General features: G+C 39.5%; 2 protein-coding genes across 2 annotated transcripts; one reads left to right on the plus strand and one right to left on the minus strand.

Moving 5' to 3' along the window:
* Positions 1-28,319: 28,319 nt before the first annotated feature.
* LOC149217493 (uncharacterized) lies at positions 28,320-29,213 on the minus strand. Its single transcript, XM_089390231.1, has one exon. It carries the CDS (start codon positions 29,196-29,198, stop codon positions 28,320-28,322), a length of 879 nt encoding a protein of 292 aa, XP_089246357.1. The 5' UTR covers positions 29,199-29,213.
* A 24,447-nt stretch (positions 29,214-53,660) lies between these two features.
* On the plus strand, positions 53,661-59,101 carry LOC149217494 (uncharacterized). Its single transcript, XM_089391375.1, has 3 exons — positions 53,661-53,965; positions 58,533-58,587; positions 58,886-59,101. Exons 1-3 carry the CDS (start codon positions 53,676-53,678, stop codon positions 58,931-58,933), a joined length of 393 nt encoding a protein of 130 aa, XP_089247501.1. The 5' UTR covers positions 53,661-53,675; the 3' UTR covers positions 58,934-59,101.
* The last annotated feature ends 12,988 nt before the right edge of the window (positions 59,102-72,089 follow it).

The raw sequence follows: 72,089 nt of genomic DNA on the forward strand, positions 1-72,089 counted from the left end.
AAATCTCCTCTAGTACATTGTTCTCTGCTTTAATCACCTTTGCTCTGATACCATGTAGAATTTTTCTACAAGTCAGCTAGCTCTGATACCATGTAGAAATTCCCACTGTAGATCACCTGATAATGCAATATACTATAGCAAAATACTTGATCTACTTCTACAAACAATTATGTAGAAGCTTAATCGAATATGAGCAAGATCAATGTAACACATAACTAATAAGGAGAAATCAATCATACATAACACAGAAGAAATAACTAGGGGAAAGCCTCAGCCTAAAACCCCAACTCTGTATTATCATACAAGTGGAAAATAGTCACAGAATTACACAAAGCCTTAGCTTGGAAGCCAACCAGTTCTTAGTATAATCCCTCTGCTGCTCATAAACAGTCAAAGGCCTCTCACAAACCTTCTCATATGCCCTCCAAGCCTCCTATTTCCTTGCGCAGTTTCTCCTCGGTCCTCAAGCTGCCACTTGTGTGTAATAATCCCTCACACACTACTCTGACCTTTGAAATAACTGCACAAACCTGAAGGAGATGAATCCTTCTCCATGGATGAGTTTCCTTTATAGGAAAAAATCCATCCAACTGATAGTACACTGTCCCTCCTCTGATCTCAACTGCGTCTTTCTCTAAACTGACATGCATGAGTTATTTATGAGAGAATATTCAGTTACCTGAAGTGCAATAGTTACATGCATGCAATCATTAACTACCTGAACTCACAATTAATTCAACAAACTATTTGAATTAATCTAACTGGACTTGACTCAGTTAACTGAGCCAACTAATTACAACTCATTCTTTTCTCTTTAATTGATGGATAAATTCCTCAATCAATGGAGAAACTGTTGCATGTCCTCACATAGACTTCATGTTTGATTTTTCACAACTAATTAACTCATGGTGAATTAATTAATTATTTTTCAAACAACTGCTAAGATCAAATTTGAATTTTACTTCTCAATTTTAGTACAGGGACTAACTAAAATTGGAATCTATCCCGAACTGCTAAAAATAACAATGCTATTTTTATCACTTCCATTTTTCATTCCTTGTTGCTCAATCTAGCACTGGTCCCTGAACTACTATTTATAGCAGTGCTATTTTTAGCACTTCTATTTTTAGCATTTCTTGTTGCTATTTTCAATAACGCATTTTCGCTCATGTGTTCCCTTCCCATCTGAATACTATTACATGTTGCCAAGGAATGCACTCATCTCAACCCACATATGTTAGAACCTCTCATGCAACTTCCTTGACTCAGTGCAGCGGTCACACTCTTGTTACCAACAAAGTTATCTTACTTGCCTCTGTGCGAAATCGCGGTTAAGGCATTACCATACAACCCACTACTAGGACTCCTACACTAAACGGTCGGAGGTCTAATTGGGACTTCTTACTGAGGAGATCCCCTTGACACGTTGGCGGGTCTAGCACCATCAACACATTGTAATGTAACGTCTTGTCAAGTGGAATTTCAAGTGTCAATAGTTGAATGTAACAGTCATAGAGTAGTTGAAGAATCATGAGGGTAGATGAACGGTCTCAAACAGGAATGTCAAGGGTCACCCCACCCTTTGCTATAAATAGCACCTCATAACTCATTGTAAAGTCTTTTGGTCAACCAAGCTTCGATAGGACTATCTTAGAGAAAGATTGGACAGTATTGTAACACGCCTTGGCTTCTCCACTTCGCAGAGCTAGTATATCTCTTTAGAGGAGCAGGCAATTGTGGCTATAAAATTTGACTATTGGAACTAGTGGTTGGACATGGATGTATTGTATGACTGGAACTTACACTTCTTAATATAACAAAGCCAACACGTTTTCATGCATATGTTGTTATTGTAATTGGACTATTCTGGTTGCTGTAGCAATGTATGTTATTTAACTTACGCATTTGTGTATGAACTACTTTGTATGAAAATGTATGAATCTTGTTGCAGATGTGTTGTTGGTTTAAACATCACTTTGTATTTCTTGCTATCTTGCTTTCCAACCGGTGATTCATCTTTGCTTATGTGTTCCTTTCCAAGCTGAGTATTATTACAGGTTTCCAAGGGGCGCACTCACCTCACTCCCCATGTGTTAGAACCTCTCATGCACCTTCCCTGACTCACCGTAGCCGTCACACCCTTGCTACCAACAGGGACATCTTACTTGCCTCTGTGTGAAATCACGGGCAAGGAATTACCATACAACCCACTGCTGGGACTCCTACACCAAATGTTCTAAGGTCTAATTGGGACTTCTTACTAGGGAGATCCCCTGAAATGTTGGTGGGTCCAGCACCGTCAACATTTCTGGCGCTAGAAGGAGGTCTAGATGACAAGCTAAGTCCTCATCATCTGTTTTGAATCTTCGCACATCTATCATGGAGTTTGTTATAGTTCACCCTCCGAAATTCTTGTCCAACGGACATATATTTCACATTGAGAGGGAGTTATGGGATCACTTGTCACAAATCACATATGATGGTGAAGGTGAAGTGGCCTGGCCTGAGCACTTAGATGACTTCCATGCACTCATGGAGGGAATGGAAGATTTTAATGAAACAAAGGTCTAATTGTTGCTCATACACACACTTCGTGACCACCCATCACAATGGTGTGGCACACTACCTCATAACTCCATGCACTCATTCAAGCATTTCAACGAACTAATCGAATATGCTTTCCACCATTTTTATCCTAAAGTACTTGATAAAAAATTGTTAAAACAATGGAAGGCCTTGCAAGAATGACCCATGGAGTTTTTGAAGCGCTTCCATCTATTCATGTTTGAAGCCCTGAAAAGTCAAATGAAATTTCAGTACCTCATGGACAGATTTGAATATTGCCTTATCCAATCTGTAAATCCTAAGAAGAAGTTCAAGCTCAAACCCCACTCAACATACTTCGACAATGGAGTTGCACAATCACAGATGGACACAGTCATTGTCACAAGTGACTGTCCTCCATCCCCTCATCAAATAGCTCCACCATTGCAGAGTGATGCAGGAGAGGGTGAACACACATCTGCTCAACTATCACATCCTCCCAACATTGCTCCTTCTGATTTTCACACAATCTTGGTTGGGAATCCCATGGGTTATCACATGTATTTCGTACCTCAACCTCCATCCTCTTATTCTGATCATCCTCTGGATTTCACTATCTTTTGTTGTTCCGTTCCGGACTCTACACTTGTTTTGAACAAGGATCGATCTATCGACATAGTTGGTGTTGCACAACCAACATGCGTTGTCATTCATGAAGAACATGACTGGGAGCTTGAACATCCACCAGCAATATAGGACCATCACTGTCTATTTGTACCTCCTCTGTTTTTTCCTGACCTCCTTGGTGATCCTGCCATCCCAGATTTTTCATGTGTATCTCCATCCACGAACACACCCATTGTTGATCATTCACAAGACACACCGGATGTCAATCTATCATCTGACAACAGAGAGGACCAATCATTCTTTGAACATCCACTTGATTTTTCATCTATCTTTTCTGGAAACGCAGAGGATGAACATTCTTGCTTCTCATCTACCCCTCTATGTGATTCATCAAATCATGAGGATGCCGACAAACATCCTGATTTTTCTGATATTGGCTGTCATGATCCCTTTACCTCTTCATCCAATCATGATGTTGATTCACTTGTTCTTAATCCATCTAAGCCACTGGTCTATGATGATCCATTCGTCAACGAAGTCGAAACCCCGCAGACTATCGAGGCACTTCAGCCCGAGCTAATGGTTATGTCAGGCCCTCGTTGTCCTGAGGTTGGTCATCAGGAAATTGTTCAAACATGCAAGGCTCCTCATCACTCATCTGTATGCATTGAATATCAATCTAACACTCAGATTTCACTTCCTCCACTCAATCTACACGATCCCATCGCTTATGCATTGGAGGAATCTTACACAACAAGCATGCATGTGCGACACAAGTTGTCTTTGTTTCTTTCATTTGCTTGCTTGTCACGGTAAAGAGTGTGTGTATTCTTAACATATGCACTTAGTGTCACACAACATCATGGTAAGTCTAATGAGTGCATGTCATGCACTTTCACTCATTTTTGTTCTGTGGACGCTTGTAAGCTCGGAGTGTGTCTGTCTTCATTATTGTACATTTCACATCTGTTGGTTCGCACAACTAGGTTGCTCGCATACCAAGCCTTCACCAACATGGGTGAACCAATGCACTGGTGGCTGCATTGGAAATATCACTTCATGTGATCAGGCCCATGCATTGTTAGCTTAGGAGTAAGAGTAGTGTTTGCTTTTAGTTTGCTTGCTTGAATGCTTGTTTGCTTTCTTGCTTTGCATGTTTGCTTGTTTGCTTGCTTGTTTTCTTAATCACTTTGCTTTCGCATTTACTTATGCTTCTGCTTGGCTTTGTTGTTTGTTTTCTTTTATTTTTCCATAGGTTAGTTTCGCATGAAACCATGAATGACTCTTGAAACAAGCTGGGTAAAGTACAAGAGGCCTTATGCAACTATCACTACTTGGTTATCTGTCATCCTGCCTCTGTATGAAGAACTTGTTACTTTTATTCCATGATATGTCGATGGAAAATACGTACTGTTCAAAGTGAACCTTGGTGAAAACACAATGCTTGCACACTAACTAGTGTCACCTACTCTAGTCGGTTGTTTTTGGGTTAACCCTTGTCAGCTCAGTCAAGTAGAGTAAGGTGAGGGGGAAAACCTTAACAGGCACGTTAGAGGTATATAATAAACTACTTCTCTGAAGGAACAACCTCTTATGCTCTCAATAAGTCGGGATCCCTCTTCCGCCTCTGAAATGAATAAGTGTTATGCACAGTTATGAAAAAATGAAAAAAAAGAAAAGTGAAAAATTAAAACTTAAAAAATAAATAAGGCAAAAGAAGAGAAAGGCTTCCTGAACAGAGAAGTGAGGAAAGTAACTATGTTGGGGTATTGACCAAGTTCGATGGCAGCGGAGCGATGCTTTTGTTCCTGCATGACTCTGCCAAGGTACTGTCCAAGCCTACTGACAACGGAGCGACACCAGAAATGAAACTAAGACTCCGACGACTATACTGCTTGTGCACCAATATACCCCTCAACCCCAATCGAAACAATTGCATTGACTACGCTTGGAATGTGTGTTAATCAACCAAGAGCTTAGCAGATGCTACAACTTACAATCAAGCAAGTGTGGAAACCCAGACAAACTAAGAACTAAACAATACTTCCGGAGGTGTTAGACTTGCTTTTCATGAAAAAAGTCCATTCAAAGAGATGGAGTTCTACCAGTGTGTCACCAAGTGTCGTAGCAACTACAACCACCCTCCAAAATTTTTCCTTAGCTTCGTTTTTGAGCCTCCCTACCAACCTTTCACAGCAACATGTCTTGCCTTGTCACGTACACAAGATTTAGTGATTTTCTAGTAGATTTCCATCTTGTGCATCAGAGCTTGTTGCATCTCCCTCATAGGTTGCTTCTTCAGACTTGGTCCAGCTGCAGGCTGAGCAACTCCCTCAAGAAATTGTGCAATTCTGGAGGGTAACCAGACTTCCCTCCAGAAATTGCGCAATTCTATCTGGCAGCTTGTTAGGCTCCAGAATTGTGCAAATCTGCCTATCACTGTTCACTAGAAAAATTGTGCAATTCCTCCTAGTAGGACTGCTCAGCTCGGAAATTCCGCAATTCTGGGTAGAAGTTAGCTGCTCTGCCCAAAAATTGCACAATCCCTTTAGGCAGCTGATGAGCCCCAGAAATGGGTAACTATATGGGCTCGTTTTGGCTATTGTTTCCATTTAATCCACCATTCTCCATAGTTTTGTGCATTTTTTTAATATAATTATGTTAATTGAGTGAATGGGGATAGTCATTTTGCCACGAAGTCTAATGAGTGTTTATTACAGATTTTTGGACATTTTTGGACCAAGACCAGGCATTTATGAGCAGATTGACAGCCAAAACTCAAAGAAACCAAGCTGAGGACTTATAGGAAGGGTGTCTCCTGCATTAATGACCCCTTCCTCAAGTTCTCCACCAGCAGCTCGGAGTTCAAAGGCCACCACATCGATGATCACAAGGGCAACCGAGTAGGTCTAATGAAGTTGCTATTATCTGCAAGTTTTGGCAGCCGAGTTCCTAAAGTTTAGGAGGACTGTTGGGAGTCATCAAGTTGTATAAATAAGAAGGCCTTAAGCCTCAGTAGGTTAGCTAATGAACAGTCTATTTTCGCACTTTAGTGCAGCTCTGCATTCAGCTCATTTTTGAGCTCTTTCTGTAAACAGTTTTTTGATATGACTAGTATTTTTTTATCAATGAAGATGAATTCAGCCTTGAACCAGAACTGATATTTCTAAGGGGGCTATAGCTCTTGGGGTTGGGCCCAACCCAAGTTCCCAGTACCTCCTTCTTGTATTTATATGTGTTTTTCTTGCATTCATGAAATCATTTATGTTATTTAGATTAAAGCTTGCTTTATTACTTAGGTTGTTTTTGATGATTAGAATAGTTGTTCTTGCTTCAGGTTGATTAGTTAGTTTGCTGCAATAATAGAAAATATCCACAAAAAGGCTACCAAGTAGGCTTTGAGCTCCTTTCTCCCTCCTTAGGACCATGAATTGAGACCAAAGCACTCTTGTTGCCACCAAAACATTGCTTTTGCTTTCCAATGCAATTTCTAGTGTGTGAATTTGAGTTGGAAAAGTTGATATTAGTTGTATTTACATGCTTGGATTTTCCTTGTTCAGTTTTCATAGCTTTCTTGCATCATTTCCTGTCCATAAAATTCTATTCAGCCCTTTGCTGGTTTTTAGGGCAGAATTAGGTTAAAATAGGTAAAACTTTGTTTTTTTAATTCTCCTTGAATAAATTTTTAGAAGCAGGAGTGCAGCTCACTTGAATACCATCCCAGATTATCATCCACTCATCACCCAACCTGCTCCAGTCCATTTCTCAAGGTTTTCTCTGCTCATTCGCCACACTTTCCCAAACAGCCCTAATTTCTACGTTTTTGTGTAAAAACGCTTTCTTATCCTCTGAACCAATCCAACCATCACCTTCATGTTTGATCTTCATTAACAGAGTCCTAGACCCTCTAAAACCCTCATCTAACCTTCATTTTCCTTTTCCCACCATTTTTCCTCCTCCAAACCTTCAAAAATCACTTTCGTCCTGCTCCTATAGAACTTCATGTAGATCCCTACAGACTTCCTGTAGAAGTTCAAGCGAGAGATTTTTTGAAATTTGATCGAAATGGAATTCTCCAGAAGGGTGCTAGGGACTCCTTAGGTCCTCTCCACACCTTTCTCATCATCTGCAACAGCGAACTCCATCTCCTTTCGCCACCAAACCTCTGCACAGTCAAATAGTTAAAACATAACCATAATAATTCTGCGTAAAATTGCTCAAAAGTACAAAAAAATGGTTCTTCCACATTTTTCTTCAGAAATAGCTTAAGTACATGCATTTTACCTTGACAGTAGTCCATGGCATCCATTTCAGTAGTTTCATCTCTTTTTCTTGCAAAAGTAGGGTTAGTGGGTAAAACTAGGGTTTGCTAGGGTTTGCATTTCCTTTCAGCTTTCATCCACTTTTTGCAAGTAGAATAGCCTCTTTTGAGTTAGCTTTCTTCCATCAGAATTAAAAGCTTCTTCTGAGAACTCATAGAAGTTGGCTTGAGCTCCTAGCGAACTTGTGCCAGCTGATCAAGTGACAGCTCGCAGTAAGAGCTAGTACTTGTGCATACAACACCATCGCTTCCAAGTTTGTTACGAACTACTGAGTTGATAAAAGTAAAGAAGGGAGTCCCAGTAGTTGCAGCATCATTGCTGCAATACTGGAGCCCACCATCTTTTTGGCTTCATTGCTGGGGAAGCGTTAGGGTATTTGTGATTACTGCTTTTCTTCTATTTTCTACTGCAACATTCTGCTAAGTAGTTTATTTCAGCAAGAGTAGAGTAGTTGTTTCATTTCCATTCTGCAATTTCATTTCTGAAAAATTAGATTATACATTTCTTGCTTTCATTTTATTTCTACAAAAGTATATTAGACATTTTCTGCTTTCATTTCATTTCATCAAGTGTAGATTAGACATTTCCTACTTTCATTTCAATTCTGCAAGCGTAGATTAGCATTTCCTGCTTTCATTTCAATTCCGCAATTTCAATTCTGCAAGCGTAGATTAGCATTTCAATTCTGCAATTTCATTTCAGTAAGCGTAAATTAGTCATTTCCTACTTTCATTTCAATTCTGCAATTTTCATTTCAGCAAGGTTTATTCTAGTTATTGCAATTTGTTGTTCAATCCATTTCAAGTTTTTGCAGGTACAAGCAGAAAAAGAAACACAAAAATCCTAAAAAGATATTCTCTTTCATGCCTCGTAGGAACAGAGACAATTCAGGAAAATTCCTACCCAACACCCCCAACACATCACTAAGTCACCCTTCTCTCTTCTTTGGTGGCAGTGATCCAAAAGAACTTATAGGTGAACCTCCAGAGATATACGAAGATCTTATAACAAAAGAAGGGCAAGAAAACATTCCTCCTGAGACAATGGCTGAAAACAGAAACGGTATAGAAAATGGGGAGAGAATAGAAAGCACCTTTCCCATCTGAGAGACCAATGGGGACACAAATATGAAAAACATAAGTCCCTCAACCTTACCTCACTTCCATGGATTGACCACTGAAGACCCTAATACCTTCTTGTTTGAGTTTGTTGTCCTTTGTCAAACCTATGATTATGCAGAAGACGAGCAAAAGCTGAAACTCTTTCCCTCTACCCTCAAGGATGCAGCACTACGCTGGTTCATGGGGTTACCTGGAAACAGTATCATAACTTGGGCTCAGATGCAGCAAGCCTTTAACAACAAATATCGGGATTACTGTAGGTTAAATGAAACAAAGGAGGAAATCTTTCGGATGACCATGGGAAGTGATGAATCTTTAGAAGACTATGAAGAGAGGTTTCAACTTAGTTATAAAAGGGCCAGGTGCACACTTGACCTCGAATCTCTGAAGTTGGTTCTGCTCCAAGGAGTCCCTGAAGACCTTCTAGATACCCTCCATTTGCTGGCTGGGGGAGACATCTACCAGCTACCTTATGATGACATAAAGACTGTGTTTAGAAACCATTCTAGGGCAGCCAGAAAAAGAGGTAGGGGAAGTCAACTTTTAGCCAGTGCCCCCTTATCCAAAAACGAGTTTGCAAATCAGATGGAAGATTTCAAAAGCAAGATGAAACAGACCATTTCCATGCAAATGGATACCTTGCGAATCAAAAAGAAGCAAGAAGAAGCTGAGAGGGCTTTGGCCATCTTTTTTCCCAGATTAGGAAGCATCCTAGGAACGAGTGTCCATTGCACTCCATAGAGCTGTGTGTTTTCTGTGAAGCAGACCACCCTACAAATCAGTGCCCATCCTTACCCAGATTTAAAGCTATGTACCAAGGGGTTGAAGGAGCCACTGAACCACTCTACTTCATGAACCAAAATAGGCCATATGGACCCAGACCTTACCAGCAGGGAATGCAAGGGACATCCCAGACTTATTACAACCCCAATCAATCCACTCACATACCTTCTTGGGGCCCCCCTGCTCATCCTTCCTGGTCCACACCCCCTCCTTGGTTGTATCCATCTCAATACCATACTCAACCTACTGCTCATTCGTTTCATTCTCATGCTCAGCCGCAACCTCATTGGAATGCACCTCATTAGGGGTGGAGGCCCCAATACAACTCTCCTCCCGCTCTTTTGCCTCCACCACCTGCTCAACCACAACCATTACCTCCTACTCCTCCAAGACAACCCCAAATACCTACTCAACAGAATCTGAACCCCAATAACGGATAGGCCCAACTGGTATATACTAGAGAAACAACATGCCCTACCTATACTATGGAGATTCAGGAGATCAACCTATGATCTGGGAAGGTCCTCTCAGACATCCAACCTCCTCCTAAGGAGGATGAAGAAGAGAAATAGGAAAGTGAACCAAAAGCCATTCCACCCTTTCCTGAGAGACTAACTGAAACCACACAACCGACCCCGGAAGAAACTGAACTTCTGGGAGAACTGAAACAATTATGTGTAAAAATACCCCTTCTCCAAGCCATAAAGGATGTACCCATATACAATAAGATGATCAAGGAGAAGTGCTTTAAACACCCAAGCAAGCGAATGAGAGATGCCCCAAATATCAATGTCATAGGACAACTTTCCGATTTGATGTTGGGGCAGGTAATTTGTCTAAAATATCTAGACCCTGGGAGTCCAATAGTCGATGTCCACATCAATGGCACCATAATCCCCCATACCTTGATTGATATAGGGGCTGCCATTAATGTGATGACCAGGGACACTATGCTCAAGCTCAACCTTCAGGGCTCCCTAAGAAAGACCTCGACAGTACTGCAGTTAGCAGACCGCTCCACCGTGACCCCCGAGGGGATTGTGGAAGATGTCATGGTCTCTATTGATTCCTGGGAGTACCCCGCTGATTTCTTGGTTCTCCAACCAAAGGCAAAGCTCACTGGGTATCCTCTCATCCTGGGAAGACCTTGGTTGGCTACTACAGATGCCTACATCAACTGCCGAGTTGGGAACATGACAATCAAGAATGGGCATATGTCCAAGCAGCTAGTCCTCTATCCTCCTGCCCAACCTCTACTGGAACATGATTTACCCCTCTGGTTGGAGGAGGAAGATGAGGATGAAGTCTACTCCACACCATTGTGTACAGTAGAAACTACCATGGGGGGTCCACAAACCGAGGATGATCTTATTGAAAACTTGATCCAGAATCCACCCCCCAGTGAATTTCCATTAGAAGAGTTGGTGGAAGAAACCCAAGCCAATGCTTCAGTTGATCTCTGTGTGGCTGATCCGACCTCTCTCCGAGTTAAGAATGTGGAATTTGGCCCAGAAAGAACCTTGAGGATCAACTCAGCCCTATCCACCTCTCAGGAGAAAGAGTTGTGTAGCTTATTGAAGAATCACTTGGATGCTTTTGCTTGGAGTTATAAGGAGATGAAGGGAGTCCACCCTTCTGTCTGTACTCATCACATTTACATCAAGGAAGATTGTAAGCTAGTTAGGCAACCTCAAAGGAGGATGAATCTAGCCCTCAAGGACATTGTCAAAGAAGAACTGCAAAAGTTGCTGGATGAAAGATTCATCTACCCCATCTTTGACAGCGAATGGGTTTCTCCTTTGGTGCTAGTGCCAAAGAAAAACGGGAAGTGGAGAATCTGTGTAGATTATCGGGAACTGAACAAAGCCACCAAGAAGGACCATTTCCCTTTGCCTTTCATAGATCAAGTGTTAGATGGCCTGGCGGGGAAGAATTTTTTCTCTTTCTTAAATGGGTTTAGCGGGTACAACCAGATCCAAATCAGCCCGGAAGACCAAGATAAGACCACTTTCACTTGTCCATGGGGTACCTTTTCCTACCAGGTCCTTCCCTTTGGGTTGTGCAACGCTCCTGCCACTTTCCAAAGAGCGGTACTGAGCATATTTGCTGAGCTGGTTCATAATTCAGTGGAAATCTATATGGATGACTTTACCCCTTATGGTTCCAACTTCCAAGAAGCATTGACTAACCTGGGAAAAGTTTTAACCAAGTGTATTGAAATGAACCTATCCCTTAGTCCTGAAAAATGTGAATTCTTGATGACTGAAGGGACCGTGCTAGGTCATACAATTTCTCAGCAAGGATTACAGGTGGATCCCAACAAGATTGCTATTATCCAAAGGGTCCCACCTCCTCAAAAGGTAAGATATGTTCAGAGTTTTCTAGGCTTAGCAGGTATTATAGAAGATTCATTAAGGATTTTAGCAAGCTAGCCTCTCCATTGTTTGGTCTTTTTGGGAAAGATGTTGAATTTATATGGACTGACAACTGTCAAGAGGCTCTGGATGCCTTGAAAGGTAAGCTGGTAACTGCCCCAATCTTGAGAGGTCCAAACTGGGCCCTACCTTTCCACATTCACACAGATGCCTCGAACAAAGCTATAGGAGCAGCCCTAGGACAAGTTGAAGAGAAGCTACCATATGCCATATACTTTGTCAGTAAAAACCTGTCCAAGGCAGAATTAAACTACACGGTAACCGAAAAAGAGCTCCTAGCTGTAGTCCATTCCCTAAACAAGTTCAAACACTACATCACTGGTTATCAAACATTCATACACACTGACCATGTTGCAATTAAGTATTTGATGAATAAACCAGATGTAAATGCTCGTATCATTAGATGGTTACTTTTGTTGCAACAATTTGATTTGACTATTATTGATAAGCCTGGTAAGGAAAAATTTGTTCTTGATTTTTTATCTAGACTAGATCTGCCTGCAGGTGAAGAAGGAATGGTGGATGATCAAATGCCCGATGAAAACTTATTTGCTATTTCAATACTCTCTCCATGGTTTGCTGATATAGCAAATTACTTGGTTTCAGCACAGTTTCCGCCACACCTGTCCTCAAAAGAGAAGAGCAAGATCGTGAAGAAAAGCGGCCCATTCACTTAGATTGGGGGCAACCTGTTCAAACTTGGCCCGGATCAGATTTTGAGGCGATGTGTCAAGGAGGAGGAAGTCTTTGACATCCTCTTAACCTGTTATGATGGACCTTGTGGGAGCCACTTTGCAGTAAAGAGGACTGCTTTCAAGATTTTGCAGGCAAGTTACTATTGGCCCACTCTCCATCAAGATGTCAAGAGATACATCAGCCAATGTGATCGATGTCAAAGGATGGGGAAACCGACTCCAAGGGATGAAATGCCCCTGCAACCTCAAGTGACTTTCGAGCCATTTGAGAAGTGGGGCATGGACTTTGTGGGTCCTATCAACCCTCCCTCAAAACAGAAGTCTTACATCATTGTGTGCACGGACTACCTGACAAAGTGGGCAGAAACAAAGGCAATCAAAGCAGCAACAGAGGAAAAAGTAGCTGAGTTTTTAAGGGAAAATATCTTCTACAAGTTTGGCTACCCAAGACAGTTAGGTACAGATCAAGAGAGTCAGTTTACCTCCAATTTAGTTGAATACCTGCTCACACACCACAAGATTAAGCATAGAACTTCCACCCCTTATCACCCCCAAGCAAACAGACAAGTGGAAGTCACTAACAGAGCTTTGGAGGAAATTTTGACTAAGGTGGTGAGCAATAGCAGAAAAGATTGGGCAGACCGATTGGTTGAGGCCACCTGGGCCTATAACGCTACTTGGAAAACTACCACAGATATAGGTCCAGTTGAGCTGGTCTATGGGAAGAAGGCTTTGTTATCCATAGAATTTGAATATAACACATTAAGGCTGGCAGCTCAGCTGGACCTAGACCTCAGCCATGCACAAAAAGAAAGATTGCTTCAGCTAAATGGATTAGATGAACAGAGAATGCAGGCCCTTCTCCACTCAGAGGTAGTCTAGCTTCAAAGAAAAATATGGCATGACCGACACCTCAGAGAGAAACAATTTCAGCCGGGAGATTGGGCGCTGCTGTATGATTCAAGGTACAAAGATTTCAAGGGCAAGCTGAGAACCAGATGGCTGGGACCATATACAGTGGAAAAATGCAATGACAATGGTTCAGTCCTTATCCAGACCATTGATGAAGAAGCCATCCCCATGCTCGTCAATGGGCATCGATTGAAAATCTACAGGAAGCCCCTTTCTAAGTAGGAATTCATTGAAACTCTGGGTAAATCAGTGTTGGTAGTGGAGCAGGTCCCTGTCTCCACTCCACCCACACCCTGAGCAAAAAAAGAAAAAAAACAGAGAAAAAAAGAAAATGAAATAAAAGATCCCTAGGTGAAAACCTCTTGGAGGCACCCAGGGCAGACAGTGAGGGTGAAAACCTCCTGGAGGCGCCCCAGCTGTCTCAAAAAAAAAAAAAAAAAAAAAAGAGAAAAAGAAAAAAGAAAAAAACCTAACTTATTTTGAATAAATTGCAGGTTGCAGGAAGGTCGTTGCAGGAGGTTTGCACAAGAGGAAAAGACATGATAGGCTGCATGCACCCTTTACAGTCCATCACCCCATCACTACTATCCTTTCCCAAGTTTTTGGCCTCATTTGTTCTGGAATTCCACATTCTACAGGAAACTCTGTGTTTTCTACAGGAGGATCCTATAGAAATTACGGGAAGGCCAAAATCCATTTTAAAACAGAACACGAGGGTTGGAAATTCATCTGGTAGCACTGTGAACCTCTTTACCACCATCCATCTTCCCATTCCGCCATTCCATCCCTGTATACCGACCTCTCCACTCGTTTTTGTCCCTGCACAGCCACATGCAGATATTCTGTTTCTGTCATCCTGCAAACACATAGCAAAAAGAAAAAATGACAAATCAAGGCAGCAACAGTTTCACTCATCCCTACCTGATACCCTCTAGCTATGATTTCTTCTTAGTCGAGGCCTTCTTCAGTAGTTTTAGCCCTGCTCACGTATTAGCTTGAATTTCAAGAGGAGAAGCAGCTACAGGAAATCCTACAGGATTCATGTAGCAGCTGATCCCTTTGAAAAACATACTGCAGAGACAGGGTCAGCGCAGCAGGACGTATGAAGAGAAAAGTTGAATGGGAAATCATCGGAAAAAACCAAGGCCGAGCATGCAAAGCACAACCAGCAACAGCATCGGGGAAACGAAGTGCCAAAATCTGAAACATGAATAACACACCAGCGACTGAGCAGGTAAGTGCCTAAACCTGTTCCTCGATTGCATGAATAATATTTTACAACTGCATGAATTATGGAATGTTCAATTATGTGGAATCGGTGGCCAGCTAACTGGCCACCCTCGTTCAGTTCACACCCTTTCGCAGAGTTCAGTTGAGCCACGTCCAAATTCAAACTACTGATTAGATACGCAGCCAACACGTGTGGCATGTCAACTCGAGAAGAAGGCATTTGAAACTAGTAGTGGTGGCGGCGAATAACAGGAGTAAGGGAGGTGATGGCGGTTAGGCGGCGTGAGGAACTATAATGACATTGGCATCAGACCAACAGTCTGGATGGGGATAACGTACCCATCCAACCACCTCATCTCCTCACCATGGGTTACGCCAACAGTTAAGTACAATGCACTCCAAGCCTCCACCACCCTTTTGGTTCATTTACATGTTACAAAGCTCTCGACTGCAGCGTTCATCTACCACCTTCAGAACAACAAACCAGTCGTCCTCCGCCTATTTTCTGTCATTTTTTTCGAAACCCTCTTCCCTATCGGGCTCTACAGGAGCCCTGCTGCATTCTACAAGAGGCCGGATAATTTCTACAGGAAAGGTAGAGAACAGCCAGCAAAAGGAAAAGGAAAACCCGAGATTTTTACCAGAATTCAAGCTCAAAACGAGGTAGGCTCAGGAAACCTCCCTGCATAGGACTTATTTGTATAAGGTGGTGGATTAAAAACACAGAATTGGATTGAAAAAAAAGAGAACGAAGTTTGAAAGTCTGTCTGCATATTTTCCCTGAGTTCTACACAGTTCTCTGTTTTCTTCTCTGCATTTGAAGTATGTCTTCTTCTTTTTGATATTCTGGTTTAGAGAAAACACTTGCAATCATAGAAACCAGCCTGTGTGGAAAAAAGAAAAATCGAAATTGCATATCTGTCTATTCTCTGGGAAAAACCTGTGTTATTTATCCTCTGTTCTGTCAAAAATATATATATATATATTTTCTCTCCACAAGTAGAAAATCAAATTTGGGGTAAGAGCAGTTTGAAACAAGGGAAATATTGCAATTTGGTGTTGTGAGAAGGAGCACACTGAAATTCCTCCTATAGTTCAGAAAAAGAAATAAAATTAAGATGTCCCTCTGTCTCTGGTTTTCTTTAAAATTGTTGTTTTTCTCCTCACTTAAGCATGTCGAAAACTACTCAGCACCATGCCAGGGGGGTTTATGAAGAAGGAGCCTTTGAACTCCAACCAACTACATGAGCATCCTGAGGTGGTGGCCCTCTTCACCAGGGCTAATTGGATGATTTTCTTTGAAAGAATACATGGATATGATGATGAGGTAACTGAAGAATTTCTGATGGCCTTAAGACCCCATTCGAAAACACATGCCATAGTCAAGTTTAGGGGTCTGTCCCTGGAACTCACCCCTGATTTTATTAGTCGAATTACAGGCCTTCCACCTAGGCTCCCTTGGAGCAAGAAGGAAAACGCATTGAGATAGGTGGCCAAGAAGACATTTTTTCAACCTGGGGAGGATCATATAGAAGATAAAAATGGGGTTAGAAGGACAAGCTTACCTCTTCCATGGGATGAAGTCAGCTACCAAATAATGAAATATATCACTGTGAAGGAAGGTTCAACATTGTTTATGGTTATCACTTCAGGTTACTAAAAGCTGAGTCTACCATATTTCCTCCTCCAATCTCTAATAGAATGTAGTACCAAGCTAAATGCAGGAGTCCCAGACCAGTTAGCCCACCATGGGCTCATCAAACTATTGGTAGAAGATGCCTTACATACCTATACCATTCCCATAGCTTGGGACATTTTCAGAAATATGTCCAGAGATGATGATATCAAAACTTTGGCTGAGGATATCAGCCCATCTGGCAGTCAGGAAGAGGAAGAGGAAATTGAGGAAGAAGTGCATGAAGAGACACCACATATTCAGACAGAGGAAGAGCAGGAAACAGAGGAGGAATAGGAAGCAGAAGAGAAACTTGAAAAACCCACAGCAGAAAAGAAGATCACCCCAAAGACAAAGAAAAGGAAAAGAACAGAAAGTGAGAAGAAAAAGCCTAAGAAAGTCCAAAAGAGGACTGCCACAAGCAAGACAAGGACCCAGAAAGAAAAATAGAAGCCATTGGCAGAAATAGCAGAAACAGCAGCACGGAAAAGACAGCAGAAGATGAAGGGGAGCAGCAGCAGGAAGATACATCCCCTGAGACATTGGCAAAAGAAGCAACAGCTGTGCTGGCTGCCTTAAGCACTCCAATGAAACAAAAAGGAAAAAGAGAAAGAGAAGCATCCATGTACTTTAAAGCCAAAAGGAGCACCAGGACAAAGGTGGGCAAGCCCCAGCCACCATCAAAAGAACCTATAATAATTGAAGATGCCCCTACTGAGAAAAAGGAGGAATCCCCTTCCAAGATATCTATCACTTATGAGAGAGGAAGTCCCAAAACTTCCACGTGGAAGGAAAGAATCAAACTAATGGACACCAACACAGTTCTACAGGAAGCTAAGACCTCTCTACAGGAAATGTTGTCCAAGCTAAAGGAGACTGAAAAAATGGAAGAGGAGGCAGCGAAACAGTCACATGAGGAAGACAAGACCGAGGAGATACCTGAACCAAGCCCTCAGCCTAATTTGGGCTCATATTACAACTTGCTAGATGGTGGGAAGATCATCCCACAGAAATTCGCTATACCACTTTTCTTTGAATTAGAGCAAGAAAGAATTAGAACACACACTTGGATGAAAATTGCTAAATCCAAGGGAGTTGCAGATATAGGCCACATGGAAGAACAGCTGAAAGAATTAAGAAGGGAGTTGGAAATGGTGAGACACACTGAAAGCATTAAAAAAGCCCAGCTACAGGAGGAAAATGCACTACTGAAAAAGCAGTTACAACAACAACAAACTCAAAAGGCAGACATAACACAAGTTTATGAAGAGCAGCACCTATAGGAAGGTCCTCTAGCAAGACAGGAAATAGCACAGGAACAGCAGCCAAGGGAAGAGACACACCCTAATGTGGAAATAATGATAAAACAGCAGCAAGAGAGGGAGTCTCAGGCAGCAGCTGAAATACTGATGCTGAAATAGCAGTTGTAGGAGAGTGAAGCCCAGATGGCATGCATGGCCAGTTGGGAAATGGAAGCCTTGCAATGCAGACAACCGGCCAGATCTTATGCATTGTATCTTAAAGACCAATGGCTCTAGTTTCAAATCAAAACATTGGCCCAAAGGGGCACAATCCCTTTCGAACATTATGGTCAGTTTATGCATTTATGTGCCACTAGTTCGGCTGAGGACAAGGCCAAATTAGTAGAGTTTTACTTACATAATATGGCACTCCCTGATATGAACTTTTGGGACCCCAATGCTGCATTAGGAGATGTATAGCTCATGGCTATGGCTTCCTGGATGAGCCATGAGGAAAAAAGGGCAATGGAAGTTTAGCAGATCATGGCCAAAGAACTGAATGAGCCCCAACGATTCAGGGTAGAACCAGAAGACCCATCAGCTCTAATATATGCTCATCAACACCTTGCCAACAACCCTCAAGTTCTCCTGGATTATGTCGAAAGGCAAGCGCAAGCCATCGCCCATTTTGAGGATATGGAAAGATTATTTGGTGATGATTGCCTTCATGCTTGTATGAGGAGATGGAATACACTATCCTATAGCTTAAAGATCAGGGAGTATCACTCCCCAACTAGAATGAGGGAGGCTTTGGCAAGAGTGCCCCTTTATAAACAATCAATGCAAAACCTGAAGGCCAACTGGATTGGCCTAAAGTTCAGTCCTCCACTACTCTTAGGACTACTGGAAGGGGTTAAGGAAGAAGAAGAACAACAGCGGTGGGAGGAAGTAGATAGAAAGGCAAGTTTTCATGACAGGGAAGAGAACATCACCTCAGAAGCATGAGATTTCATGGAAGCAGTTAAGGCCATCAAGGATGAAGAACTGGATTAGTTGCTCAGAGGATGAGCAACCCATTCAACAAGGGGGTGATGATGAGCCCCATAAATGGGTAACTATATGGGCTCATTTTGCCTATTGTTTCCATTTAATCCACCATTCTCCATTGTTTTGTGCATGTTTTTTAATATATTTATGTTCATTGAGTGAATGGGGATAGTCATTTTGCCATGAAGTCTAATGAGTGTTTATTGCGGATTTTTGGACTTTTTGGACCACGACCAGGCATTTATGAGCAGATTGATAGCCTAAACTCAAAGAAACCAAGATGAGGACTTATAGGAAGGATGTCTCCTGCATTAATGACCTCTTCCTCGAATTCTCCACCATCAGCTCAGAGTTCAAAGGCCACCACATCGATGATCACAAGGGCAGCCGAGCAGGTCTAATGAAGTTGTTGTTATCTGCAAGTTTTGGTAGCCGAGTTCCTAAAGTTTAGGAGGACTATTGGGAGTCCTCAAGTTGTATAAATAAGAAGGCCTTAGGCCTCAGTAGGTTAGCTAATGAACAGTCTATTTTTGCACTTTCGTGCAGCTCTGCATTCAACTCATTTTCGAGCTCTTTCTGTAAACAGTTTTGTGATATGACTAGTATTTTTTGATAAATGAAGATGAATTCAGCCTTAAACCAGAACTGATCTTTCTAAGGGGGCTGTAGTTCTTGGGGTTGGGCCCAACCCAAGTGCCCAATACCTCCTTCTTGTATTTATATGTGTTTTTCTTTCATTCATGAAATAATTTCTGATATTTAGATTAAATCTTGCTTTATTACTTAGGTTGTTTTCGATGATTAGAATAGTTGTTCTTGCTTCAGGTTGATTAGTTAGTTTTCTGCAATAATAGAAAATATCCACAAAAAGACTACCAAGTAGGCTTTGAGCTCCTTTCTCCCTCCTCGGGACCATGAATTAAGACCAAAGCACTCTTGTTGCCACCAAAACACTGTTTTTGCTTTCCAATGCAATTGCTAGTGTGTGAATTCGAGTTGAAAAAGTTGATATCAGTTGTATTTACATGCTTGGATTTTCCTTGTTTAGTTTTCATAGATTTCTTGCATCATTTCCTGTCCATAAAATTATGTTCAGCCCTTTGCTGGTTTTTAGGGCAGAATTAGGTTAAAATAGGTAAAACTCTGTTTTTTTAATTCTCCTTGAATCAGTTTTTAGAAGCAGGAGTGCAGCTCACTTGAATACCATCCCAGCTTATCATCCACTCAACACCCAACCTACTCTAGTCCATTTCTCAAGGTTTTCTCCTCTCATTCGCCACACTTTCCCAAACAACCCTAATTTCTACGTTTTTGTGCAAAATCGCTTTCCAATCCTCTGAACCAATCCAACCATCACCTTCATGTTTTATCTTCATTTATAGAGTCCTAGACCCTCTAACACCCCCATCCAACCTTAATTTTCCTTTTCCCACCATTTTTCCTCCTCCAAACCTTCAAAAATCACTTTCGACCTGCTCCTGTAGAACTTCCTGTAGTTCATGCGAGCAATTTTTCGAAATCTAATCACAATGGAATTCTCCAGAAGGGTGCTAGGGACTCCTTAGGTTCTCTCCACACCTTCCTCATCATCTGCAATAGCCAACTCCATCTCCTTTCGCCACCAAACCTTTGCACAGTCAAATAGTTAAAACACAACCATAATAATTCTGCATAAAATTTCTCAAAAGTACAAAAAGATGGTTCTTCCATATTTTTCTTCAAAAATAGCTTAAGTACATGCATTTTACCTTGAAAGTAGTCCATGGCATCCATTTCAGTAGTTTCATCTCTTTTTCTTGCAAAAGTAGGGTTAGTGGGTAAAACTAGGGTTTGCTAGGGTTTACATTTCCTTTCAGCTTTCATCCTCTTTCTACAAGTAGAATAGCCTCTTTTGAGTTAGCGTTCTTCCATCACAATTAAAAGCTTCTTCTGAGAACTTATAGAAGTTGGCTTGAGCTCCTAGCAAAATTGTGCCAGTTGATCAAGTGACAACCTGCAGTAAGAGCTAGTACTTGTGCATACAGTGCCGTCGCTTCCAAGTTTGTTACGAACTATCGGGTTGATAAAAGTAAAGAACGGAGTCCCAGGAGTTGCAGCATCATTGCTACAATACTGGAGCCCACCAGCAGCTAGCCCAGCTCCCTCCCAGAAATGCACATTTTTCCCTCCCAGCTGAGCAGACTGTTGCATGTGTATTTGAGTTGACCGGTTCCCTCCGGGACCGAGAAAAACTAATTTTCATGCATGGGCTATGTTATCTCAAAATCAAGCCCTGGAAGGCTGCAAACCAGGAAGACTTCAAGTAACTGTTTCAAACCAATCTTTTGACTAAGGCTTAGCCTCCTTAGCCTGAGAGGGCTCTCTCAAAGGGTTATTGATTTTGGTTAAGAATAAGATGGCTAACTCTTGTGACATAACAGTGACAAATATAAAGGCTGGACAAACATTTCATAAGTTTCCATTGGGCCTATGGAGTCAATCACACTTCAGTAAACAATGGTACTGCCTTTACATAGAAGTCAGGGCACTTAGCATTTGAATATTCAGAACACAACACATATGGAACCACAGCTCATAAATGCACACAGGAAATCAGAGCACAATCAGTGAATTCTGAGTGATTGTACACCTATGCAACTGTAAAAGACATTAAGGAAAAGATAAAATCATACATTCTGAACATAGAAATCCTTCATGAATCCTGAGAAGAAAAGCAGCCAAATTATATTACTGAAACTCTGTCTTTACATAAGCCAAAACAGTACTCTGTTATAAAATTTCCAACCCCCATTACATTGCTATTTCAGCTATATATAGAATCCTTATTCTAACTAATTCGAGCTTCCTCCTCCAGCATAAGGGGAATTCGATAACTACCTCTAATGACACCTATCAGCTATGCAACTAACTATTAAATACAATAAAGTGCTGACTGGAGTTTTAAAGAGTTCTAAATTAACTATGACTCTAACTCTATTTTCTATGCATAATGACTTCTCCTTGTTCTTTGACACCTGGTCTCTTTTTCAATTTGGCTGAGCTGGATGTTTAATACTCCATATCAACCTTGAACGCTGAATCTTTAACTGCTCAGTAGTGTTAGGAGATGTCCCTTGCTTCTTGGTTCCAGTTTTCCTCAAATTGCTCGAATGTACAGCAGCATGTCTTCTAACCTTTAATGACCCAAAATATGGAACACTGCCATGTTTTTGATGTGTTGTAGGCTGCATCGATGAGCATGTGTGCAGGCAAAAGTTCCTTGTATGCAAATCATTAAATACCCTTTGAACGGTGATAAAGGGGCTTTACAACAGAAATTTGAACTTGGGTTAAAATATTCCACCTTTTTTAAACGTACACCTGTCTTGATCTGAATGGCTATAGTAGCTCCGTCTGATATCTTGCATATTCTTTAGGTGTCTCCATTTCAAAATTCCCACTCATAATACCAAACTGCCTGTCTGTGTTAAAATCATCACCTACAGCAGTTTCGTAGCGCGCTACGAAACTGCTGTGTAATTTCAAAAACACAGTCTTTGACTCTACTCTGTTTGTATACCTTATCTTCAATTTCATTGCCTGAAAAAGGAGCACCAGATTTGTCTTGTCTTTTAATATCTGAATCAGAAGTGAGACAGTTACCATTGCCAAAAACCTGTTCAAGTATGCTAAAAAGCTCCTGCTGATTTTTTATTTATGAAATTTCCACAAAGATCCACCTCTGACTTATCCTTCAAACTATTCTGAAGCATCATCTTGCCCATATTTTCATCATTTCTAACACCAATGTCTGAAGCCAATTTCTCTGTCAACTGTCCAATTCGAAAATTCTTCCCCTCAGGCTTTTCTGCATTATTAAATATCCTTCCCTTTTCATTTTCTATCAATAATTCCTCTGGCCCAATAACGTTAATGCTACTCACTGGACTTTGATCATATACTGGAGGACCAGTGGAGTTTTGAGATGGAGCCCAAAGTGCACAGATGACACAAAGCAAAGAAAATGAAAGAACATGCCAAAATGCACTTATAACCCATGCACTCTGCCAACGCTCATTGAACGGATCAGTTGCCTTGAAATACAGCTCATATCCAATCCATGCCACGGAAACAAATACAGCAACTGCCAATGCATTAGTGAACTTCCTGTAAATGTCTAGCTTAGCAAGCGACCTCCTTGCCTGAAGTTTCTCCAATGTTTTAGACAAAGAAGTAAAAATCCAAATAACGATGAAAGCATCCACAATTGCAACTGGCAGAACAAGAAACAATATGGCTTTTCCTGATAGATCTTTGATGGACCCCACATTCTCCACAAGATCAAGCAACTCAGATGCCAGGAAGAACGTTGCTCCCAGAAGAAGCACCTTCGAAGTAAGACCTCCTAGAGTGGGCCTTACTACACCATAGCCCATTGAAACAACCAAGATAATGAGTCGGGATATGGTTTTCTCGACAGCACCAAATGTAACAGCCCAAATAGTAATACCTGTGGACGTGATTCCAGTTGCATTGAAATTTGCGTATTCAAAGTACAACATTGTCATTTCAAAAATACCCAAAGAAATAACAAGAGTAATACAGTTCTGAAGCTGTAAAACCCACTGCGTTCTAGACTCTGGAGATCCATTTCTTTTGCCGCTTACAAGAATGCAGTTGTTGGGAAGCAAGCTCAACAATGGCCATTGCAGCAGCACTTGGTATCGTTTTCACTGAAAGACTTTTAAGATTAATTCCCCTCGTAGCCGCTGAACCACAATGTATCTCAAATACAGAGGATTTAATCTGATACGAGGGACACCAGCGCCGGATCCAAGGCAGGGATAGCACAGAAGCCATATCTATCTTCTTTTGTAAACTGGAAGAAGCACTCTTACCAGAATGGTCAACCCTTGTCTTCACTGTTATATTCTCTGCGGATTGCTGCATGGATCCTACAATATTTTGTTTCACGAGAGTATGGGGCAAACCAGTGTGATTTACCAAACTAGAACTTGCTAGATGGCCACCATGATGAGAATGTTCCCCAAGACAAGACGGTGACACATCACCCTGGTTTGACACACATAGTATTTCATGATGTTGTTCTCTTGAATCCTTTTCAGATGCAGTCAATCTACTATTTTCCATCGCATCCACAGATGCCTCTTTAAGTTCTGCTCTATAATGTGACTGGATATCTTCTCGGTCCTTGTTTTCTGTAGCTCCACTGCATTCTTCTACAACCTTTTCTGAATGAAAGAAATCTAGCATTTTTACATCATGGCGGAATGTCTTCCTTAATCTTCTGGAAGAATGAAGATCTGTACCCATATGTTGGTATTCTAATGTTGAAGCCTGGGGACTAGAATGTGATGCAATACTGATTTCTGAAAGCAACCCCTCAATTTTCGAGCTACTGCAATCTCTGTAATGTGGAGGTGGTACGGCCTCTGTATCTGCTCCGAGCATTGTGCCTTTCCGATCTTTCTGTTCTTCAAGACATTTTGCAAATTAGAAACAAAGGAAAGTGACAAGAGCCCATTCTTCCTAGAAGTCATACTGCCAGATAGATCACAAATCGAAACTAGAATCAGAAGTTTCGGTCTTAATAGAGAATTTTCAAATTTGGTTTTGGATGGAAATCTCGATTTGAATAGTACAGGCAAGAATCAAATTTGAAGGCTACAGAACACATGTCAAGACCGACATGTAAGACCTTCCACATGTTATTCCCGTAAAATTCTTGCAGAAAATATGACAGCTGGGGTGAGATGTGATGTGGATCAGCACGAATTCCCCATTTCGTAGCGCAGTTAGTGCAAAATCAGTGTTTTCTGCTACGAAATCACCTAAACCAGTGTGATTTACCAAACTAGAACTTGCTAGATGGCCACCATGATGAGAATGTTCCCCAAGACAAGACGGTGACACATCACCCTGGTTTGACACACGTAGTATTTCATGATGTTGTTCTCTTGAATCCTTTTCAGATGCAGTCAATCTACTATTTTCCATCGCATCCACAGATGCCTCTTTAAGTTCTGCTCTATAATGTGACTGGATATCTTCTCGGTCCTTGTTGTCTGTAGCTCCACTGCATTCTGCTACAACCTTTTCTGAATGAAAGAAATCTAGAATTTTTACATCATGGCGGAATGTCTTCCTTAATATTCTGGAAGAATGAAGATCTGTACCCATATGTTGGTATTCTAATGTTGAAGCCTGGGGACTAGAATGTGATGCAATACTGATTTCTGAAAGCAACCCCTCAATTTTCGAGCTACTGCAATCTCTGTAATGTGGAGGTGGTACGGCCTCTGTATCTGCTCCGAGCATTATGCCTTTCCGATCTTTCTGTTCTTCAAGACATTTTGCAAATTAGAAACAAAGGAAAGTGACAAGAGCCCATTCTTCCCAGAAGTCATACTTCCAGATAGATCACAAATCGAAACTAGAATCAGAAGTTTCGGTCTTAATAGAGAATTTTCAAATTTGGTTTTGGATGGAAATCTCGATTTGAATAGTACAGGCAAGAATCAAATTTGAAGGCTACAGAACACGTGTCAAGACCGACATGTAAGACCTTGCACATGTTATTCCCGTAAAATTCTTGCAGAAAATATGACAGCTGGGGTGAGATGTGCTGTGGATCAGCACGAATTCCCCATTTCGTAGCGCAGTTAGTGCAAAATCGGTGTTTTCCGCTACGAAATCACCTAAACCGAGGTTTGTGCGCTGTGAACTTTGAAATAGGATTCACATATGGAACTTAGGTGCGGTGTGAGACCAGTGATGGACTACAACAGAGAATTGACCCCATTTGACATACTAACCAGACTCTTAACAAGACTCTAAAACAAGATGAAAAGACTAGGCCCAAAACTGACACCAACCTTTTGACAAATTTTAAAAAAAATTGATGTTCAGAATTTAAACTATTTTTCTTGAGTGATAACAGTGGCTCCACTTGGGATAGTGTGCTCCTGTAGTACACTAAGAACTTGCAGGTCCAGTGCTTTATCTTTTTTATTACAAACGGAAATTTGCTTGACAAACATCCCTTTCCAGCGTCTTGGGCCTTCACCTCGGGCTTAAGCTTGATGATCACTGTAGGAGAAAGAAATCTACATCTACTGAAAAAGTGCTCAGTCAACCTTGAGCTTATTTGCATTTTCCTACCTACCTACCCTATCAATTTCAACTTCTTTCTGCTCAATCAATGTGAAATTTCCAATGTAACCAATCCTTTGTTTTATCTAATATTAGAGGCTCTTGACTGCATTGGAGTTCAGAGCAACTATGATATTGTGATGACAGCTGCCATTGAAATTGCCTCTGATCTTCATAGAAAAACTGAAACACTGGAGAGTAAAACTCTTCCATGTAGTCAGCTATAGGATCCCAGAATACATGATCAGCTTGATGGTTCTCGTAACTTTCTGGTTGTACCAACTGATCTTTAATAACAGTGTATTCTTCCACAATCGTGAAAGAGAAAGGAAGCAACACTCTCTCCTTATGTGCTGCCATAAAAAGCTTCTGAAGATAATGATCATGATTATGAAAACTATATGCCTGAATTTGACCTTCTAAACCTTCAATGTCTTTCTCAATGTCTTTAGCAACTTCATCCAAAAATTTCATCTTATCCTCTGCCTTACACTCAAATGATTTTAGATAATAAGACAAGGACAAAGAAAAATTTTCAACTGTTTCTCCATTACTATGATCATTATTCCATTGTTTGAAACCTTGAATTGAAGGAGAGTTTGCCACCACATCTGATCTATCTATCCATTCCTCCAAGAACATAAGCCAAAAGTCTTCAAATGACTTGATGGATTTGGCAGGAAAGCTTTCAATCCACCGTTTACATTTCCCTTGAAATGAATCATAGAACAACATAATGCAAACATCCTCATGCTTAACTCTAAGAAGCTCTGTAAAATCACAAAAATCTGATATATGCTTCAAAGTTAAACTCAAATCTTCTCCATTGAATTTTGGACCATTCCTTAGAAAATATGCATCCTTGGGAAAATGATTTGGGAAACCATGAATTCCTGAAAAATTTATGCATGCATACCTTGAAATAAGAATGGTAGCATCTGGGTCCTTCATAACTCCAGTGGAATCACCATGAATGTATGAATTTCGAATTCTTCAACAATGGAGTCGCCAAGGTAGATTGCAGCCTCGAAAACCTTCTGAGCTCCTGCTACCTTCAGAAGTTCAGCTTCATGATTTCGGGAAAGAATAATCTTCAGGCTCCCGGCAGACGCACCAAAATGTTATCTCAAAATCAGGCCCTGGAAGGCTGCAAACCAGGAAGACTTCAAGTAACTGTTTCAAACCAATCTTTTGACTAAGGCTTAGCCTCCTTAGCCTGAGAGGGCTCTCTCAAAGGGTTATTGATTTTGGTTAAGAATAAGATGGCTAACTCTTGTGACATAACAGTGACAAATATAAAGGCTGGACAAACATTTCATAAGTTTCCATTGGGCCTATGGAGTCAATCACACTTCAGTAAAAAATGGTACTGCCTTTACATAGAAGTCAGGGCACTTAGCATTTGAATATTCAGAACACAACACATATGGAACCACAGCTCATAAATGCACACAGGAAATCAGAGCACAATCAGTGAATTCTGAGTGATTGTACACCTATGCAACTGTAAAAGACATTAAGGAAAAGATAAAATCATACATTCTGAACATAGAAATCCTTCATGAATCCTGAGAAGAAAAGCAGCCAAATTATATTACTGAAACTCTGTCTTTACATAAGCCAAAACAGTACTCTGTTATAAAATTTCCAACCCCCATTACATTGTTGTTTCAGCTATATATAGAATCCTTATTCTAACTAATTCGAGCTTCCTCCTCCAGCATGAGGGGAATTCGATAACTACCTCTAATGACACCTATCAGCTATGCAACTAACTATTAAATACAATAAAGCGCTGACTGGAGTTTTAAAGAGTTCTAAATTAACTATGACTCTAACTCTATTTTCTATGCATAATGACTTCTCCTTGTTCTTTAACACCTGGTCTCTTTTTCAATTTGGCTGAGCTGGATGTTTAATACTCCATATCGACCTTGAACGCTGAATCTTTAACTGCTCAGTAGTGTTAGGAGATGTCCCTTGCTTCTCGGTTCCAGTTTTCCTCAAATTGCTCGAATGTACAGCAGCATGTCTTCTAGCCTTTAATGACCCAAAATATGGAACACTGCCACGTTTTTGATGTGTTGTAGGCTGCATCGATGAGCATGTGTGCAGGCAAAAGTTCCTTGTATGCAAATCATTAAATACCCTTTGAACGGTGATAAAGGGGCTTTACAACAGAAATTTGAACTTGGGTTAAAATATTCCACCTTTTTTAAACGTACACCTGTCTTGATCTGAATGGCTATAGTAGCTCCGTCTGATATCTTGCATATTCTTTAGGTGTCTCCATTTCAAAATTCCCGCTCATAATACGAAACTGCCTGTCTGTGTTAAAATCATCACCTACAGCAGTTTCGTAGCGCACTACGAAACTGCTGTGTAATTTCAAAAGCACAGTCTTTGACTCTACTCTGTTTGTATACCTTATCTTCAATTTCATTGCCTGAAAAAGGAGCACCAGATTTGTCTTGTCTTTTAATATCTGAATCAGAAGTGAGACAGTTACCATTGCCAAAAACCTGTTCAAGTATGCTAAAAAGCTCCTGCTAATTTTTTATTTATGAAATTTCCACAAAGATCCACCTCTGACTTATCCTTCAAACTATTCTGAAGCATCATCTTGCCCATATTTTCATCATTTCTAACACTAATGTCTGAAGCCAATTTCTCTGTCAACTGTCCAATTCGAAAATTCTTCCCCTCAGGCTTTTCTGCATTATTAAATTTCCTTCCCTTTTCATTTTCTATCAATAATTCCTCTGGCCCAATAACGTTAATGCTACTCACTGGACTTTGATCATATACTGGAGGACCAGTGGAGTTTTGAGATGGAGCCCAAAGTGCACAGATGACACAAAGCAAAGAAAATGAAAGAACATGCCAAAATGCACTTATAACCCATGCACTCTGCCAACGCTCACTGAACGGATCAGTTGCCTTGAAATACAGCTCATATCCAATCCATGCCACGGAAACAAATACAGCAACTGCCAATGCATTAGTGAACTTCCTGTAAATGTCTAGCTTAGCAAGCGACCTCCTTGCCTGAAGTTTCTCCAATGTTTTAGACAAAGAAGTAAAAATCCAAATAACGATGAAAGCATCCACAATTGCAACTGGCAGAACAAGAAACAATCTGGCTTTTCCTGATAGATCTTTGATGGACCCCACATTCTCCACAAGATCAAGCAACTCAGATGCCAGGAAGAACGTTGCTCCCAGAAGAAGCACCTTCGAAGTAAGACCTCCTAGAGTGGGCCTTACTACACCATAGCCCATTGAAACAACCAAGATAATGAGTCGGGATATGGTTTTCTTGACAGCACCAAATGTAACAGCCCAAATAGTAATACCTGTGGACCTGATTCCAGTTGCATTGAAATTTGCGTATTCAAAGTACAACAGTGTCATTTCAAAAATACCCAAAGAAATAACAAGAGTAATACAGTTCTGAAGCTGTAAAACCCACTGCGTTCTAGACTCTGGAGATCCATTTCTTTTGCCGTTTACAAGAATGCAGTTGTTGGGAAGCAAGCTCAACAATGGCCATTGCAGCAGCACTTGGTATCGTTTTCACTGAAAGACTTTTAAGATTAATTCCCCTCGTAGCCGCTGAACCACAATGTATCTCAAATACAGAGGATTTAATCTGATACGAGGGACACCAGCGCCGGATCCAAGGCAGGGATAGCACATAAGCCATATCTATCTTCTTTTGTAAACTGGAAGAAGCACTCTTACCAGAATGGTCAACCCTTGTCTTCACTGTTATATTCTCTGCGGAATGCTGCATGGATCCTACAATATTTTGTTTCACGAGAGTATGGGGCAAACCAGTGTGATTTACCAAACTAGAACTTGCTAGATGGCCACCATGATGAGAATGTTCCCCAAGACAAGACGGTGACACATCACACTGGTTTGACACACGTAGTATTTCATGATGTTGTTCTCTTGAATCGTTTTCAGATGCAGTCAATCTACTATTTTCCATCGCATCCACAGATGCCTCTTTAAGTTCTGCTCTATAATGTGACTGGATATCTTCTCGGTCCTTGTTGTTTGTAGCTCCACTGCATTCTGCTACAACCTTTTCTGAATGAAAGAAATCTAGCATTTTTACATCATGGCGGAATGTCTTCCTTAATCTTCTGGAAGAATGAAGATCTGTACCCATATGTTGGTATTCTAATGTTGAAGCCTGGGGACTAGAATGTGATGCAATACTGATTTCTGAAAGCAACCCCTCAATTTTCGAGCTACTGCAATCTCTGTAATGTGGAGGTGGTACGGCCTCTGTATCTGCTCCGAGCATTTTGCCTTTCCGATCTTTCTGTTCTTCAAGACATTTTGCAAATTAGAAACAAAGGAAAGTGACAAGAGCCCATTCTTCCCAGAAGTCATACTGCCAGATAGATCACAAATCGAAACTAGAATTAGAAGTTTCGGTCTTAATAGAGAATTTTCAAATTTGGTTTTGGATGGAAATCTCGATTTGAATAGTACAGGCAAGAATCAAATTTGAAGGCTACAGAACACGTGTCAAGACCGACATGTAAGACCTTGCACATGTTATTCCCGTAAAATTCTTGCAGAAAATATGACAGCTGGGGTGAGATGTGCTGTGGATCAGCACGAATTCCCCATTTCGTAGCGCAGTTAGTGCAAAATCGGTGTTTTCCGCTACGAAATCACCTAAACCGAGGTTTGTGCGCTATGAACTTTGAAATAGGATTGGCATATGGAACTTAGGTGCGGTGTGAGACCAGTGATGGACTACAACAGAGAATTGACCCCATTTGACATACTAACCAGACTCTTAACAAGACTCTAAAACAAGATGAAAAGACTAGGCCCAAAACTGACACCAACCTTTTGACAAATTTTTAAAAAAATTGATGTTCAGAATTTAAACTATTTTTCTTGAGTGATAACAGGCTACTTCTCCCAAGGCAGCATGCAAAGGCATCCCTTGATTTAGGGATCTACTTTTTGCAATTGGAGGTTGCATGCAAGGATCATTTCAGACACCTCCCACCAAGTGTCGCTCTCCCTAGATTTGTGGCATGTGCGTCACATCTTCAATTTTATTAAAACTCATGAACCAAATGCTACAGATCTCATTCCTCACATCGACCTTGCAACTCTAACATCCCACATTGCATCTAGGAGTCGTCAGCACATTCATCTCAGTTGTTTTGGGGTAAGCCTGCCTTCCATGTCTTGTGTTGCATTTCTGTCACTTTTTGTGTTTCGCTTTGTGTGATTGTTGTCTGCTTTATTTCAATGAGCACTTGTTGTCTTTTTTATGCATGTTATCTTGTAGAAGCATTGTTTCAATTTTCATTTGCATCTCACTGTTGTCGCCTGCATGACATTGTTTTGCATGGACAGTCGTTGTTGTAGCAACTCATTTCACACTCATGCATGCTTTCCCATTTTTATAATCTTGTGCTTATTGTTTGCATAAATGATCATTCAATCTTGTTTGCACTCATCTAATCATGCATTCACACTTCTCATGTTTTCAGTCGCCCGTCAGCCAAACTGCGCTGCCTTGGCCCAGACCGTGCCTTGCCCGGCTAGCACTGCGCATTTCTAGAAGCGAAGGCTCTGCCTTCCCTCCAGAAATTGCACAAATATAACCATGCACTTACCTCCAGGCATGCATTGCGCAATTCTTGGAGGTAGTGTCTTGTTGGCCCCAGAAATTGCGCAATGCAGTTGCTGGTTGCATGTCACTACTAACTGAAATTTCACATTGCACAGTTTCATCCTCAGCAAGCCAAGCTGGACTGTGCATTCCACAATTCCAGTAGTCAGTCAGCCTCCTAACAACCCAGACTATGCCTTACACAGTTTTGGAAGTCAGTCTCCTGACCTCCTAGCAAAAATTGTGCAACCTTCATGATTAGTCACATAGGTATGTTTCAAGTCAATTCTCAAGTTCGTTTTGGTTTTTAACTGACAGATTGCTTTCCATGAGTGTTTCCATGTCTCTAGGTATCGCAGGTGTTCATCTGCCTCTTAGCAGCACAAGTACAATGGTTTGCAAGAGAGTACAGTTGAAGACACCGTTTGGAGAACACTTGGAGATGTATTCGATCAAGTGTCTATGAACTTGCCTAGCCACGAAGACATAGGGTTGTTCGTAGGCAAGGACATCAAGATATGATGACAACAACATCACAACAAGCAACACCATCAATAGCAGCTGAAGGTAGCATACCAAACGCAATGAACGCAAGAGGAAGGTTGTTGAAAACATAGAGGTGGAACAATGTTGCAAGCTCAAGCAGATCCATTTGTGATGAAAGCAAATTTGGAGACTCAGGTTATGAGGTGATTGCGCAACATGAAGATCATGTGAAGGCAGAGAAAGGAACAGAGAAGGAGTTGCATGTGCTGAAGTAGCAACTCAAGGAAGAACAGGAGTTGCATAGACAAGAGAATGAGTTGCAGTAGGAACAGGTATAGTAGGGGGTGCAACATGAACTCACAGATGAAACTGCGCCCGTACAAGTTATATATCCATACTAGTAGCTAGCACAGAGTAGACAATGTCAGCAGTGTTGTTGATCATATGCAAGGGAATGCAGCAGCATGCATGTCATTGTGCGCATGCATCCGATCCCACCCATTTGACACACTCATCGAGGCGAAGACAAGAAGAAAGTTTGATTGGAGCTAAACATGTACCTTGACAAGTTGATGCGCACGACCACTAGCACATGCTTGGAGAGAAGCATAGACACTATGCATCAACATGTTGTCAGTCCGGTCGCACCAGGATGACCATGCGCATGCTATCAAACAAGTTGGACAAAGGAGCCATATCAGTGCACCCGAATGCAATGAAGGCAAGAGTTCACTTTAGCAAGATGTCACCATTGAGTGCACAGACACCATCACAGACAACCAAGCTTGGCATCAGCTCATCACCTTCGACCATCATAAGCATGTCAAAGAGTTGGTCTCACCACAACGGTCTGAGTGTCAGTGATGTCTTGCATGGCTTGCTCAAGCCATTTTGTCTCACATGGGAACATGTGCATTATAATGTAATGTCTTTTCAAGTGGAAGTTCAAGTGTCGATAGTTGAATGTAACAATCATAGTGTAGTTGAAGAGTCATGATGGTAGATGAATGGTCTCAAAGGGGAATGTCAAGGGTCACCCCACCCTTTTCTATAAATAGCGCCTCATAACTCATTGTAAATGCTTTTGGTCAACCAAGCTTCAATAGGACTATCTCAGAGAAAGCTTGGACAATATTGTAACGCGCCTTGGATTCTCCATTGCGCATAGCTAGTATATCTCTTTGGAGGAGCAGGCGGTTGTGGCTGTAACGTTCCACTATTGGAACTAGTGGTTGGACATGGATGTATTGTATGACTAGAACTTACACTTCTTAATATAACAGAGCCAACACGTTTTCATGCATATGTTGTTATTGTAGTTGGACTATTCTAGTTGTTGTAGCAATGTATGTTATTTAACTTACGCATTTGTGTATGAACTATTTTGTATGAAATTGTATGAATCTTGTTGTAGATGTGTTGTTGGTTTAAACATCACTTTGGATTTCTCGCTATCTTGCTTTCCAGCTGGTGATGCATCTTTTCTTGTGTGTTCCCTTCCAAGCCGAGTACTATTACAGGTTTCCAAGGGGCAAACTCACCTCACTCCCCATGTGTCAGAACTTCTCATGCACTTTCCCTAACTCATCGCAGCCATCACACCCTTGCTACCAATAGGGACATCTTACTTGCCCCTGTGTGAAATCACAGTTAAGGCATTACCATACGACCCACTTCTGGGACTTCTACACCTAATGGTCTGAGGTCTAATTGGGACTTCTTACCAGGGAGATCCCCTGACATGTTGGCGGGTCCAACACTGTCAACACAATTCGACTCTTTTTATGAGATCTCTTTAGATTTAGAATGACCATGTACCTCTTATGAATACCTCCCTAGTTAAGAGGGAGTGTTGAAAAATGTGTAACTAGGTTCGGTCTTCATAATTATAAAATGTATTCTTATAAATTATAAAATGAAAAGAAATTATTATTATTGGAGCATGGGTTTCATGCTCAAGTTCTTTTATTTTATAGGTTAGGGACCCATTGAGTGCTTCTAGGGTTTGTCGTAGGTGTAAGAGTCATTTTTATATATTGAAGACCCTATGGGCACATTGTATCTTGTAATTTTTTTATTTTTTATTTTGTCTTTAAAGTGTCGAAATTCCCTCCAAGATCAAGTCGGCCTAGAAGCTGTCAAGCTGGCCTACATGAAGGGCCACATCTACCCTTGAATAGGCCTATATAGAGAGAGAAACTTGTCCTCCACTATCATCACTCACTCATCTCTCATTCTATGCGAAGAAGAGGAAAAAACAGGTCAAAGAAGAAGGATGAAGTTGAAGTCAAAGGAAGTCAAAGTGCTTAGGCTAGTTCTCTCTCTCATAAACAAGTTGAAGCTAGGGTTTTTCTGTTCAAGTGTTTCTCTAGTTCGATATTGGAAGAAGGAGAAGAAAGAAGACAAGTGAAGGTCACTTGGGGTATATCCTTAGCCCTAAGTCTCAAGGAAAGGAAAGCACAGGGAAGAAGAGGCCATACGAAGAAGATTGAAGTCTTTAAGAGGAGCAACAACAGTTATAGCATTTTCCGGGAAACATAATTTCATATCTACAGTAGGAAGTTGAATCTCTTTCAATAGGAGGTAGAGTTGATCTTGATCTTGGAGGGCATTTTTCTAAATCACTAGGTCATGGTATTCGTCAATTGAAGGAACTATAAGAAGAGAATAGATTTAAGGGTTTTCCCCTTAAGAGGAGGTGTTTTGGCCCTAGCTTGCAGCCTATATACCATGTCATTGTTCTTATTGTTTTGGTATTTGTTTGATGTATTTCAAATTATAATAATAAGGATCAAAGCTAATAAATAAAAAGATAACACAAATAGTTATCAAGTTAAAGATAATTAACACATTCATTGCCCTACTAAATGTCGTCTTAGAAAGTCATGACCAATGACTATATATACCCATGCTTGGCCTCATTTGGAGAGAAGCAATTCAGTGAAGCAAGTCTCCAATAAGAAGTGTGCAATACATCTTAAAAGAAGCCTCTAAGCTAGTGAGGAATGAAGGAAGGTTAGCGAAGGAGAGAGGCATCATTAAGGATTGTTTTGGGCATAGTATATCCTCACATGTTCAAAGATAGCATACCTAAAGTTGGAAAGGGAGGATCGAAGATTGTAGTCACCTAGAAGTATTCTTGTTTTGATAGAAATCTTCACTGAAGCAAGTTGAGTAAGATAGAGAAATAGTCTTCCTCTTGAAGAGACTATTCAAGGAACAAATATGTTCTAGGGTTTTTGTTATCAAGAAGAGGGATTGCAAACCTACAAGAAGAGGCCGAAACTCTAAAGGAAGTCGAGAAGGAGAAGAGGAAGAACAATGTTGGAGAGGAGGCTAGTGACTTGGTCTTGGGAGGACATTAGTGTAAATGGTCTTTGTCATAGTCTTGGTATTCATCAATTGAAGATCTATAAGAAGAATATCGTTTCGATTTTCCTCTCAAAGGGTGAGGTTTTGGCCTTGCCTAACAAGCCTATATACTGTGTCTCTTGTCTCTTTATTGCTCATGATTTGGTAATTGTCTTGATGAAAAGAATAGAATAATAACTCAAGAAATGAAGATCGTAATCAAGAAGTAAAAATCCTATCACAAGCAATTATCACAAGAAAATAAATCACCTAACTATTGATGCCCTATATTTCTCAACACAAACGCCCAAATGAAGGGACACACCGTTTCATTAGAGGATGGTTAGTATATATAGAAGAGAGGGATACTGATTTAGACAAGTGACCTCACCATCGCATAAAAAAATTAAAATCGAAGACGAAGGGGAAGTCGAGCTCATGGGATGAGCTTGCTCTTAAGGGAGCTATGAAAAAGGACGTTGGGCAAGCTTACAAAGTGTTGTGGTTTTAGGTATAAGTCTACAAAGTATCACTTCAACGCTGCAGGGTCGCATCTTGTTTTATTAAAGTATTGTTGTATCATTGTGTGGCCAGGAACTGATTTTGGGTTCAACCCAAAATTTGTATTTGGAGTTTTCTGATATAATAATACAAGGGTTTTTTTCCCATTTCTCTTATACTCTTGTATGCTTTGTTATCTCACATTGTTCATTGTTTATGTTGTTGGCTTTGTTAATCCACACATAATGTTAATGAAGTTTGGAAATATGCTTGTGTTGATGAATGAAAGCTAATTCTGAAAACTAAGTAATTCTCACCCATATAAGAAGAAGTATATTGGTTGTAGACATAGTTTTGAAGTAACCAGTCGCAAGTAGGTTTCGCCATTGTGAACCTTATCAGTGTCGCACTTCTCAGTGACTCAACAGGCTTAGACTCGTATTTCCACCAAGGGGTCATGAGAAATGGTATCAGCACTAGTATTTATTCAAAAGGAAGACATGAATATACAAATGACAATGTGAGACATTCAACAGAATTGAGGTATATGCTCCATGTGATGTTGATTGCATAGGCTTTGTTTTTTTGTCTTGGATTTATGGGTGAAGGTTGTCCAAGCTCTTGTGGATGCTGGAGTGAGCCACAATTTTATGAGGACATGTCTAGCAAGAGAGATTGGGCTACAAGTAACTTCCAAGAAGGTGGAGGTCAAGGAAGTGAACTCCAAAGCTAGGTTGTTGGGACTTGTTGAAGATATATCAATTCGAATTGAAAATTGGAATGGATGTTTGGATTTTATGGTCATTGAGATGAATGACTTTGATATGATTTTGGGAAAATCCTTTCTAAGAGGATATAGGGTTGTGGTACTACCCCATAAGGACGAGATAAATGTGGTTGGAGATGTGTGCGTGTTTATTTTTTCCTACCCATCTGATGATGAAGGAGGCGATGGTGTGGCTAGTGTCAGCGCTAAGTATGAAGAAGGAAGCTCTGAGGTCAGATGTTGAATCGTATATGGTTGCCATCAGGGAGATTGGAGAAGACAATGGGATGAGGACACCTGTTCCAATCGAGATTTATGATGTTTAGGACAAGTATGTAGATCTAATGTCAAATGAGTTGCTTAGAGTACTCCCACCTAGGCACAAAATTGACCACCATATTGAACTGGAGTCGGGGAAACAAGCACAAGCACAAGCTCATTACAGATTGTCTAGATACGAGTTGGAGGAATTTAAGTGTCAGCTAAAGGAGTTGGTTGAAGTAAGCTTTATATGACCTTCATGGTCCCCCTATGGTGCTCCAATCACTTTCAAAAGGATACAAATGAGTTACGAATGTGCTGTGACTTTTGAGATTTGAACAAACAAACTATCAAGAACAAATATCCACTTCCACTTGCAGTCAATTGCTTCGACAATTTGGTGAAGGCCAAATTGTTTTCGGAGCAGATTTGAGAAATGGGTATTATTAGGTGTGGATTGCAAAGGTCAAAGAGAAGAAGATAATGATGGTGACGAGATATGGAAGTTATGAGTTCTTGGTCATGCCATTTGGGTTGTGTAATTCTCCTATGGTGTTTTGCATATTGATGAATGTTGTATTGCATCCAAACTTGGATTAGTTTGTGGTGGTATGCCTGGACGATTTAGTGGTGTACAATAACAACATGGAGGAGCATAAGAGGCACTTAGCACTAGTATTTAAGGCATTAAGGAAGAATTAGTTGTACTTAAAGAAGTCGAAATGCATGTTCACTCAATCTAAGATACCATTTCTTAGACATTGGATTGGCTAAGGATGTATTCAAATAGACCAATAGAAGGTTTGTGCTACTGAAGACTAGGAGGAACCTACGAATGTACATGAAGGAAGGGTCTTCCAAGGACTAGAGAACTACTAGCGAAGGTTTGTAGAGGGATATTCCAAGGTGTTGCACCACTAATAGATTTGCTAAAGAAAGACAAGCCATGGAAATGGATGGAGAAGTGTTGTGGTGTTTGAAGAGTTGAAGCGTTGGATGGTGACCACATTGATACTAAAGTTAACCAAGTTTGAGAAATTGTTTGAAGTACACATCGATGCCTCAGATTTCATGATTGGGGCTATTCTCATGCAGGATGGACATTTGATATCTTATGAAAGTAGGAAGTTGTAGGACAAGGAATGAAGGTACCTGGTTAGGTATGGAGGCATTTCCTGATTGGGAAACAATGTATCATAAAAACAGACAATGTTTTAGCAAGTTACTTTCCATCCTAGCTTAGACTATCAGTGAAGCAAGCTCATTGGAAAGATTTATTAGTGAAGTTTGACATGATGAATGAGTATAGGCTAGGCAACATCAATGTCGTCATATATGCCCTTAGTAGGAAGGCACAATTGGTTGCAATTGAGGAAGAAGAGGATTGTGCTATACCAAAAGAGAGCCATATTTAGATGAATGAGGTGTTGCAAATTTGAATTCATGTAGGTTTGGAGATTGATACTCAGACAGAGAGCATTATGAAGCATGCAAAGGAAGGAAAGTCAAGGAAGCTTTTCATGTGAGGTGGACTCTTTTTTATGGTGACGGTCTCTATGTTCCTTGGTTGTGAGGACTTAGGAAGTAGGAGTGTCACAATTATCCATGGGTTGGCCACCTAGGGTAACTTCAGACTTTAACATTACAAGAGAGAGGCTACTTCTGGGAACATATGGGAGAGGATGTGGAGGAGTATGTTAAAACTTGCATCATTTTTTAGTAAGACAAATATGACACCAAACGACAGGGAGGTTTGTTACAGCCTTTACGGATTCTAGAGAGGCCATAGACAAGTGTCTCGATGGACTTCATCATACAGTTATTGCAGGTGTAGGGGTATAATGGGATTATGGTCATTATTTATTGTGTTTCTAAGTAAGTTGTATTCATATCGATGAAGATACCTTACGGGGAAGAGGAGACAACCAAAATTTTCATAAGGAATGTTGTGAAGCACTGGGGATTACTGCTAATTATTGTATCATAAGAGATATGAGTTTCACAGACAAGTTTTGGATCACATTGTTCAAGTATGTTGGGATGAAGTTACTACTCAGTTTGAGTTTCCATCTGCAAATAGATGGTCAAGTCGAGCGTATCAACTCATTGTTGGAAGATGATGAAGGAGTAGTTTCCACCACCGAAGGGGATGTAGAAGTATTTGAATAGGAAGTTTGAGGTTTTGTATCGGGTGAAGAAGATGGTTGGGGAAGCTTCTTATGAGCTTGAGCTGCTTTGCCACATGTGTGCCAAGCATCCTGTATTCCACATAAGTCAGTTAGAGGAGTGTGGATTAGACACAAGTGATTTTGAGAGAGAAACACCACCATGTGGACCATCCTTAATTGTGGACTGGTCAGATATGGTTTTCGAGGAGATTATTGACTACAAAACTACTGGAGCTAAGAGAAACCTTAAGAGAGAGTACTTTGTGCATTGGAAGGATGCACCAGAGGAAGACAGATGGGAAGCAGAAGAATCACTATGGAGATTGAAGAGGGAGATTGAGCAGTTCGAGGAAGTAGTAGTTGCTAGGCACCAATTGTAGACTTAAGGTTGGGGAGGATATCAAACCCATGAGCCACCTCATGCGCACCCAATACCACATGAGACAACATCTCAATCGAGCGCCTGAGTGTGTCAGTGAGATGAGCCGATGAAGAAACGAAGGGGATTGCACACGAGTTACAATGGTGATGATGCACACACAAATAAGATGAGCCATGCCCAACCGAAGGCAAATAACCGAAGAATACGATGAAAGATGTGATGTAAATTTGAGGTTGTAGGTGTGGCTGGATCAAGAAGGACAGGTCAGCTTAAATACCCAAACGAAGGGTTGCACCATTTAATTGGAGGATGGTTTGTATATATAAAAGAGGGACATTGAGTTAGGAAAGTAACCTCACCACTGCATAAACAAAATAAAACTGAAGTTGAAGGGGAAGTCAAGCTCATGGGATGAGCTCACTCTTAGGCAAGCTGTGAAGAAGTAAGTCAGGCAAGCTTACGAAGTTTTGTGGTTTCGGTTATGTGTTTATAAATTATAGCTACAGGGCCGAAGAGGTGAAACTTGTTTTATTAAAGTGTATTTTTGTATCGTTTTGTAGGCAGGAACCGCTTTGGGGTTCAACCCGACATTTGTATTTGGATTTTTCTGATATAATAATGTAAAGGTGGTTTGCTCATTTCTCTTATACTGTTGTACACTGCTATCTCACATTGTTCATTGTTTATGTTGTTGGATTTGTTAATCCCCACATAATGGAGTTTTACAATATTCTTGTGTTGATGAATGAAAGTTAATTTTGAAAACTAAGTAATTCTCACACATATTAGAAGTATATTGGTTGTAGGTGTAATCTAGAAGTAACTAGTCGCAAGTTGGTTTCACCATTGTGATGAACCTTACTCGTGTTGCATGTTTTGGTGAATCAATGGGATTAGACTCATGTGCCCACCAAGGTGTCGTGACACTTATCAACCCTTGCATCCTCCTGAACATGGAACTTTTTGTCACTCGTAGCCTTATAAAATAGTCTCTTAACCCTCAACTACCTTAGGACATTAGCCCTCATCCTTCCATTTCCACATGGAGAGATATATCAACATATCGTTGCCTCTACTAGATAGATTCAACGCTACGTTGCCTTAGAAGCCTAGTCCGCTGCTCTTCAACACCTCACTACCTTAGGAAATATGTTGCTACCTTCGTTTCCTTAGGAATTCAAGTTGCTACTTCAGATAGGTAATCTTCATCTCCTCACTACCTCATAAAAAATAGTCTCTAGCCCTCTTTGCTTCAGAGAAATGGGTCTTATCCCTTCACTTCCACATAAACGGACCTTCAGATCTTCACTACCTTAGAAAGGCAATCTATAGCCCTCATTGCCTCTGGAAAATGTGTCTTGATTCTTTGTTGCCACAAAAAGAGAACCCCTCGACTCATTGTTGCTTCATAAAGTACTTTACTTTCCCTTAGCTTGCCTCAGAAGATGATTCATTGTCTCATAATGATTAGTCAAGCCCTTTCTACCTTAGAAAATTGAGATTCTAACTTTCACTTTGCCTCAAAAAGATGATCCTCCAATCATAATTTGGTCTCGTAGACAAAAAGATAGAAATATTTGCTAGGGTGGGATATTTCACCATTAAAGCCAATAAGAAAAAGGGGTCTTAAAACCCTCCAAGAGACTCAACCCAAAATCAAAAGATAATAACAATCCATGATGATCATAATGACTCTCCTCCCTCCCTTTTATAGATTCTCTTTGGGGATTTTACCTCCTAAATTCAAATTTGAGTGACCTGCAAGTTTTCCTCCATTTGTCATAATTTAGTTTTTCTTATCTAATGTTGCCTAAATAATATGAAATAATAATTCCCCCCTTTTAAATGACTATAGCCTATAGGGTTAAATAGGCTACTATGTCCTTCCTTAGGTAATTAATTTGAGGAGGAAATTACAGTCCCCCCTTTGTGACATTGCTTGTCCTCAAGCAATTATAGATTTAGGTGTTGCAAGATTTGTTCCCTTTCCCACGAGGCATCCTCCTTAGGAAAATCTTTCCACCTGATAAGGTATTTTAAAATCCCAATAGCCACACCAAGGCTAACCAACTCTCTCAAGTGTTTGTTCTTTGCAAACCATTCAACTAGTCTTGTCATATTTTTCACAGTCGAGTCTTGCCATAGAGAATATAATGGGTTTCTTATGGTCATTCAAGACACATATGTTCAGCAGTTTGTTCAGGATTGAACAAGAGTTACCTAACTGAACCATTTAAAGTAGTAAGGTGACGCTACTTTCCTAAAGAAGGGAAATAAATCTACATATCTGCTCCATGAGAAACAATGTTGAATTTGGGATAAAAAACACCAATTCTGTGAACCACATGGTAGAGTCCATGCAAGGTGAAAGCAATGTGGCTTTTGTGCTGTCCAACAATTATTTTTCTTCCCGCGATCTCTTGATATGTGCTAGTGATAATGAAATCTGTATGATTCACTGAAATTTTATCTGTAGTAAATTGGTAATAAAAATGGTATTTTTCTTCAAAGTTCTTCCAATATAAAGTTTGAATCTAGGTATTTGGTCTTCTCTAAAGCATGGGCTATGTTGCACTGCGTGATTCCATGTTTATTTGCAATCAAGGATGTGACTAAATTTCCATCACTGTACTTTCCAATAATCAGACCAGCTTGACCTTTTAGCTCTGCAGTTATTTCATTTGATACATCCTCTGAAAATCTTTCCAAGTAAGGCCACACATCAAATCAAGAAACCCAATTGTGCACAACTCTTTTGTTTGTTTTGAAGGGCACTTGGAGTGTCTGTGAATGTTGTGTTCCTCTAATGCTCTCAATTCGAGTTATGACAATAATCCCAGGTGTGATGTCCAATCCCTATTGTTTTATTCTCAGCAACATTTCCTTTTCCAAGGCACGATCTTGATCAAGTATATGCACAACCTGTCCACCTGTATTTGGCCTTCCTAGAACATTTGCTTGCCCAAAATAACCATGAGGTGAAAGAGTAAAAACATTAAAGACCATAAGAATTCTTTCTTTCTCTTATACTGTTTCTTTTTAACACGAAAGAGTACTAATTATATTAATTTTTTGCTCGATGTGACAAATACTTGGGAAATTTATAGTTCCATTACATCTTTGGGCTTCAGGATCTATGTATGCAGGCTATAAAACTAGGCCCAATTATCCAGAAAAACTTCAAAAGTAAACAACACTCTTATTATTCTACTAGTATATATTCGAAAAAACTACAATAATATACATAGGAAACCAGACATAAAAAACACAGACTAATTGTCATGAACAACAAGGAGGTTAAGATCAAGGCCCATGTTTTCCCCCACAGGAGGAGAATTCCACTTGGAGAACTACATTTGGAGATCTTCGAGCATGCTTTCGAGCGCCCTAACCTCGTCTTCTAGGCGTGCAATTTGGTTGCTTTTTTCCACGATAGTTTCCTGATTCGCACTAGCCGACTCCCTCTGCTGATGAAGAAGCACTTGTAAATCAAAAATATATGCACGCAATTTTGCATGTTCGCTGGTACACATTTCATAGGCTAGAGGAGATAAGGTGGCAAAGGGAGGGAACATCCTAATCTTGACCCAATCATGGGAATAATCCCCTACCACGCTTCCCAAGCGTGGGTGATGACAGCGCCAGGAACTCGACACTATAGTGGAGAACCTATTGAGAAACACTTCTAACTAGCTTCTAACCACTTTTCCAATTGCATGACAAACGGAGACTGACCAGACAAACTTCACTGAATGCAGAGACATCCAGGTTTGGGGATAAGAACATATCCCAGCCAAATCTGACCCAGTGCCTTGAGAAATAGCTTCGACCAACCAAGGACTACCCAGGCCCCTTGAGAGGAGCTGAATTCTATCTAAATTCCCGCTCGACCTACTAAGCACCAACAGTACAAAGAAAATCGATCTGCACCCCCTTGATATATAGAATGAGCCACACAGGAGCCTCGTGCCACACAGAGGAGTGGGTTGCATGCCACCAAGATCCCATGGTGGCTCCATAATTAATCTGCAGCCATAATTGACCTGCATTTCAGGCATCCTTACCTTCGAGCAGGTGAGTCGTCCGATCTATACCTAGAGGATTAAATGTGGCTCGCTTGCAAAGGGAATTCACATGGGGAGCTCTTGAAAATTCTAGTGAGAAACCATAATTTGAGAGACAAACAAGAGAGCTCCCATGCTTATCGGGTCCTTCACATCAAGAGATTTCACATGGGCCGTTTTCATAGTGCCCATATCATGAGAGATGGATGATGGGTCATCAAACAGTGTCAGGTGGAGCTATCAGAGGGGAGAGCCCGAAGGAGCCGGTGAGGGGGGATGGTGAAGAGAGGGACCAAGGAGGGGGAAGATAATATGGTGCGGAGATTAGAATCTAAGTGCACATTAATAGTAGAAGTCTTTGTGGGGGGGTGGGGAGGGGGGGGGGGGGGTGGGGAATATTAAGGAAACATGCATAATGCAACTAAGGGATTTGTAAAAAACCATAAGTTTCGTTGACAATCATTGCTCCTCATTCAATTGACAAGCCTTATTAGCTTGTAAATCCATCTCAGAGTTTAATTCTCTTAAAATATGGAAAATTTTAAGTTAACAAAGAGGGTTGAGAATTCCATGGGCTTGATGAAACAATTGATTTAACTTGTTTTTCTGGGCAGGAGAGTTGGAGCACATGTGCTTTATGACCAGGAAGGAGTCTCCCAAAATGGTAGCATTTGTAATTCCCCTTTGGTGGGCTAAAAGGAGCCCAAGATATAGGCCATAAGCTTCAGCTTGGTCGTTGGACTTCCTTCCCAAGCCCCAGGCATATTGATCGACAAGTATTCCTTTGGGATTAGTGAGAATCCCTCCCCCTCCTACCACCCCAGGGTTTCTTTTTTAGGCACCATCAAACTGAAGAATCTTGGATTGAGATCTATGCTTTCGTTTTGCAAACATGTCGAGGGTAAGGCAGAGGGTCCAAATAGGGCGGGGAGAAGGATGATTCACAAGGGGAGGGGAAGGGGTGGTCAAGGCCCATGGCTTGGGCCAAGACAGTTCTTCTGGATCAAGAGAAGGATTGATCGATGGGCAAATGAACTCAAAATAAGATGAGAGAGCTTTGAGGGCAGTGATATTGGCTAAAGGATGGGAATAACTATAGAAAATTTGGTGCAGGTTAACCCAATAATGCAATATAAATCAAAGCAGAATACTATAACCTACTTCTCCTATCAATTTGCGGAAGCTTAAAGATCGAGCTGAACAATATAACCATAAGAAGAAGAATCAATGCACAATACACATGAAAATACTTTGGGGAAAGACTTAGCTAAAAACCCCATTATCTGTATTATCATGCAAGGTGGAAATACATAGGAATTATACAAAGCCTTAGCTCTCACTGCTAGCCAACTCTCAGTACAATCCTCACAGATGCTCACAGGCAATCTTGGCTGCTCTCCAACCTTCCTCTTTGCCCTCCAAGCTCCTATTTCCTTGTGTTGTTCCTCTGGGATGATTCTCCTTCAACCAAGTGGATGATCACCTCCAAAACTGCACAATCTTCAAGGATGATTCCTTGACTGCATGCATGAGTTTTCTTTATAAGAAAACACATGCAACTGATAGTACACTGTTCTTGACTTTAATCTCAACTGGGTCTTTCTCAGAATAGACATGCATGAGTTTCTGATGATGGAATCTTCAGTTAACTAGAGTAGCACTAGTTGAGTGCATGCATGCATCAACTAACTGTCAACTCTCTATTAGTTCCTCAAACAGTTTGGAACTAATTTAACTGGACTTAACTCAGTAAACTGAGTTAACTAATCAAAACTCAAATATAACTCAATCTTATCTCCTTAATTTAAGGGATAACTCTTGCATGACTTCAGAAAGACTTCTAACTTGAATTTCTCCAACTAATTAATTCAAAATGAATTAATTAATTATTTCCAAGTAGCTGTTAAGACTAAATTCGATTTTAATTCACAATTTAATTCAAGGACAAATTAAATTGGAATATTCTTGTTGCCATATTTCGACAAGAATGAAAGATCACCTTCTTTCAAGATAACCAAATATGCCAATAAACATATTTAGGGAGAGTGATCTAGAGATATTTAAAGGAGCTTTTGGCCTAAAGGGAGCCCACATAGAATTTAGGCCAAGAGGCAAATAAGGAATTAATATCAGCAGGTCATCTAGTTCTTGGGAAATGGGGACCAAGAGCCAGGGACTAGACGGATATGGAGAATGGGCAAAATAGAGAAAGTTGGGAAATTCTTTCCTCCGAGTTCTCAAAAATGGGCACCTAAAAGGCCCAACAATTTCCCTTTTCTGGAGGTTCTCTACAGTGAGGATTCTTTTGTGAGAGAGTAGATAGTTGCGTTAGTCCTCCAAATTTTGTTCCATATCATAGATTTTGGGGGAATTTGCACATTGAAGAGGAGATGAGAGTAGCCTTCCTTGACTGAGTAGGTGGAGATTTTCTATCCCCACCGATCTGTGTAAGATTGAGAAAGGGGGAAGCATCCATTTAATTTAATTTCTAGAATATCCAAAATCAGGGCCAAATGTGCCGGGGTGTCTTCAAACTTCCACCCAATCTAGAGGTCCTGTTTATCCCAACTAGAGATTTGACCCAAGAAAACGATGCCAACCTACAATAAGTGGTCCTTCAAAGGGGAAATTGAAGTATCCAATCCCAAAGGAGGGTGATCCAAGATCGGGTCTATCCAAATGTTAATCGTGCTTCCATTCCCCGGGATTTTGTAGAGGTTGTTCAAGATGAGAGACGAGGAGGATTGGAGGAGTTTCCAAATAGGAGAGCCTTGGGTTGAATCATTGTGAGTCTCTCTGTTATTGTGTTGATGCATGTATTTATCTCTTATAATTAGTTCCAACCATTGATCTAGATGTGTCTTAAGCTTCCAGTAAAGTTTGGCTCCCATGAAAGTATTGGCCATAGTGGGATCACGAATTCCTGGCCCCCCATGTTGTTTCGGCACTCTGATAGTCTTCCAATTCACCAAGTGGAATTTTTTATTATCTTACTTCCCTCCCTCTCATAAAAATTTCCTAATGTATATACCAAGTTCATGCATGACATACTTAGGTGCCTGGAGAGTGAAGAAATGATACAGTGGAATAACTGATAACACTGATTTCACCAAAATGGTCATGCCCGCATTATTGACCCATATCCCTCCCCAATTCACAATTTTGGTTTTAATTATATCCAAGATACTTTTCTAGGCTTTGGGAGATGATATCCTCAATTATATTGGAATACCAAGGTATTTAAGTCCTTTCAATCTCGAACAATCTTGAAACGCAAAATTTCTTCGATATTCTTGGCTTTCTGAGGTGTGAAATTCCAAGTGAAGATGTGGCTTCTGTTGTCATTTTTGGCCCCTCTAGAATCCCTAAGAAACTTGTCCATATTAGATTTAGATCGCTTAGAAATTAACACAGAGGCCCCTCCTAACAGGATGGTGTCATCCATAAAATGCCCATGATTAATGTTTCTGATCCTTGTCTTGACTTTGATACCTGGAAATATGTAGGATTCTCTTTCATGTTCTGATCTCCTACTTAGGGTATCCACCATTAAGATGAAAAGGAAGGGAGAGAGGAGACAACCTTACCTCAATCCTCTCGATGCTTTAAAGAAGCCTGCCACTCTTCCATTGACCATAGGGTTGATCCATGGGGACGAGATGCAAAGAGAAATCCATTTTCTAAAGGTTGCATTGAACCCCATTTTCTTCAGTACCTTCCAGAGAAAGTTGTGCCTTACCCTGTCAAATTAATTTTCCATATATAGCTTAATTACCATACCTTGATCCCCTCTTTTCCAGTTGGATTCTATAGCTTCCTGGATCAAAACTATATTGAAAAAAAAAATTCCTTCCTGGAACAAAGCCCCCCTAGTTGTCAAAGATCAAATGGGGAAGGATTTTTTTAAGCCTGGAGGCAAGGAGCTTCAAGATGACCTTGTAAGATACATTGAAAAGAGATATAGGGCGGAATCTAGAAAAGGAGGAGGGATTCGATTCTTTGGGAATTAAGGCTAATAAGGAGGAGTTCATGCCTCCCCCCATGATGAAGTGTTTTAAGGAATATCCTATCATTTAGCACAAATATTTGTTTATCAGGTCCCATAAGTGATGGTAAAAACTGGTTGAGAATCCATCCAAAGATGGGCCTTTGTCTGGAAGAAATGAAAATACTACACTTTTGATCTCTTTAGTGGTCAGGGGGGTAATAAGGAGAGCATTCATTTCCTCAAAGAAAAGGGTGGGAACATGATTTAACATATACTCCTCACTTTCTTGGTCAATCTGAAAGTCCTCTTGGTATAGAGCCTGGAAGTGTTGGACTGCAACATCTTTGATGTCCTTGAACTCTAAGATTGTTTGCCCCCTCTACTGAATTTGGGAGATGTTGTTTTTACTTTCTCTAAACTTTGCCTGCTTATGGAATAATTTAGTGTTCTAATCCCCGACCAAAAACCAGATATTTCTTGATTTTAGCCGCCAATATTATTCTTCTCTTCTGGGATGTGTGTGAAGTGCCTTAAAAGTCTCAAATTCTTTTTGGAACTCAACCTGAGTGACTGGGCAAACCTCTATTTTTTCCTGAATAGATGCTAGCTGCTGCTCCATGTCCCTTATAGAATCTTCATTTCTGATTTATTCTCCTTAAGACAATTTCAAATATCTCCTTTAAGATGTTTGATTTTGGTTTCCTAAATAGAAATTGGGGTTCCCTCCACCCATTGAGACCAAAAATTTGAAACCAAAATAGATAAAATTTGAGAGTCCAGCCAAAGGGGGGAGAACCTGAAGGGAATATGGCATAGTTTATGGGAGGACAAGAGGAGGAGGTGAATGGGACAGTAATTCGGGCCACACCAAGGGAGGATAATGGATTTAAGGCACAAGTTCAAAGAGAGGAGGCTATTAGAGGCCAGGAAGTAGTCAAGACGAGCAACAATGTGGCCAGGGCCTGAGCGCTTATTGTTCCAGGTTTAGAGGAATTTGTGGGGCTTGACATCAAATAAGCTAAGGTTTCATTAAGTCCTCCATATCTTCTTGGGAAGCATAACAAAGAACAAAGCCCCCACATTTCTCCTTTTGGCCAAGAGAAGTGTTGAAGTCCCCACCAATGATACAATTGCGTCCATATTCAGAGTTTCAAAACTTTGCTAGGGACATCCAACACTCCTCCTTTTCTCAAAAATGGGATGGAATATATACATTGACAATAGTACAAATCTGATGAAACTATAAAATTTTAAAGGTAGTTTCTATCCAATGGGTTGCCTTTATAGAACTTACCATTTGCATATGCGCTAGATTCCACAATGTACAAAGCCCTCCCAAAGCGCTTTGAGAGCTTAAAGCTACCATGTGATTTTTTTCCCAAATTTTGTATTTGGTGGAGGAGACTTCTTGATCTACTGAAACCCCAGATCTTTGTCTTTTTCAGTTTTCTCAAGTATGATCTCTTTATTGGATTTGTAACCTGATCTTCGAATGTTTCTGTTAATCTATTTGACCCTCACATTCTTTGATTTTTTGTCAACTGAGCTGGCTTGTATTGTTGGTCTAGTCATTTCTTTGGAGGATAAGAACTCTTCTTTATCCTTCTCTTCCTCCAAGGATTCTTCTGAACTACTGTGTAGTATGTTGATTGAAGGGATATTTTTTTGTTGTTTTGGAGGTGATGCCTATTTATCTGTCCCAAGGTCACAAAAGTCTTTTTTAGGGGTTAGATGGGATGAATCCCCATTGACCAGGACACCTGAAGGGAAACAAAGAAATTGTCGGCCGATCTAGCACCCCCACTTTGGCTAGAGGTGCCCGGAGGGGGATCTGACTTGCTTTGACTTGGACCCTCGTATTTTTTTGGGGGGGGAGGTGGGGGGGGGGGGGTTAGTGAAGCATTGACTGTAGGTACAATATACTGTCTGGAGTTACCCTTTCTTCATTTAACTTGTTGCCACTAATCATTAAAATCTCCTTGTTGTTTTTCCATGGTGGCTTGGGATTTGGGGCAACCTTTGGAAAAGTGCCCATATTCATGGAAATTTTTCATTTGAAGGGGAGCTGGTCATAGTCCACTTCCTCGACATGGAAAAAACTATCCATACAGAGATTGACAACATCAGGAAGGCCTTTTTCTGGATAAAATTGCACACAGATCCTTGCATAAGCAAAGAGCCCATCCTTTGGTCCCACACAGTCAATTTACTTCCCCAATGAGTTCCTAATCAGTTGAAAGGTTATGTCATTCCAAAAATGGAGGGGGAGGTATGGGAGTTTCACCCAGACAAGAAAAAAAGAGGGGACATCACATTCCGAGTTGAAGTTGAGGCTCCACCTATCCAAGTAAAGTCCTTGGGCTCCCATGAAGTAAGGATCGCTTCTAAAAACCAAATCTCGGTCCAATATCTTCTCAAAGTAAAAGGTGAAAAAACCCATACCATAGAAAGACGAGATCACTTCTCCCTTGATGAGGGGATTACATTTCTTCTCAATCCAAGTCCAGATCAAGCATAGAGAGGCCCAGAGACCCATGAACTGACCTATGAGGTCGCAGTCACAGGAGCTTCACTTAATGAACCTCTAACCTATCACGTGCGTTTGTGGCATATTAAACAATACCCTTAATTTGACTAGATATTGGAAAATACCCCTAAAAATCACATTATTTAACCCCCTACCAATACGAACCCAATACACCTTCCCAATTTAAAAATCCCCTACTTCCACTAGATATTGTAGGTTTCCATTTTTTCATTAACATTTTTTATATCCCTTTATATTTTTTCACTAACTTTGAGCTGCATCTTTTATACCTGCCAATATAAAAACCCTTTACCCCTATATATCCCCCAATATATTATGCCATTTTTTCCTCAATATATATCCTCCAATATGAACCCACATGGTATGGTATTACTCCCCCAGTGAAGCCCCCATGGTTGCAGTTAGCTAGATGCAATGAGAGTGGATCTAGGGGGCCTGGATCTCAATCTTTGGAATATCATCAGCCTTTTTCACAAAGCATGAAGGGACCAACTTTTGATTTTAGGCACAAAGGCAGCCCGAGAGTTGAAACTTGTGATTTCCATGGCTAAGGAGGGATCATGGGAAAGTGTAGCCATGAGAGGTTATCCGGCTAGAGGTCGAGGGGATAAATCTGCTCAGAAGTGGATCTAAGGAGGGGGAGAGGGGACTGCAAAGGGAGAAGGGGAAGGCAAAAGGCCATTAGAGGAAATTTTAGCCTAAAAGTTCCCATGAAATTTTCACGTAATTGCCATGTCATAATTACGTTGTAAGGCGTTTCCCTCTGAAAAATACTCCCCTGAAATGCCACTCTGTCACCTTTAGCACCCTTTGATCAATTGTTAGACGATTCAAAAAAATTTAACCATTAGATCTCATCACTGCCACAACTAACTGCTTCAACTATGAAGCGCATGAACCCTAACCTCACCGCCACAACTCCTTCAACTGTCAAGCGCATGAACCCTAACCGCCTGAATTGTGAGCCTAAAACCCCATAGACGCAGCCCATTTTCTCAACGCTTCCCCTTTTTTCTACATAAAGCTGGCCACATGAAAAAGAATGTGGAGAAGAGATGCCATTACTGCCTGAATGGACACAACCAGTGGTGGCTGCCTTCTTTATCTGCGCAGGAATGCCAGCAGTAGCAGAATCTTTTTCTTATGTAATGCCATATTTTGAAACATGCCCTTTAAAATTATTGGGAGTTTGATTTCAATGGTGGCATTCCTCCCATATACTCGTTCTGGAAACCCATACAATTTTTCTTTTCAAACGGTTGCATCAACTTTTTGTTGATGGCATCCGTGCCCAGAGGGAATTCTGCCCTTCTGATCAAGGTACCATTCCGTCATTTTCCTTTCAATTTTTTCAATTGAGCACGCCCATTGCTATTTTATCAATTTTATGGAGATATGTGTGCGGTGATATTGATTGTTTTTCGCAGAGAGGGGCTGAGCAGCAGATCGAATCCCCATAGCGAACAATTGCAGTTGTGGGTCAATCCATTCATGGGGACTTGGACGAAGAGATTGATGGATTGCATCGTAAGGTTTCCCAGCTCAAAAATGTAGACCATGCATCCCATATTTGTTAACCCTTGTTTATCTACAAACCCCAATAAAGGGATCCTGTATTGAGTTCTGTAATGAAATTGCTCTGTAATTTTCGAAGTGGTTTGTGAAGGTAATGTTGGCCTTTTGTATTATTTTCATCAACTTCCAGATAGATCAGAAGATAGAGTCAGATAGCTCAGAAGATAGAGTCAGAGGCTAGGTTCCAAATGGTTTTCTCAACGAGTTGGTAAGGATGAATTCTCTCAATATTTCCTTTTTTTGAAAATGATGGTCAAACTTATCAAAAATGTAATCATATCACAAATATAGGATCACCATCTCAGGAATTTAGGGCAAACTATGCAAGAAAAAGAATAAAAAGAGAGGACAGCCTCATGCTCAAAATTTTAATCGGTAAACTGTCTGCAGGTTAACATATCAGAACAAAACCTACACGACTGGTGCTAGGCCTGATGGGTTTCTGTTCTACCAGAGTTGCACAGGGCTTACACTGTCCCTTACCCCTTTTTGACATGCCATTCGGGTGGGGCAGACGAGAGCAAGAAAGAAAACCCCAATGGATGGCTTAATTTTTACATTTGGGCTACCTATTTTTTTGTTAAATCCCATGTAAAATGGAATGTGGTGTACATTATTGTTTCAGTGATAGAAAATTGAAGCATATTTTGAGACATTAAGAAAATAATGTAGGACTGTATTCATGGTCTCAGCAATCGGTTTTTAATTAAGATAGAAATATGAAACCTGGCTGTTGGATTACTGGGTCGACCAAAAGCGTATCATTTGAGGCTTTTCAATTGAATTTGTCTGAAATGCAGATTTTAGGCTGGAATTTGGCATTCAGTAACTTATTTTTGTAGGGAAGAGAAGTCTCTCAAAAAAATCAAAACAAAACAGAGATCTATTTCCAAATTCTGGTTGAGAGTTAATAAATTACAAAACTGAGTATATTTTGAGTATATATTTTTTGACCAGAAAGGATTGATATCAGAACCCTTTTTTATTATTATTGTTTATATAATATTTCCGTTTTTATTGTTTAAGCAATTGTCCTCTCTTTCAATTGAAGGAAACCTGCAAATTGTCCTATGTATCTCAAGAATTTTTATGTGAAACTGTTGATCAATATGATGTGAGAAGTTGGTAAGGTATTAATTCTTGGTTTTAGGTCTAAAACACTGTCAGGGTTGTGAGTTCAACCTATTGCGTAGAAGCTAAAACTTTTCACGGTTATACTTGCCATTTATTTTTTCATGGTCCATTTAAATCAAGGATTAGGTTTCAGCGTGGGCATTCTAAATCTTTTTCAGCATTTTCTTTCATGCATTGAACGTCCATTTCTGGATGTTGTTTAGTGTTGAAATCAATAATTTTTACAACATTTGGGTTTAGAAATTAGAAACAATGAAATCTATTTTAAAGTGCAAAAATAAATCAATGTTATATCAGTGATGAATTCTTAATCCATGAGACCACTGCAGTTGAAATTAACTCACTCAAATGTTGATGATGTAATTGATACAGGTTTTTGAATTTTTTATTCTTAATATCTTCAAAAAGTTGTTAGTTTAAATCAGATCAAAGGATTCTTTGCGCTCACCTATAACCAAAATATAGGAAAATGCTAGGTCATTTACAACATTTTCACATATAATCAAAATACAGGAAAAGTTCTAGGCCATTTACAGCATTGCACAGTTATATTCTACTGAATGGTTGCTTCTTGTTCTTTTGGGTATTTGTTATTAATTTGTGTCTCTAATTTGTGTAGCTTATTTTTAAAAGCTGTCTTGGTTATCTGATTATGTAATGACATGGTTGTGGCAGTAAATGACAATGATCAAAGGTCAAGCTGGAGTTAACAACATGAAAAGATTAAACAGAAATATAATACCGAAGGGTTCTAACAAAAAGTCAAAAATCTCCTTACGGTGTTACATGATAGTGCACGACAACATACATAACTAAGTGCATAAATATGTGCCCCTAGAATAATATGTACAGAAAAACCCAATGCAAACATTTTTTTTTGTCAATGGCAGTATTTTATATATATTGTCAAAGTTCACTTTCACATTACGAGCCACATGAAAATTTCATGATGGTAAACCTGTGTAATTTAATTGATTGATTAATAATTTAAAATCTAAGGCCCATATTAGCATGGCGCCATTATCTTCTAGCCCAAATCCTACTTTCTCACTCGTTCATGGGGCGGTCTATCCCTGGTTCGTATTGGTTCTATTCGTTTTCGGTTCTGGTCCTGGATCTGGTCCTGTGTTAGTGGTTTCTTGCTCTCTCTTGTTCTGTCAAGTTTTCTTAAACTTCAGTCTGAGAAGATGGCTTCAGCAGATGTTGAGTTCTGATGCTTCGTTGGAGGTCTTGCATGGTCTACTGACGACAGAAGCCTGCAAGAGGCTTTCAGCCCCTATGGCGAAGTCGTGGAATCCAAGGTAAAGCCATTATTTGTGTATTAATCTCTCGAATTCTCATGGTCATGTCCATCGGCGGTGGCGGCTATGGTGGCGGTGGCGGTTCTCGCTATGGTGGTGGTGATTCCGATGGTGGTAGCTGGAGGAGATAGGCAATATGATGTTGCGCTAAGGTTTTTTTTGTCTGCAAGTGGTCTTATGTTTTGGTTCTGTAATAATCCTATTGGTGGTAGAGCTATATGCTGGTAACTGTCCCTGGGCTTGGTATTTCGATGTTATGTAAACTCTGTCTGGTTTTTGATCTGGATCTCTGTTGCTCTCGATGAGCTGTATCGAAGCGGAAAATCTGGTTCTAATACGTCTGTAATTGCAATCTGAATATGCACTATACGGTTTTACTATCTCATGGTGGTTTTTTCCCAGGTTGCGAATTTCTAGTGTTTTTAAAAATGACCTGAATATGCAGTTTCACGAAATAGTTTTGGTTTCTGATGTCACATATAGACGCTTTATTTTTGGTTCAAGTATTCTTTAATGGTCCTCTGGATGGGGTGTTTTGATGGTAGGTCTCTGTAGCGTAGGGTTTGTTCTGTAACTCCCATTCTTGTCGTAAATTTTGTGTAATGGGTTTCTGCACACTGTTTCAATATAGATACTTATGTAACATCGGGCTTGTTTTGTTATTGGCTTAATAAGTGCCTTCACACAGTATCAGCATGCCAATGCTCTCTATAACCTATAGGCCAGTTAGTTGCCAAATGGTAGATAGATCGGATGGGTTTGTGCATACTGTTTCAATATCGATACTTCTGTAACATTGGGCTGGTTCTGCTATTTGTTGAGCACTATTAAGTGCCTTCACACAAAGCGCTATGTGAATCGGCATGTCAATGTTCTCTTTGAAGCAATAGGCCAGTTAGCTGCCAAACGGTAGATAGATTGGTTCTATTTTGTGTTGGAATTTTAGGCTAGATCAGTGGTTTGCTGTAGTTTATATGATAAGCTGTCATACATAACCAATGTTTCGAGTCATTGAACTGAGTTCACTTCAATAATCTCCTCTTCCCTCATTCCTTCTCCTTTTTAAATATAGCGCTTTGTTGTAGGATCTTATCTTATATCTTTGACCCTGCTACCACTCCCATGGTTCAGTTTGTGTGGACTCTGGAGGTCCACTGCTTTAAATTGGATTTGTGCGTGACCATTAATTAAACTAGGGTTCAGTATTCATGGAGCTCTATTGCTTTGTATTGGAATCATGCATGGCCATTACTTAAAATTTCATGCTTGTCCATATCAGCAATTTTTTTAATATTAACAGGCTATGCGTATATATTGTTGCATTTTCTGACCAATAATGGTGGGCTGTAAGTCATATACCCTGTTCCAAGGTAAAACAGGGTACTAATTGGTGAAGGCATTTTTTTTCTTAAATCATGTGAACTTTTGTTATTTTGAAGTAACTTCATTTCGTTTTCGGCTTGTGAAGCTTAGAGCTCTAATATAACTCCATGCCTATTATGCACTGATACTCTCGCTGGGTGCTGGGAAGTATGTACCGGCCTCTGAAGAAGCTTCGATGATCACATTCCATGTGACCCGGTGTACTCTCCTAGTTACTTTTGCTTAAAATGTTTCATTCAAAGCAGGTCAAGAGACAATGAACGCAAAATGGTAAAAGCTTATCATTTCCTCTTTGCAGGCTCTAACAGGAGGGCAGGTCTTATCCTTTAAAGTAGTGTTGTATAGGGTACTGTGACAGCAAGAACTTCGTAATCATACCTTGCATCCAATTTAAGTCAAGGCTAAAATATAACCAAATCAGTTTTCAGTTCAATCTTTCTTTTTTTCTGAGTTGGGTGAGTGTATGCATGGTGGGGGCTGAGATGGGATTTCTTTGTCTTCTGTGACTAGTTCGCCTTTCATAAATTTGAAAGTAAGGTTTAATGTGTTAACATATATACCTAATATCCAAACTTTGGTATGCAAGTCTCCAAGTTGATGTGTCAGCATATAGTCATTGTTGGTAGTTTTGATGCCATCTTACAGAGCTGGTTTATGAGGCATCATCTGCACCAAAAGCTATGGTAATCTAGAAGCAGACTTTGGGATGCAAGTCCCCACTTTGATGTGTCAGCATCTAGTCCTAATATTGCTAGTGGTTTCGGTACCATCCTATACAAAAAGCTTTGCCACTCGGGAAGCAGACTTTGGGGTGCAAATATACATTCTTTCTTCCTTCTCCTCCTTAAAAACATTATGCTTTGTCGTAAGATCTTTACATCTTTGGACTTGCTGCTCCTCCCATGTTGCTGTAGTTTATATGATAAGCTATCATCCATAACCAATGTTTCGAGTCATTGAACTGAGTTCACTTCAATAATCTCCTCTTCCCTCATTCCTTCTCCTTTTTAAATATAGCGCTTTGTTTTAGGATCTTATCTTATATCTTTGACCCTACTACCACTCCCATGGTTCAGTTTGTGTGGACTCTAGAGGTCCACTGCTTTAAATTGGATTTGTGCATGACCATTAATTAAGCTAGGGTTTAGTATTCATGGAGCTCTATTGCTTTGTATTGGAATCATGCATGGCCATTACTTAAAATTTCATGCTTGTCCATATCAGCAATTTTTTGAATATTAACAGGCTATGCGTATATATTGTTGCATTTTCTGACCAATAATGGTGGGTTGTAAGTCATATACCCTGTTCCAAGGTAAAACAGGGTACTAATTGGTGAAGGAATTTTTTTTCTTAAATCATGTGAACTTTTGTTATATTGAAGTAACTTCATTTCGTTTTCGGCTTGTAAGATTAGAGCTCTAATATAACTCCATGCCTATTATGCACTGATACTCTCGCTGGGTGCTGGGAAGTATGTACCAGCCTCTGAAGAAGCTTCGATGATCACATTCCATGTGACCCGGTGTACTCTCCTAGTTACTTTTGCTTAAAATGTTTCATTTAAAGCAGGTCAAGAGACAATGAACGCAAAATGGTAAAATCTTATCATCAGGAGGGCATGTCTTATCCTTTAAAGTAGTGTTGTATAGGGTACTGTGACAGCAAGAACTTCGTAATCATACCTTGCATCCAATTTAAGTCAAGGCTAAAATATAACCAAATCAGTTTTCAGTTCAATCTTTCTTTTTTTTTGAGTTGGGTGAGTGTATGCATGGTGGGGGCTGAGATGGGATTTCTGTCTTCTGTGACTAGTTTGCCTTTCATAAATTTGAAAGTAAGCCTCCTTTAAATTCCTACTTGTTATGATGATCCTAAAGTGAGTGTATGCATGGTGGGGGCTGAGATGGGATTTCTTTGTCTTCTGTGACTAGTTCGCCTTTCATAAATTTGAAAGTAAGCCTCCTTTAAATTCCTGCTTGTTACGATGATCCTAAATTAGACGAGAGTCTGCACATGATCGAAGTTGTCTTTATAAGTGCTTGCTTACTAACATTACGATCTTAATGCTTATTAATGCGCATTCAACACCTTGTTGGTTTACATTGTTTGATTGCTTCTGTTATTGAGCAATTCGATGCACATCTCCAACTTTCCGAGTGATTAGTTGTAATCACCATTCTCAAACACTCTATCGAATGTACATAATCTATGATTAACAAACAGACGATTAAGGAAAAAATCAAGCTTTCCACCTTCAAGAGATACTATGGGCATAATATCCATGATAAGAAGTTTGAAGGGAAAGTAAAGTTATGCTATGTTAGTGATGATAATGTTGTGCTGCAATTTTGTTGGTATTATGTAGGTATCAGTTTTTGATGATGATAGGTGAAAAAAGTATGGAGTCATGGACTCAAACTTGACATTTTAACACATATCTAGGCTGTAGAAGCCAACCAATACACCAATGTTATGTCTTCTTGGTTAGAATATTTTGCTGCTAGAATGCTAAAATCATCTGGGACTCATATTTTTTATTGCCATTTTCATAGCTTGCAGAAATGTATATTTACAAAGTTATATGTTGATAATTCATAATACATTTACTTCATTTTAACTTTTTAAAATGCAGTTGCAGGCTTATGAAGGGAAGATAGGGTCTATAAGTGTTTTTGATACTCCAATTTCTGCATTCTAAATTGTTCTTTCCATGCGAATTCCTTTCAGTTTATTTGAGGTAGAAGTCATTGTCACATTGATGCCTCAAATGTGGATATGATAATGACACTTCATTGGAAATCTCACGAGAATGTTCACAAACAACCTTAACTAGCTTTTAGCACAGGAAATATATATTATGCCACACTTAAAATTAATCAGAAAAAAATAGTATTCCAGTGTCAAGAAAGCAGGATATTGTAAAATTGTTCATTTTTAGTAGCCTCTCCTTCTCAATAAATAATTTTTTATTTAATAGTGAACATAATGTTTCCTTATATAACATGCTTGTAACCTTCTTGTATGGTTGAGACTTTTGTTATGTTGAAGGTTTCAGCTGTTCTATGCCTAGACCAATTTCAGTCCTTTCCAAGTAAACAAGAGAAAAAGACAGTTTAGAATTGCACTTTTTCTGAACTAAAGTTTGAGCATACAGTATTAATTTGTCTAGCAACTTTTGCAGCACGCTCTCCAGTTCTTCTACTTGGGACTTGTCATCATGGTATCGGGATGGTTTGGTATGTTCCAATCCAATTCACAACTTTTGTTTGTCATGGTTTGGTGTGTGATTATTGGTTTGAATATTTTGCAAGTAAAAAGAGAATATTAGACAACAGGTTTTCATACCCTTACTTAGTTAAAGTTCACTTCAATTTTTTATTTATATTTTTGGTTTTATAATTTAAAATAAATACATCAACTGAACACATGGCCTATACCTTCTAGAGTAGTTGATATTTTGTATCATTTTCCTTCCAGCAAACAATCTACAGTGTTGAATAGCTGAAAATAAGTTGTTTGTATGGATTTATGCAGAGGTCTCATGTTGGATGCAAACAGGGGAGCGACAATCAGCTCGCATGAGAATGCAATATTTAAAATCTTTTTTGAGCCAAGATGTTACTTTTTTTGACACGAAGACCAGCACTGGAGAAATTATCAGTTCTATCTCTACAGATATAGTAGTTATACAAGATGCAATTAGTGACAAGGTATATATCCTAAATTTGCAGATGAGAATGAGTTTGTATTCTCTTAAAATTATGGTTGTGCATTTTATTTTGTTTTGCATATTGACATTGTGATATAAGAAAAAACTAAAAGTCAAAAAGCTCAAATTGTTTTTTGGTCAAAGGTGTAAGAGTTGTGTACATATGCTCACCAGCATCCTTTTTTTTCCCTTTTCCTTGTTTCCTGTGACTTTGGTAAGTCAACCTAAGGAACTAGTAAATTTACAAACCAAGGGTTTTTTAGTTTTTAAAAGCAATAAAGAAAGTTGCCAAAATTGAAATTAGTCATTAGGGCTGGAAATATATACAGCATTCTCACTAAGGGTTGCACTTGCAGATGTTTTCTTGGGCATCAGGTACATGACAAAAGTTGACTTGTGCCAAAACTAATTCAATTTGTCTTTCACTATATTGCATCTAATTTTAGTGTCGCGGGGACAGGGAGATGACAGGACAGATTTCAGGGAAGGCTGGAAGGTACCCCATATTTCTAGAAGACATGCAACTGGGATGGCATAGTTTTACTTGAAAACATATAAAAATAAAAAAACATAGATTCTAGAACCTAGGACGATGATACAACTCAATAAAAATAGCAATTTTCAAATAATAAGTCTAAAAGACTTTGTTTATGTTGATATTGAGGTAATATGTAACAAATTTGGTCCTTGCAAGCTTAAGTAGCTCCAACTTAGAATGAGTGTGGAAAATGTATTAATTGGCTTCATCAGTGGTGATGAATTTTAATTTTTTCCCTCTTTTGTACAAGGTATTCATTCATCATTTGCTAGGATTCAACTTAATAATATCATGCATCAAAGGCTCACTGTATGCACCAAAACCTAGAACAAAAACGTGAGGATTTACCTACTCAATGATTGCTTCTGCTGCCTTGCAATTAGGTGCATCTGGTGATTGCTCCTGCTGTATGACAATTAGGTGCATCATCAATAATTAATTGAATGACATTACACAACCCAATTTTTGTAATGGTTTTCGGTAAGAGCTACGGAATATTAGCAACAGTCTCACCAAATGTTGAATCATGGGCTGCAAGGAAGACCACATTATGAATGGACACAATAAGAACATTTATGATTTATCGATGACATGATTTCAACATTTGTCCAATGAGCAGATACAATGGATAATCCATATTCTCTTCAAGCATTTGTACATTGTCTTAGAGCTCTCTAGATTTTGGATTTTTCCTTGCTAAGTAACTTGGTTTTGGCTTTCTCATACCTGGGGCTCATGTAACCTTAAGGGGCATTGTTGATGGCAATAACAATCTCATTTCAATAGGGGGAGTGAAGAACATTGAAATTTGAATGGTATACCACATGAATAGAGAAACCTCACTGCTTTCACATTCATCTCACCCCTAGCACCATTATTAAGGAAATCTACTATTGTCCCATGCCCTCTAAGCATGGTTGTGGAACAACTTGCACTAGGATATTGGCTGAACAATCTAGATATGGCACTGGATTAAACCTTTTGTTTCTTATTACCATGCTTTCTTTGTGCTTCTTCATCTTCCCAAATGTATTTTGCTCTAACTTCCTTTGGTACTGATTCCGAGGGTTTTAAATCCAACCATATCCCATGGAGATGCCTCCTCCCATGGTATATAAAGCAGTGCAAGATTTTCCCTCATTACATCCATGATTGCATATAAATTTAGTGGTCCCACCTTCTTTGCCAGCTTTACATTTTGTGACAAAACATAAAGCATCTAGGCTGTAGAAGCCAACCAATATACCAGTGTTATGTCTTCTTGGTTAGAATATTTTGCTGTTAGAATGCTAAAATCATCTGGGACTCATATTTTTTATTGCCGTTTTCATAGCTTGCAGAAATGTATATTTACAAAGTTATATGTTGATAATTCATAATACATTTACTTCATTTTAACTTTTTAAAATGCAGTTGCAGGCTTATGAAGGGAAGATAGGGTCTATAAGTTTTTTTGATACTCCAATTTCTGCATTCTAATTGTTCTTTCCATGCGAGTTCCTTTCAGTTTATTTGAGGTAGAAGTCATTGTCACATTGATGCCTCAAATGTGGATATGATAATGACACTTCATTGGAAATCTCACTAGAATGTTCACAAACAACCTTAACTAGCTTTTAGCACAGGAAATATATATTATGCCACACTTAAAATTAATAATAAAAAAAAATAGTATTCCAGTGTCAAGAAATCAGGATATTGTAAAATTGTTCATTTTTAGTAGCCTCTCCTTCTCAATAAATAATTTTTTATTTAATAGTGAACATAATGTTTCCTTACATAACAATCTTGTAACCTTCTTGTATGGTTGAGACTTTTGTTATGTTGAAGGTTTCAGCTGTTCTATGCCTAGACCAATTTTAGTCCTCTCCAAGTAAACAAGAGAAAAAGACAGTTTAGAATTGCACTTTTTCTGAACTAAAGTTTGAGCATACAGTATTAATTTGTCTAGCAACTTTTGTAGCACGCTCTCCAGTTCTTCTACTTGGGACTTGTCATCATGGTATCAGGATGGTTTGGTATGTTCCAATCCAATTCACAACTTTTGTTTGTCATGGTTTGGTGTGTGATTATTGGTTTGAATATTTTGCAAGTAAAAAGAGAATATTAGACAAGGGGTTTTCATACCCGTACTTAGTTAAAGTTCACTTCAATTTTTTATTTATATTTTTGGTTTTATAATTTAAAATAAATACATCAACTGAACACATGGCCTATACCTTCTAGAGTAGTTGATATTTTGTATCATTTTCCTTCTAGCAAACAATCTATAGTGTTGAATAGCTGAAAATAAGCTGTTTGTATGGATTTATGCAGAGGTCTCATGTTGGATGCAAACAGGGGAGCGACAATTAGCTCGCATGAGAATGCAATATTTAAAATCTGTTTTGAGCCAAGATGTTACTTTTTTTGACACGAAGACCAGCACTGGAGAAATTATCAGTTCTATCTCTACAGATATAGTAGTTATACAAGATGCAATTAGTGACAAGGTATATATCCTAAATTTGCAAATGAGAATGAGTTTGTACTCTCTTAAAATTATGGCTGTGCATTTTATTTTGTTTTGCATATTGACATTGTGATATAAGAAAAAACTAAAAGTCAAAAAGCTCAAATTGTTTTTTGGTCAAAGGTGTAAGAGTTGTGTACATATGCTCACCAGCATATTTTTTTTCCCCTTTTCCTTATTTCCTGTGACTTTGGTAAGTCAACCTAAGGAACTAGTAAATTTACAAACCAAGGGTTTTTTAGTTTTTAAAAGAAATAAAGAAAGTTTCCAAAATCGAAATTAGTCATTAGGGCTGGAAATATATACAGCATTCTCACTAAGGGTTGCACTTGCGGATGTTTTCTTGGGCATCAGGTACATGACAAAAGTTGACTTGTGCCAAAACTAATTCAATTTGTCTTTCACTATATTGCATCTAATTTTAGTGTCGTGGGGACAGGGAGATGACAGGACAGATTTCGGGGAAGGCTAGAAGGTACCCCATATTTCTAAAAGACATGCAACTAGGATGACATAGTTTTACTTGAAAACATATAAAAATAAAAAAACATAGATTCTAGAACCTAGGATGATGATACAACTCAATAAAAATAGAAATTTTCAAATATTAAGTCTAAAAGACTTTGTTTATGTTGATATTGAGGTAATATGTAACAAATTTGGTCCTTGCAAGCTTAAGTAGCTCCAACTTAGAATGAGTGTGGAAAATGTATTAATTGGCTTCATCAGTGGTGATGAATTTTAATTTTTTTCCTCTTTTGTACAAGGTATTCATTCATCATTTGCTAGGATTCAACTTAATAATATCATGCATCAAAGGCTCACTGTATGCACCAAAACCTAGAACAAAAACGTGAGGATTTACCTACTCAATGATTGCTTCTGCTGCCTTGCAATTAGGTGCATCTGGTGATTGCTCCTGCTGTATGACAATTAGGTGCATCATTAATAATTAATTGAATGACATTACACAACCCAATTTTTGTAATGGTTTTCGGTAAGAGCTACAGAATATTAGCAACAGTCTCACCAAATGTTGAATCATGGGCTGCAAGGAAGACCACATTATGAATGGACACAATAAGAACATTTATGATTTATCGATGACATGATTTCAACATTTGTCCAATGAGAAGATACAATGGATAATCCATATTCTCTTCAATCATTTGTACATTGTCTTAGAGCTCTCTGGATTTTGGATTTTTCCTTGCTAAGTAACTTGGTTTTGGCTTTCTCATACCTGGGGCTCATGTAACCTTAAGGGGCATTGTTGATGGCAATAACAATCTCATTTCAATAGGGGGAGTGAAGAACATTGAAATTTGAATGGTATACCACATGAATAGAGAAACCTCACTACTTTCACATTCATCTCACCCCTAGCACCATTATTAAGGAAATCTACTATTGTCCCATGCTCTCTAAGCATGGTTGTGGAACAACTTGCACTAGGATATTGGCTGAACAATCTAGATCTGGCACTGGATTGAACCTTTTGTTTCTTATTACCATGCTTTCTTTGTACTTCTTATTACCGTGCTTTCTTTGTGCTTCTTCATCTTCCCAAATGTATTTTGCTCTAACTTCCTTTGGTACTGATTCCGAGGGTTTTAAATCCAACCATATCCCATGGAGATGCCTCCTCCCATGGTATATAAAGCAGTGCAAGATTTTCCCTCATTACATCCATGATTGCATATAAATTTAGTGGTCCCACCTTCTTTGCCAGCTTTACATTTTGTGACAAAACATAAAGCATACGCCACATGAGGAATACTTTTTTCAAGTCTTTGATGGATAACCTGCAATAGAATGAGGGAGAAGGGAGGGGAAAGAGTATGAGAAGGAACAAATCTACAAACAAACAACACAAAGGAAAAATACAACAGAGAATGGGCTTAGGTCTTTCCAGGCTTCCTCGTCAATCCTTCGGTGAGCTGCAGTCCAGGTATGGGAATCAGTTTTTTGTATCGGAAGAGGGCTATCAGGCAGCCCTTTTGAATACAATTGATGCCATCAAGCAATGCATTGTTAGGGAAGAGGGATGCAATAACGTGCCTGGTTTGACAGATATGCTATACTTTTTAACTCTTGCGACATCCATTGCTAGGGGTTGTGTGTTTGGGTTTGTTGCCCTGCTTAGCCCTTAGGGCAGAGTGGAGGGTTCATGGCAGTGGGTTGTTCTTCTTTCTCCTCTGTGGGTATTGTTATTTGCTTTGTTTGGGAAACTTCCAATTGTACGGAGAACTTCGGATTTGGAGCCTTTGGTAAAGAACAACTTAGGGTTTTGAGGAGCAGCTGCTGCTTTTTATCTGACACCCATCTTTGGAAAATGAACCATTGAGAAAAAATGATTTAACTCTGATATAGAAGTCTAGGAATTTTTTATTTTGCAGAAGTTCAGGGCTCAAATGCAACTCATGTTTATTAGTATCCTCAGGAGGGTTGCAATGGCTGCTTATAATTTTTTTCAATGTAGCCTTATGTTAAGGGTTGGCCTTGTGGCATATCTGAACCTGTCTCTCTTATATGGGACTATTAATCCATTGTTTGCATCGAAGGAAATGGAGATATAACACTGAGAGTGATCATGCAGGACTGCATCGATTAATGGGTCTCCTTCACATATCCACCATGCTCTGTAGTGACTGTAATTAGCTGTAAAGTTCCCAAGTCTGACATTCTTTGTGCTCAGCAGCCCTGTTATTTTGTTATTCTACTTTTAGTTACATTCAGCAGAGAATAAATTTCATTTTGATTTGTGTAAAATAAACCTTTTATTGCAAGCATTATATTGTTTTTTATTTCAGGATGTGGTTACTCCAGACTCATGAATTTTCTGAATGTATGGCAATGAGGCCTTCCCCTATAGCTTATAGGTATGTCATTCTTGTGTTTACTACTTCATTTTACATTCACGTGGTGTGGACATTACTGTCTCGTCTAATTTTCATGGGTTTGGATGTGCCAGAGGATGTGTGCTGAAATCGTCGAGCTGGTTCAAGTATTCGTGGGACAAGAGAACAATGGATTCCATTACTATCATGGTGAAAACTCTCAGGTCTGTATTTATCGTTTTTCCCTCAATTCCTTGTTATTGTCGTTTTTTGTTCCTCAAAGGAACGTCTTTGGTTCTCATGCAAACTATTTTTCTGTGGCCGTTTAGGGTATCCACAGTGGAATGGAATTCACCAAACTATACCAACGAAACCAAGAGCAACTTCTCTTCAAGTGTGCTATGTATCTATAGGTATGGATTATTAACCCTTGTCTCAGAAAAATAACTCCCCTATTTACTTTTTTTCATTTATGCTACCTGTAGCCATGGTGTAAGCCTCGACTGGTTGTGGCTCTGTGACCTCAACCAGTTCACTTGGTTTATCACTGGGTATTTCAGGGCACCATTGATGGTCGCTACAATGTTAATGCTTTCCCTTGTACATTTAATTAGGAGTGTTATGCATATCTCGGTGCCTGCTACGACCGAGTGTCGTAGTTTCTTAGTCTACGTATCCTCATTCTGGTGTGTGCCTGGCCTTACAGGTGGAATCAGGTGGCTCAGATTTCTGGTGCATTCAGTCTTTCATGATTAGACCCATCTCCAGTATCTCATGGCAACTCAAGCTCAAGCCTCAGCAAGCAACCGTCAAGAGCATTCTGAGTCTTAATGGTAATAGTGGTTAGAAGTTGCATTTTGGAAGTGTTTGCAATTCTCCAAGAGTGATCAAAGTATATTATGGTTTATATGGGATATGGGACATATAAGTATTTTGACTTTCATAATGGTTTTTGGTTAAGACACATATTGTATTTGATATTATAGTGACCATAGTGGTGAAAGGTTACATTAAGAAAGGGAAACAATTAGTGGGGCTAATATATAGTGCAATATATATGAATATCTAATAATAAATTCATTATAAGTATTTTTATTCTTTACGAAAGTATTTTTTTGTTGTATTTGCATTTTTGAATTTATGCCTTACGGCGTTTCCTTTGCAACATCTGGTGCAAATGCTAGTATGTAAACCAATCAAATTAATTTAAATTTAAAAAGAGGTACATGTAAATATTTTGGAGGGAAAAGAAGAAAAACTACTTTTTTAATTGTACTTTTGGCTTATCACTTTATAGCTTTACTCAAATTTCAAGTGTAAACACAGTTGGATGTGGAATTAAATTTCGCATCCAACGAGTACCCATCATGCATACTTTTGAGAAGACCCACATTGATAAAAATTTAAAATACATTAAAAAAGTGTGTTGAACACACTTTTTTAATGTATCTTCAATTTTTATCAATGTGGGTCTTCTCAAAAGTATGCATGATGGGTACTCATTGGATGTGGAATTTAATTCTGCATCCAACGAGTGTCTACACTTGAAATTTGAGTAAACCTATAGGGAGATAAGCCAAAAATACAATTAAAAATTAGTTTTCTTCTTTTCCCTCCAAAATTCATAACCCTTATTTTATTATTTTAACTACTATTTTATTATTTTCCTTAGGAGGCCACTTTTAGGCTGAAATTTCCTCTAATGCCTATCTACAGGTGAGAGCGAAGTGGGTGGTAGTAGAACAGATGACAACCGAGTAGCTTCAAGACCATCCTTCAGTAAAAATAATCTTCATGGAAAGTTGTTTGTTTCTCGTATGTTGTTGGATTTGTTAATCCACACATAATGAAGTTTGGCAATATGCTTGTGTTGATGAATGAAAGTTAATTTTGCAAACTAAGTAATTCTCACACATATTAGAAGTATATTGGCTGTAGGTGTAGTTTGAAAGTAACTAGTCACAAGTTTCTTTCGCCATTGTGATGAACCTTGCTCGCGCTTCATGTCTCGGTGACTTGATGGGCTTAGACTCGTGTGTCCACCAAGGCACTATGGCACTTATCAACCTTTGCGTCCTCCTAATCATGGGACTTTTGGTCACTTGTAGCCTTATAAAATAGTCTCTTAATCCTTAGCTACCTTAGGACGTTAGCCCTTAGCCTACCACTACCACAAGGAGAGATATATCAACCTTTTGTTGCCTCTACCAGACATATTCAATGCTACGTTTCCTTAGCCAACCTAGTCCACTTCTCTTCAACACCTTGATGCCTCAGGAAATAGGTTGCTACCTTCGTTTCCTCAGGAATTTAGGTTGCTACTTCAAACAGGTAATCTTTATCTCCTTGCCACCTCATAAAAAGTAGTCTCTAGCCCTCTCTGCCTTAACGAAATGGGTCCTAGCCCTTCGCTACCACATAAAGGGAACCTTCAGCTCTTCGCTACCTTAAAAATACAATCTCCAGCCCTCATTTCCTCAGGAAAATGAGTCCTGGTTCTTTGTTGCCACCAAAAGAGAACCCTCAACTCATCGCTACTTTAGAAAGTACTTTACTAGCCCTTAGCTTGCCTCGGAAGATGATTCACTTCCTCAAAATGATTAGTCAAGCCCTTGCTGCCTTCCGAAAATTGAGATTATAGTCTTCGCTTTTCCTCATAAAGATGATCCTCCAATCATAATTTAGTCATGTGGCCAAAAGGATAGAATGATTGACTACTATGGAATCTTTCACCACCGAAACCAACCAGAAAAGCGGTCTTAAAACCCTCCAAGAGCCTCAACCCAAAATCAAAAGAGAATAACAATCCATGATGATGAAAATCACTCTCCTCCCTCCCTTTTATGGATTCTCTTCAAGGCTCTTTCCTCCTAAATTCAAATTTGAGTGACTTGCAAGTTTTCCTCCAGTTGTCATAATTTAGTTTTTCTTATCTAATGTTGCCTAAATAACATTAAATAATAATTTTCCCCTTTTAAATGACTATAGCCTATAGGGTTAAATTGGCTACTACACGCTTCCTTGGGTAATTAATTTGAGGATGACATTACAGTCCCCCTTCATGACATTGCTTGTCCTCAAGCAATTGTAGATTCAAGTGTTGCAAGATTTGTTCCCCTTCCCATGTGGAATCCTCCTCAGGGAAATATTTCCACTTGAAAACATATTCTAAAATTCCAATAGCCACACCAAGGCTAACCAACTCCCTCAATCATTTTTTCTTTTCAAATCATTCAACTAGTCTTGTCATATTTTTCACAGTCAAGTATTGCTATAGAGAAAATAATGGGTTTTTTATGGTCATCCAAGATACATATGTTCAACATTTTGTTCAGGATTGAACAAGAGTTCCTTAATTGAACCATGTAAAGTAGTAAGGCAATCCTGCTTTCCTGTATAAGGGAAATAAATCTTCATATCCATTCCAAGAGAAACAATGTTGAATTTGGGATCAAAAACACTAATTCCATGAACCACATGGTAGAGTCCATGCAGGGTGAAAGCAGTGTGGATTTCGTACTGTCCCATAATACCTTTGCTTCCTGCAATCTTTTGATATGTGTTAGTGATAATGAAATCTGCATGATTCATCACAATTTTATTTGTAGTAAATTGGCAATAAAAATGGTATTTTTCTTCAAAGTTCTTCCAATATAAGTTTGAATGTGGGTATTTGGTCTTCTCTAAAGCATTGGCTATGTTGCACTGAGTGATTCTATTTTTATTTGCAATCAAATATGCGACTAAATTTCCATCACTATAATTTACATTAATCAGATCAACTTGACCTTTTAGCTCCTGATTTATTTCATTTGATACATCCTTTGAAAATATTTCCAAGTAAGGCCACACATCAAATCGAGAAACCTATTTGAACAAAACTATTTTGTCTGTTTTGAAGGGCATTTGGAGTATCCGTGAATGTTGTGTTCCTCTAATGCTTTCAATTCGAGATACCACAATAATATTATGTGTGATATCCAGTACTTTTTGTTTTATTCTCAGCAACATTTCCTTTTCCAAGGCATGATCTTGATCAAGTATATGCATAACCTGTCCACCCATATTTGGCCTTCCTAAAACATTCGCTTACCCAAAAAAACCATGAGGTGAAAGACACAACATTAAATACCATAGGAATTCTTCCAAGAAACATTTATAAAGTCGATGGATTAGGTGCTTGAAGGATCTCCAAGAGAAAACAAATCATACCCAACATATGTTCTACATTTTCTCCTCATCGACTTTCCAATCTTGTTTCTTGCAGTTTGTGTTCAAACTCCATATATGGTGTATTCAAGGGGAACTTGTTAAGATGTTCCTTTACCTTTGCTAAGGCTGAAGGTAGCTTAGGAAAAACATATATCCTCTCATTCAAAGTCAACTTTTGGCCTCAATAGCTGCGTGCTTGAAGGAAATACAAGAAAGGATGCACACTATCTTTATCATGGAATAGTCTTGAGGACAAATATCGATTCAAAAATTGAACTCCACTACCAATGGAAGATGTTTATGTTGGGTGGGGAAAGGATGCATTGAAAGGTTCAAGTTCTAGCTCCAATACATACATATCCTTGACACTTCCATTCACAAGGTGTTCCTTGAATTCCAAATATTTAGCTACAGAAAGCTATTCAATAGAAAGTTCATCAACATTGACATGAACATAATCCCACACACTTGGCCTTGGTCGTACTGTAAGAAAAACCCATGATGAAAACATGATGGCCTTTTCTATCTCATCCTTGAATTTCTTCGGATCCCTGCAAGGTGTGGTGATCACTAGTTTGGTCCCTTCCTCTAGCTCTGTGGTGTGCTCAAAACCCTTGTTAGGAGGTCTCCTTAGGGAATCCCTCCAACAACCTGGTCATGCTTATTCAACAATAATTGAATATCTACGTGATATTGTTGTCTTCTACCTGACGACTTCTGACTTGTAATTAAGTATTCTATTGTGCAAGCTATATATCGATGTTTGAATATAGCCTCTCCAGCTACAACTATAGCCTCTGCAGCTACAAAAGTGAATGGATCTTCTAGCCTCGTCTCTTAACTAGAAAGACCTTGTTTTACCTCTTTAGGGCCTTACACGTGAGATCAAGGAATGCATGTGATTGCATGCAAGATGCGGGGTTTTCATGTTGATTTCATGCAACATGTGGAGTGTGCAAGTGGGTTGTGATGAGCCCCAAAAATGGGTAACTTTATGGGCTCATTTTGCCTATTATTCTCGATTAATCCACCATTCTTCATAGTTTTATGCATGCTTTTGAATATATTTATGTTAATTGAATGAATGGGAACAGTCACTTGACCACAAAGTCTAATACGTGCTTATTGCAAATTTTTGGACATTTCTTGGACCAAGGTCAGGCATTTATGAGCAAATTGGCAGCCAAATACGAAGGAACAAGGCTGAGGATTTATAAGAGGGGTGTCTCCTACACTAAATGACCCCTTCCTTGAGTTCTCCACCATCAGATTGGAGTTCAACAACGCACCAAAAATGATTTCAAGGGCAGCCAAGAAGGTTTAGTGAAGTGGATGATTAACTACAGCTTTGGGCAGCCAAGCTCCTAAAGTTAAGGAGGACTGTTGGGAGTCCTCATGTTGCATAAGTAGGAAGGCTTCAAGCCTTGGTAGTTTAGCTATTGAACAGTTTGTTTTCGCACTTTAGTGCAGCTCTGCATTTCAACTCATTTTCGAGCTCTTGCTGTAAACAATTTTGTGACATGACTATTATTTTGGATTAATGAAGATGAATCTCGCTTTGCACCAGCTCTGAGATTTCTTAGGAGGCTGTAGCTCTTGGGGTTGGGCCCAACCCAAGTGCCAGTACCTCCTTTGTGTGATTTTATGTGTTATCCTTGCATTCATAGAATAATTTCTGTTATTTAGGTTAAAATCTTACTTCATTCCTTAGGTTGGTTTTGATGATTAAGATAGTTGTTCATGTTTCAGGTTGATTTGACAGTTTGGTAATAGAAAAGATCCACAAAAAGGCTACCAAGCACTCCTTGATCTCATTTCTCCCTCCTTGGGATCATGAATTGAGACCAAGGTACACTTGCTGCCACAAAAACATTGTTTTTGCCTTCCAATGCAATTGCTAGTGTTAGATTTTGAGTTGGCGAAGTTGATACCAGTTGTGTTTCCATGTTTAGATCTATTTTTGCTCAGTTTCCATAAGCTCTCTTGCATGATTTTCTATCTATAAACTGCTGTTATTATATTTTTTGGTTTTTAAGAGCAAATTAGGTCAAAATAGATAGATCTCTGTTTTTTTAGTCTTTGTTTGGATCAGTTTTGGAAAGTAATGTGCAGAACACCTATAATACATTCCTACCTACCCTTCCTCCATCATACAACCTGCTCTAGTCCCTCACTCAAGATTTCTTCCCTTCATTCGCCACACTTTCCCAACTAGCCCTAATTTCTACATTTTTGTGCAACATTGCTTTCTTCATCCTTGAACAAATCCAACCATCTTCATCACTCCTTAGCTTCATTGACCAGGTCCTACACCTCTTAACATCCTTATCCATCCTTCATTTCCACTTCCCCACCATTTTTCCACCATCAATCCTCTAAAAACCACTTTCGGCCTGTTCCTATAGAACTTCCTGTAGAATTTCCTGTAGATCCCCTGCAGCCTCCTGTAGAAGATAACGCGAGCGATTTTTCGAGATCTGAGCGTGGTGGAAATCTCCAGAAGGGTGCTAGGGATCCCTTAGGTCCTCTCCACACCTTCCTAACCCCCTGCAAACACCCACTCCATTTCCTTTCGCCAATCAACCTCTGCACAGTAAAAAATAGTTAAAACACATGCATAATAATTTTGCATAAAATTGCTCAAAAATACAAAAAGATGATTTTTCCATATTTTCCTTCAGAAGTAGCTTAGGCACATGAATTTTACCTTTCCAAGAGTCAATGGCATCCATTTCAGCATATTTCATCTCTTTTCTTACACCAGTAGGGTTAGTCGGTAGAACTAGGGTTTGCTAGGGTTTGCGTTTCCTTTCAGCTTTCATCTTCTTTCTGCAAGTAGACTAGCCTCTCTTGAGTTAGCTTTCATCCATCACAGTTAAAAGCTTCTTCTAAGAGCTCATAGAAGTTGGCTCAAGCTCCTAGCGAAC

This window comes from Pinus tabuliformis, chromosome 1_1, assembly GCF_031772625.1.
Source record: "Pinus tabuliformis cultivar Carrire ecotype Pingquan chromosome 1_1, CPIR1, whole genome shotgun sequence".
NCBI lineage: Eukaryota > Viridiplantae > Streptophyta > Pinopsida > Pinales > Pinaceae > Pinus > Pinus tabuliformis.

What these genes read in the sequence shown, in the direction of transcription:
- LOC149217494 (XM_089391375.1), top strand. Translation starts at nt 53,676, where the DNA reads ATGGCGCCATTATCTTCTAGCCCAAATCCTACTTTCTCACTCGTTCAT. An exon ending in GCGAAGTCGTGGAATCCAAG is followed by an intron (nt 53,966 to 58,532) that starts GTAAAGCCATTA and finishes CAACTTTTGCAG; the next exon opens with CACGCTCTCCAGTTCTTCTA. An exon ending in CATGGTATCGGGATGGTTTG is followed by an intron (nt 58,588 to 58,885) that starts GTATGTTCCAAT and finishes GGATTTATGCAG; the next exon opens with AGGTCTCATGTTGGATGCAA.
- LOC149217493 (XM_089390231.1), bottom strand. Translation starts at nt 29,198, where the DNA reads ATGACACTGTTGTACTTTGAATACGCAAATTTCAATGCAACTGGAATC.